The sequence below is a fragment of the Hypanus sabinus genome, chromosome 21, assembly GCF_030144855.1.
Source record: "Hypanus sabinus isolate sHypSab1 chromosome 21, sHypSab1.hap1, whole genome shotgun sequence".
Taxonomy (NCBI): Eukaryota; Metazoa; Chordata; class Chondrichthyes; order Myliobatiformes; family Dasyatidae; genus Hypanus; species Hypanus sabinus.
Window position 1 is genome coordinate 35633332 of NC_082726.1, and position 72089 is coordinate 35705420.

General features: G+C 42.9%; 1 protein-coding gene and 1 long non-coding RNA gene across 2 annotated transcripts; both read left to right on the top strand.

The window, feature by feature from the left end:
* Positions 1-5789: 5789 nt before the first annotated feature.
* On the top strand, positions 5790-26002 carry LOC132378940 (uncharacterized). The gene is made up of 3 exons (XR_009507241.1): positions 5790-10402; positions 10809-10977; positions 22202-26002. It is a non-coding gene; the product is annotated as an uncharacterized LOC132378940 (long non-coding RNA).
* Positions 26003-26616: 614 nt separating this feature from the next.
* sncga (synuclein, gamma a) lies at positions 26617-41793 on the top strand. The gene is made up of 5 exons (XM_059946310.1): positions 26617-26886; positions 31037-31078; positions 31169-31296; positions 39918-39995; positions 41329-41793. The coding sequence occupies exons 1-5, from the start codon at positions 26766-26768 to the stop codon at positions 41338-41340; spliced, it is 381 nt and encodes a 126-aa protein (XP_059802293.1). The 5' UTR covers positions 26617-26765; the 3' UTR covers positions 41341-41793.
* Positions 41794-72089: the final 30296 nt, after the last annotated feature.

Sequence of the window (72089 nt, forward strand, 5' to 3'; positions counted from 1 at the left end):
GCTGGACCAGTTGTGCACATGTGGGCTGGGAGTACTGGTAAGGCCAGTAGTACTGGGGTTTGGCTGGGTGACATGTAGCAGCACCTACTCTGTGTGACCCCCATGGTCTGTCTGATGGAAGTTGCTCCCTTCCCCTCTCTTTATTTGTCTGCACACTCACCCCAAGTGTCTCAATAGTACCTTGCTTATAATCTGCATTGGGTTCACTAAGATCTTGTCCCAGGTGTGCTGTGTTCTCTTCCCACTGAATTGTCATGTTCATCCTCCTGGCAATTTATTCCGGGTTGTCCCTCCTACCAGCATCATGTAAACTGAACATCAAATGATTGCTATCCCAATATGGACCTTGTAAGTGAACTTTCCAGTTGGCAAACTCCCTGACTACAGGTTAACTTCTTCAATACCTCTTATTGGATGACAGAGAAAATGACAACCTACCCGGCTGCAGGCTCAGTCTGTGATGAGCGGTTCATGACAATCGATTGGCAGCTTGGATGAATTATGATGATTGTTAATCGAGCATTTGGTTCCAACAGAGCTTGGATCTGCCAGTCATTGATTTTGGCCAGAGTTTGACGAGGACACACCCCACCCCCCCTTTGCAATCAGCCTCCTGACCAGTGAATTATTCAGGAGGTCTAATGGGAAGTGAGGTGCTTTTCTTTGCAGTTGTTGAAGTTGCTGCTATTACTATTTATACTTTATTGATTTCCAGGAAAATACAAACTTGGCTGCGGGACCGGTGACAGGAAATGGCTTGTGGTGAGGTACTGCAGTCAGGATTTGGAGACAGAGTACATGGGGGATGTGATTGCAGCCCTCCACTGGAGATGAATTTCACTGAAGATGACAAGAAGTTGTGTGGATGAGCCACCCTGTTACAGTCAGGGAAACAATTCCTCTGGTCTCTTGCTTAGTTAGGAGCATAATAGTAGAAACGGGAGTCAGCAGATCAGGTCCTCACCCACTGCTCCACCATTCAGATTCAGAATCAGAATCTGGTTTAACATCACTAACGTATATGGTGAAGTGTGTTGCTTTGCAGCAGCAGTACAATGCAATGCATTAAAAATGCGATAAATTACAACGAGAAAGGTGTATAAAAATTAAATTAAATAACTAGTGCAAAAAGAGAGCTAAAGTAGTGAGGGAGTGTTCACGGGTTGGTTCATTGTCTGTTCAGATATCCTGGTGGCAGAAGGGAAGAAGCTGTTCCTAAAATGTTGAGTGTGTGTTTTCAGGCTCCAATACCTCCTCACTGATGGTAATAGTAAGAAGGGAGCTCATTCTGGGTGATGGGGGTCCTTAATGATGGATGCTGTCTTTTTGAGGCATCAGCTTTTGAAAATGTCCTCAACGCTGGGGATGCTGGTGCCCACGATGGCACTGGTTGAGTTTGCAACTCTGCGGCTCTTTCTGATCCCATACAGTGGCCGTTCCATATCGGACGGTGATGCAGCCAGTTAGAATGCTCTCCCTGCTACATCTGTAAAAATTTGCTAGAGAATTATTTCTCCTCAATTAATCAATAAGGTGGTCATCGATTGTCTGTCTCAGCTCTATGGTCAGTCCAGTGTGGTGTACCCCCCCGGCAAAGGCTCCACCCACCATGCTGCTCAGACTGCTGTCCCGAGCCCCACATGCCAGCACTGAGCGGAGGAACCCCTAACCCTGGATGGTCAGCACCAGTCATTGTTAATGTGGGTAATGTACTTCGGAAGGAGGAACCAAAAGCTGGATTATTATCTAAATGGAATCCAATTGCAGATGAGTGAAGTTTCAGAGGGAATTCGAATTGGTTTATTATTGTCACATGTACTGAGATACAGTGAAAAGCTTTTGTCTGTGTGCCACCTAGACAGATCATTGTGTGCATAATTACACCATAAAGATTTAGGTGCTCTATTGCGAAATCACAAGGTTAGCTGTCAGATCCAGCAAGTGGTGAAGAAGATAGGTAGCTTGTTGGTCCTTAATGTGAATGGCTTTGCATTTAAGAAATAGCGAGGTTTGCTTGCAGTTGTACAGGGTGTTGGTGAGGTCCCGTCTGGAATACTGGCCATGATTTTGTTCCTCAGGACACAGTCATGTTGGAGGCAGTCTGAAGAAGATTCACCAGGTTAATTTCTGGGATGAGGGGGTTGTCCAATCAAGAGAAGCTGGTCAGCTTAAGACCATACTTCTTGAGGTTGAAGGAAAGAAGGGGTGGTGACCTTATGAACTGAATTGAATTGAATTGACTTTATTTCTTACATCTTTCACATACATGAGTAAAAATCTTTACGTTACATCTCCGTCTAAATGTGCAATGTACGATCATAGTAATTTATAATAAATAGAATAGTCATGTAACATAGAATACACTCAAATCAGTCTGATGGCCTGGTGGAAGAAGCTGTCCCATAGCCTGTTGGTCCTGGTTCTTGTGCTATGGGTACTGGTTCCCAGAAGGTAGCAGCTGGAATAGATTGTGGTTGGGATGACTTGGGTCCCCAATGATCCTATGGGCCCTTTTTACACACATGTCCTGAATCATGGGATTCATGGGAAGTTCACATCTACAGATGCAATGAGCTGTCCGTACCACTCTCTGCAAAGTCCTGCGATTAAGGGAGGTACAGTTCCCATACCAGGCAATGATGCAGTCAGTCAGGATGCTCTCAATTGTGCCCCTGTAGAAAGTTCTTAGGATTTAGGGGCCCATACCAAACTTCCTCAACTGTCTGAGGTGAAAGAGGTACTGCTGTCCCTCTTTCACCACACAGCTGGTGTGTACAGACCACGTGAGGTCCTCAGTGATGTGAATGTTGACACTGTGTCCACTTCACTGAATCCGTGGTAGCCATTCTCCCTACAAAACATTGTACAATGGAAACCTCTGAACCAAGGACAACATGAATCTGAAAACTCACAGTACCACCTGCACCTTGATAAAGAAAAAAAAATTGTGAATGGCGTTTCACTGTGAAGAAGATGTTGTATCTGTGTACATTCATTGGCACATTGATGAGCAAAACACAAATTGCTGCACTTGTACCTCACCTTGGCTGATACCACTCACTGGGTTTCTTGAAAGGAAAATCATTAAATAGTCAGAAAATACTCAGCCAGCACTTCCCACGTCTGACGAATCAATACTAAATAAATCATTTGATCACATTCTCAGCAACCTCAGCAGAGATTGTCCTCTTCAACAAATACTTTGCAATTCTTCAAACATGTCCTTCCTCGTCTCTGGGGAAAGGAGACAGGGAAAGGATCTCTTGGGCAAAAGCATTCTGCAGATGCTGGAAATCCAGAGCAACACATGCAAAATGCTGGAGGGTCTATGGAGGGGAATAAAACAATCACCATTTCGGGCTGAGACCAAGACTGGAAAGGAAGTGGGAAGAAGCCAGAATAAGATGAGGGGAAGGAAAAGAGTACAAGCTGGCATGTGAGGTTGTTGGGACCTGATGAGGTGGTGGGGGAGGAAGGAGGGAATGAAATAAGAAGCTGGGCAGAGATAGGTTAGAGTTAAAAGGCTGAAGGAGGAGTCTGATAAAAGAAGAACTTAGACAGGCACATGAACATGCCAGGAACAGTGGGATATGGATCATCACTAATTTTTATCGATTGACCATAGAAAGCATCCTATCCTAATGTATCATGGCTTGGCACAGCAACTGCTCTACTCATAGCCACAAGAAACTGCAGAGAGTTGTAAACAAGCTCTGTGCGTCACAGAAACCAGCCTCCCCTCTGTGGGCTCTCTTTACACTTCTCGCTGTCTCAGTAAGACAGACAGCATAATCAAAGAGCCCAACCACCCCAGACATTCCCTCTTTCCTCGCTCCCTTTAGGGAGAAGATACAAAATTCTGAAAGCACCTACAACCAGACTCAAGGACAGCTTTCATATGACTACTAAATAATTCCCGAGTACGATAAAATGGATTCTAGGCTTCACAATCTACCTAGTTATGATCTTGCACCCATGTCTAACTGCACTGCATTTTCCCTGTTCTGTAACACTCTGCAGTTATTGTTTTACTATGTGGTACCTTAATGAACTGTATAATGACTTGATCTGTACGAATACTATGCAAGGCTGGTTTTTCTCTGTACCTCAATACAAGTGACATTAATAAACCGATTTAACAACATGCAGGCAGACAAGAATAGTTCAATTTGGCCTCATGGTTTATTAGACTACTGTTCTACATTATGCATTGTTTGCATAGCTACTGGAGTTTGCTCTGCCCACAGGTTTTGCCTCTTTATGAGACGGAGGCTGTCTTTAAAGAGGACTGAGTAAATTTAACTAATGCATTTAGTCAATCACCAATTGATTCAGTTCGGTAACATAGAGGAGAACAAGGAGCAAGATCTTCATTGGCTGACCTTGACCACTCATCTCAAGTCATCGCACTTCTTGTAGCAGTGCATCCAAGTCCTCAGGACTTGGAGACCGGCCCTCTTGCTCCACTAAGGAGGCGTCTGGCAAACAGTGAGCCAATGATACATCATGCCTTTCCCATGTGTGCCTTTTTTCAACTGCAGGGGAGGTTTTTCTTAACAATGACCGGTAGGTGGTTGGAACACATTGCCGGGGAGTGGTGGAGGCAGAGGGAATAGTAACGTTTAAGCAGCACTTAAGACACATGAACAGGCAGGGAATGGAGGGATATGGATCATCACTAGAACATCAAAGCAGGAATGTAATGTTGACACTTCATAAAGCAGTGGTGAGGCCTTGCTTGGAGTATTGAGAACAGTTTTGGGCCACTTACCTTAGAAAGGACGTGCTGACACTGAAGAGGGTTCAAAGGAAGTTCACGGAAATGATTCCAGAATTGAATGGTTTGGTGTATGAAGAGTGTTTGAAGGCTCTGGACCTGTATTCATTAGAATTCTGAAGAATGAGGGATGACATCATTGAAACATCAAATAGTGAAAGGCCTTGATACAGTGGATGTGGAGAGGAGGTTCCCTGTGGTGGCAGAGTCTAAGAATAGAGGGGCATCCATTTAGAATGGAGATGAGGAGGAATTTCTTCAGCCAGAGAGTGGTGAATCTGTGGAATTCATTGCCACAGGCCAAATCTTTATGTATATTTAAGGCAGAGGTTGATAGATTCTTGATTGGTCAGGGCATAAAGAGGGGAAGGCAGGTGATTGGGGCTGAGAGGAAAAATGGATCAGCTGTACTGAAATGGCAGAATAGATTCGATAGGTCAAATGGCCTAACTCTGCTTCCATGCCTTGTGCTTCCAATTTTTTTCAATTCAAAATGGAATGCATCCTATCCCAACGTATCACGGTTTGGTATGACAACCGCTCTGCCCATGGCCACAAGAAACTGCAGAGAGTTGTAAGCACAGCTCATCACGTCATGGAAACTAGCCTTCCATCCATAGGCTGTCTATACTTCTTGCTGCCTCAGTAAAACAGCCAGCATATTCAAAGATTCAAAGTCCCTACCCAGCCAGATATTCTCACTCCCCTTCCTATTGAGTAAAAGATACAAAAGCCTGAACGCACATATCATCAAGCTCAAGGAGCTTTACCCTGCTATCTAGTAAAATAAAATTAATTCTTGACCTGTAAGTAGTATTTAGACCTACGTATGAACATGCAAGGAAGAGTGGGATATAGATTGTAACTAATGAACGTAGATTGTTAATTTAGTCATTCAGTTCTTTACTACCAAGGTTAATTCTTGAATATCCGTGGAAATATCAAACTAATGCATGCTTCCCTCATTTATTTCCTTCAAGATTGTCATGATGTTCATTAAGAATGAGGAAACTTGGGGTATGTGACTCCTGGTCCAGTTTTCAACAAAATTACTGCAAATAATAGAAAGGGAAGGAGAGTCAAAGACATGGAACAAAAGAGTTTAGTCTGTAGAAGGAAAAGGAATACAAGGATTTTTCTCAGTTTAGGAGCTGAAGAAAGTAGTTGATCACCAACCAAGATGGTGAAGTTGGTGAGCATGTTTTTACAAATATACTGTGGAGAGCATTCTAAATGGTTGCATCACCATCTGGTATGGAGGGGCCACAGAAAAAGTAAATCAAGAAAATATATATATTCATTTATTTCATCCATTTCTTCCCATGTATTTATTGATCATATCATATCTACAACTTGTCCCCACAGCAACTATGATCCCACATTAGTAATATTCCCTTTGCCCTGTCCACCCCTCCCCGGCTTCACAGCAATTTAAAACTAACTTGTTTTATGCTTTTTGAGCTCTAATGCTATGTCTTCACCCTTAAGTGTTAACTCTGTCTCTCCTTCCAGGGCAGTTGCCTGGTCTGCTGAGTGTTTCCATTATTTTGTGTCCTTGTGTGGAGTTTGTATGTTCTCCCTCTGACATTGTGGATTTTGCATAGGTACTCTAGTTTCCTCATACATTCTAAAGATGTCCCAGTGGATTAAGTGCTTGTTGCAAATTGCCTCCAGTGCAGGGGTTCCCATCCTGGGGTCCATGGACCCCTTGCTTAATGATATTGGTTCATGGCTTAAAAAAGGTTGGGGAAACCCTTCTCTAGTGGGTGGGATGAGAATGAGGAGGAGATGATAGGGAGGGTTACAGGACAGGTGACAGTGGGCTACTGGGAAATAAATGAAGGAATGTGCGTGTTGGGGATTCTCTGAAAACTGGCATAGACAGTCATAGAGAGACATGGCACAGAAACCGAGTTCATCCACCACACGTTTGGAACCAAACTGATCCCATTTTTTTAATTCTCTTATATTCCCATCAGTTCTCCCAGATTGCACCTCTCACCAACACCCTAGGGGTAATTACAGTGGTCAATTCACCTACTAACTTGCATTTCATTGGGAGGTGGAACGAAACCCAGAAGAAACCTGTATGGTCACAGAGAAGAAAGGGCAAACTCCACACGAATTGTGGGTCCCAGTCCAGCACAATGTCCTGAGGGAAGCCACGGAGGTTAACTATATGCTGGAGAACAGGTTCTGCCGTCTCAGCGGCTGACAGAACCTTGGGGAGGGCAATGAACTGGCTGTCTTGGAGAACTGGTCCACCACTGTCAGGATCACGATGGCCCCATCGGAAGGTCGCAAAACTGTAATGAAATCCACCTCTACCACAAAAAGTCTGAAGGGTTCCGATGGTGGAGAAAGGAAGTGGTAATGGAGTGTCTCTTGAGTTTCTCAAAAGCGTGGTTCTGCGGCATCAGGCCAGACCAGATCCGTGAAGTGGGTGACTGGGTCAGGGAGGTGAGAAGAGCAGCTGTAATTCCTAACGAAGTGTGGTAGAAGTTAGAGAAGCCCAAGAAGTTCTGTAGGTGTTTGAGGGAGTGAGGTCACGGCCATCCAGTGATGGCGCGCGCTTTCTGAGTCCATGGATATGCCTTGGGGTGAAGGAACTTAACCCAGGAAGGAAATGACTGGGAGGTTGAACTAACATTTCTCTAACTTGCAGTGCAGTTGGTTGTTGAGGAGACACTGAAGCACTGATCAGACGTGATACACGTGGTCTTGGGGGACCTTGGAGAAGATGAGAACTGTTTGAGGTAGATGTGTGTAGCATGTTTTAGAAGATATTATTAATGAAGGCTTTGAAAATGGCTGGACTGTTGTAAAGTTCACAAAGAATCACTAAGTATTCGCAGTAGCCTGTGGGTGTTATGAATCCCGTCTTCCACTCATCCCCCGGCAGATATGGATCAAGTTGTACACACTCCTTAGGTCCAGTGTGGTGAAGATCTGGGCCCTGCAGAGTGTCTCGAATGTGCTGTCAATCAAGGGGAGAGGGAAGCGGTTCTTAGTGGTGATTTTGTTGAGTCGACAGTCGCCAATGCAGGAAGTTAAACCCTCTCATTCATTTTGACAGAGCAGAATCCTGCACCGGCTAGGGACTGAGAAGGGATAATGAATCTATGCTGTAGCACTTCAGCGATACAGCCAGTCATCGTTTGGGTCTCAGGAGGGGAGCAGAAGAACAGATGGCTTTGGGGAAGGGTGGAAGGAATTGATTACTCAGTGGTGTGGTCTGTGAGGCAGCAGAGTGCTGACTTCCCTTTTAGTAAAGGTGCTGACTAAATTGTGGTACCCCTGTGGGACTTTGGTGAGGTCGAGGGTTTCCTCCATTTCCATGGATTTATGGGGTGAAGTCAGCTGAGGTTACAGACAGGTAGGTCCCCAACTCAGTGAACTGGATAACCAGGCAAAGTGGGGCCATAAATGGAGAGCCAAGGGTGACCCAAAATGAGAGGAGTGTTGAGTGAGTAATTGGATGGACTCACGATGACCTTCAAAGCTCACATGCACAGGTTGTGTGTGCGCTCTGACTGCCTCAGACCCCAGGAGATGTCAGTCGATGGCCAGGATGTTGAAGGGGTGAAAGATAGGCTTGGCAAGGAGTCCAAGCTGCACACACACAGAGTCCAGCCGGAATCCACCAGAGCCTCCTGTGCATGTAGAGCTGACAGAGTGTGGAGGAGGACAGAGACTGAGATGGAATGAGGGGCTGGGGACAGTTTTCCAGACTGGAAGGCCCACGAATCTACCTGGAGGTGCCATTTCCCAGATGCAGTGGACATTTGGCGCTTTGGTGGCAGCTGCTCTGCAGTAGCTGCACTCGCACCCTCAAGGGGAGAGCTCTCCCTAGCTGCATGGGTGCTGGAGACATTGGTGAGGAGAGTTCTGTAGCCTGAAATGGTTCTGGGAATGGAACCGGGGGAGGGGGGGTCTGACTATGATCTGGAGGGTTGTTTCTCAAGATGCTTGTTGATACAGAGGGCCAGGAGTAATGAGGCTTTCAAGGTTGGTGGGCATCTCCTGGGTGGACAACTCGTCTTTCAATGCTCTGAGAGTGTGGGCCAGCAGCACTCTGCACTGTGAGGGTCCTGATTTCGATGGTGTAATCCAGCACCAAGTGTGATCCTTGTTGCAAGCAAAGTATCAGATCCACTGCCCTCCTTCCACTTCCCGGGCAGTCGAAAATCCAGCACACCTCAGCAGCAAAATCCTCATATTCATTGCAAACAAGGGTTTTATTGTCCCCCTTACTGGTGAGGTGGTTCGAATCAGAGCTCCTGCAGTCAAGAGAGAGATGAGAAAGGTGATCTTGGCCTGGTCCGTGATCCTGGTCCTGGTTCTTGCTGAAGACGCACTGGGGTAAGAAGCTGTGGCATCAGGTTGGGAATCCATTGAAGCATTCGGGCACAGGAAACCGGGGCTCAGAGGGAGGAGGTTGACTGGCACAGACTTGCTGCACTGAGGCAGAAGAGAGTGGCACGCAGAAACAGTTTCCTGCTGTTTCTAGATGGTGTACTCGTGTCAGTGGGTGAGCATACGCCGCTGGGTCAATAGATGGTTCACCCGCCCTGTCAGGAAACGTAGAGGAGGCTTGGCCCAAAAGCAAAGAGTAGCAAAGATGAGTTAGCAGTAAATGATAGTTTACTAACGGACCACAAAATAAGAGAGAATGGAAACTATACACAACTGTCAAAAAGGTCTTTGCTCAAGGAGAATAAAGGCTGGGAGCAACTGGTTCAATGAGTGAAGAAGGCCGGGAACTGGGGTTAAATAGGCTGCAGGTGACGAGTCTGGAGTGAGCGGCAGGTGAACTGTGTTAGCTGTGGTAACTGAGAGGTGCCCACGGGAGGAGGTTTGATATGCAGACGCTGCCTGACCTGCTGAGCTCCTCCAGCATTTTAATGTGTTCCGAGGGATGGGTAATAAATGCTGGCCTGGCCCGGCCCATAACCACCAGACCCTGAAAATAAACAGAAATCAGTCACTGAGAGTGCACTATCCACCTCATCCTGGTACAGTAGTCAGTGTCCGTGAGGTCAGGCTGTGAGCACCTCTGCCTGGTGCAGAAGGGGAAGGGTTATCCCACAGCATGACCATAGCCTCGCCTACACTCCAGCTGTGAATCTCCCCTGGAGTAAGTGGGTAGGGAGAGAGGGACGGGATTGTTGGGAAACAGTGATTTCTCCAGATTAACACCAGATATTCTGTAACCCCAGGTATTCGTCCCTTTCACTTGGCAGAGGTGTCATTGATTTAATATCACGTATTCAGCTACTCACATGACTCTGAGGTCCCGTCCTGGGAGGGAGGATTTTCATTTATCCTGTGGCTGCTACGTGCTGGATCAATACACAACACAGAAATTAGAGCTGCTGCAGTGGTTTTAAAAGCTTGCATTTTTTTCCAGATAAATGGCATAAAATGACTTGTGACTTTCTTAAAAGCCTCAGCTGAGACGAAGGAAAAAACATCGTAAATCTAATGCACTGAGGTAGCAATCCCTCAGTACAGGCAACTTCCTGAACTCATTGGCAGCTTCGCACATAACATCGACAGAATTCATGGGATGACCACATACTCGGTACAGCAGTATGTGGTAACAGTGTGTCTCAGTGTTTTAAGGTATGTGTTGGCCTACTTCATTGAACCCCATCGCTACACACAGACTAACAGGAGCACACAAATAAGAGTTGTCCACTCAAACCCTTTAGCCCCTCTGCCCCTCACAGAGGAACTGCACTCCAACCTACACAACTTCACATCCCTCAGGAACCTTAGCAACTGATGATCAGATTTAAAACATGATTTGATTAGAACAAGAGCACTGAGGTTGGTCGGGGAGTTTTACATTACCTGCTCACCACAGCTCAGACTTAATCCAATGCATCAGACACACATCACCACTCCTTTCCAATAGCCCCCTCTGAACTAAATCTCCTCACAGAAAGAACAAGACCCAAACCCTTGGTTGACTGAAGACCTTTCTGACCTGTTCTTCTGTGTTCTCTTGTCTTGCTTTGATCTTAAGATTACACCTCCTTGTCTCCAGTTGGGAACCAGTAAGAAAAGCTTCTTTCTCTATATGATCGTAATCATCCCCGCAAATCTCTCTTCTCCAGTCTTCCATAGGAAAAAAGATACAAAAGCCTAAAGCACGTATCACCTGGCTCGAGGAAGGCTTCTATCCTACATAACAGGTAGGTCTATTTAATAAGACTATTAAATAGTTCCTTAGTATGATAAGATGGACTCTTGAACTCACAATCTACCTTGATAGGATCTTGGACCTTATATTTTAACTGCATTGTACTTTCTCTGTAGCTTTGTTCTGCATTGTTATTGTTTTACCTTGTTCTGCCTCACTGCATTGTGCAGTGTCTCAACAACAAGTAAGACAGGATTTTCACTGTATCTCAGTGCACGTGACAATAATAGGCCAATTCCAGTTCCAATAATGAAGTCCTAAACATGTGAAATATGGGAATATCATGATCTACGTGTGACCTCTCTTCATGGAGCTGGGAACACAGATTAGTTCACGAGGTCCTCTCTACAGCCAGAGTCTAGACAGTGCGGAGTCTAACCGACTCTGGAACCCAGGTATTTCCACAGAACGTTTGCTTTGACAGGCCAGAGAACAGGAGCCACAGACAAACACCACTCTAGTTGTATCGTCAGTGCTCTGGACAGAAAGACTCAAGACGACTGGGTGCTTGGGCCAGGACTTGCAGGTCTCCAGTCTCTAAACTGAGTCTCACTTCATCATTCACTATTTGGCCTAACCTGGAAGCTCCTTCTGCAATATTCATCTCAAACAGATTTTCCACTCAAGTATCGACAAGTAGAAAGTGGGAACAACACTACGTGAAGTGTCACTAGCACTGGCTAGGCAGTCAGTTACCTTGTTAGGCGCAACCCTTGGGAGGGTATTCAGATTGGTTTCATGGTGGCAGGGTCTGCCCTGCTGAGAGTGAGTGAGCTTTGATAACAGGGCACCTCCTTCAAACTCACTGACACAAGCAATTCTGCAGATGCTGCAATTCTTGAGCAATACACTCCAAGTGCTGGAGCAACTCAGCAGGTCAGGAAGCATCTATAGAGGGGAATAAAGAGTCAAGTTAAGACCCTTCATCCAATCTGAAAAGGAAGGGGGAAAACACCCAAATAAGAAGGTGGGGGGGAGAGGGAGGGGTACAAACTGTTGGCTGATAGGTTAAACCAGGTTAAGTGGAAGGTTGGTGAAGGGGATGAAATAAGAGGTTGGGAGGGGGTAGGTGGAAGAGAGAAGGACTGAAGAAGAAGACATTTAATGGGAGAGGACAACAGACTATAGGAGAAAGGGGTGGAGCAGGGAACCAGAGGGAGATGATGGGCAAGTAAGGAGAGGGTAACCAGAATGGGGAAATGAAAAACAGAGAAGAAAGGAGGGAGTGAAGAAGTTACGGGAAGTTACAAAAATTGATGTTTGTACTGTCAGGTTCACACTGAATGAAAATGGTCTTCCTCTTCTAGTTGAAACTGTGTCTCCCTCTGCCTCCTCATTTCTCATCACCTGGGAGGCCCCTGAAGCAAACACAGGCTCCCAGAGCAATCGCTGACAAGTGCCACTTTCATTCACATGTATGGAACACACTTACACCTTCACAAGGATACTACCGTCTCCCTGTCTAGCCTGAAGGTGTTCAGCACCATGCCTGGCTCCTTTCTGAGTAATTCTCTGTCATGGAGCGGGTTTCAGGGCAGGTAACCTCAACCTCGGCCTCTCTGCGGAGGCTAGGAAGGAGCAGCCTGTGAGGGGGGACTTGGACCCACCCAGGAGCCACAGGGAGCTGTCCAGCAGGAACACTACTTCACATTCCAGTCCTGATACAGGGAGGTGTCATAACTCCACAGTTAGCTTGTGCTTGTAGTGAAGCCAACTGGAATAAGGAGGCGAGGGAGAAGTCAGCTCAGTAAGTGTGTGTAAACAGGAGGAAAGGGCAATGGGTACAAGCTGTCTGCGCAGTGACTTCTCATACGAATTAGTGAGGCAACATCTCTTGGGCAGAGATATGATTATTTAACAATCTGTGGGCTTTTATTTTCTGAATCTGACACACCCTACTGCAGGTTACACACAGAAGTAAGCACTGGTTCCAAGGTCTGCACATAGACCATGATGAGTCAATGAAGATTTAAACAGATCACAGTGCGTTACACAGGGGATTAAACAGGCTACAGTGTATTACACTGAGGATTAAACAGGTCAGAGTGTGTTACATTCCAGAAAGTACACACGCTACCTTGAGATTCATTTTCTTGCAGGTATTTACAAGAAAACAAAAGAAATATAATAGGATTTACAAAAAAATCTATATGAAACAAGGACTGACAAATAACCAATGTGTAAAAGAAGACAAGTTATTCAAAAAAAAATTTTTTTTAACTGAGAGTCTGAGTTGTAACGGGTCCTTGATAGTGGGTCTGTAGTTTGTGGAATCAGCTCAGAGTTGTGGTAAGTGAGAGCATGATGATTTTAGGGTAATACTGTAACTGTTGCTGAACCTAAGGCTTCCGCACTTGCTGCCCAATGGAAGTAGAGAAGGGAGAGCAAGGCCAGGATGGTGGGGGTCCTTGAGGATGGATGCTCCATTCCTGTGGCTGCACTCCTTATAAATGTGCTCAGTAGTGGGAAGGACTTTGCCTGTGATGGACTGGGCTGTATCCACAAATTTCTGTTGACTTTTCTCTGTCTGGGCAATGCTGTTTCCGTACCAGACTGTGATGCATTCAGTTAGGATACTCTCCACTGCGCATCTATAGAAGTTTGTCCAAGCAACCACACACAAAATGCTAAAGGAACCCAGCAGGCCAGAAACATCAATGGGGAAAAAAGTACAGTCGATGTCTCGGCCGAAATGTTGACTGTATGTCTTTCCATTGATGCTGCCTGGCCTGCTGAGTTCCTCCAGCATTTTGTGTGTATTTCTTGGATTTCCAGCATCCGCAGACTTTCTCTTGTTTGTGTATAGAAGTTTGTCAAAGTTTTTGATGACATGTCAAATCTATACAAACTTCTAAGAAAGTAGAAGCACTGTTATACCTCCTTGGTAATGGCACTTACAGATGCACTTCCCATGACTGATCCACTAATATGATAGTTTCCAGGAAGTTAAAGTTACTGACCATCTCCACCTCCAATCTCTTAAAAAGAACTGTCTCATGGATCTCTGATTTCTTCCTCCTGTAGTCAATAATCAGTTCTTTGGTAGCACATTGGGCATTTTAATCTTTGTATTTCTAAGGGGATTAAACAGGCCCTGGTATGTTATATAGGGCATTAAACAGACTGTAGAGTGTTAACTAAAGAATTAAGCAGCTGCAGTGTGTTTCACATAGGGTTAAAGAGGCCATCGTGTGTTATACAGGACATCAAAGAGGCTGCAGTGTGTTATGTGAAGAATTAAACAGGCCGCAGTGGTTTTCACAGCCGATTAACACTGAGGATTAAAGATTCTGCAGTGAGTTAAATAAAGACGAAAAACGGCCACAGTGAGTTACACTGAGGACTAATCACGCCACAAAGGTTACACAGGTTAAACAAATCACAGTGTGTTGCACACAGCGTCATGTCAGTGCAACTACATACCAATTAAATAAAAGCATGCATGCGGGAGATGGCTTTAACTGGTGTATTCACATTGCAGCGAAAGAGAGAGAGAGCGCGCTAGAGCAAATCAATACGTATGTGTAAACAACAGATCAACGCGCATAGGTAAGTTATCAGTCCATGAGTAGTGCTAAGGAGAGTCATTGCTCTAAAAGAAATAGATCCATACATTGCATATACATAAAACTGTATATATACAAAACATTCAATTTCCCATTCACAAATCATATTCAAATAAACATGTTTTCACAATAACATTCCATAACTAACTTCATGATACTAAAGATTCAGTCTTTTGGGTGGCGCTCTCTTTCTTTCAGGTAGCGCCTCTGGACCTGTAGAGTGGCATCAGGTTTGGCGGGTGTCTTTTCAAACACAATGTTCTCGGTTGCTGGTGTCACGTTGCTGTCTGTGACATGATCATCACTGAGAGGTAAGTCCAGTGGCTGTACTGTGTCTATTTTGTTGGATGCAGTCGACTCAGGTGTGTTCTTCGCTTGAGCATCCAGTATCTGGTCCACATGTCTGATCTCCAACATCCACTGTGTACACTAGTGGTCCGGTTCTTGTAGCTATCCTACCAGGTGTTCACTTATTCTCAATGATATGCTAGGACTTGCTGTCCAATCTTGAAGCTCCTTGCTGATTCACTTAGCAAATGGCTGAACTGTTTATTCTGCACTTCCCTCCATTTATCAAGTTTCAGGTCTATGCAAGGTCTCAGATTTCTGCTCATGAACAGCATTGCAGGTGTTTGATTTGTCATTTCATGAACAGAGTTCCGATACACAATAAGAAAGTTGTCCATCTTATGCTGTAGAGGAACATCCTCCTTGTCCATCACTTTAATGGACTTCTTGAAGGTTTGGATAAACCTTGCAGCTAACCCATTCGTTGCTGGGTGGTGAGGAGCTGACTTGAAATACCTGATGCCATTTTTCTTCATGAACAATTGGAAATCTTCTGATGTGCGTTGTGGTCCATTGTCACTCACAATTTGTTTTGGTAAGCCATTTCTGGTGAAGACAGTCCTCAGAGCAGAAACAGTCTTTGCTGAGCTGATTGACTTCATTGGTCTGACCTCCAGCCACTTTGAATGAGCATCCACAGCAATCAGAAACACGGAGTCCATGAATGGCCCAGCAAAGTCAATATGTACTCTTTGTCATGGTGATGATGGCCACTACCACGAGTGTAACCGTGCCTGTGGAGGTGCATTTTGAACGTTTTGGCATCCCAAGCAGCTTTTGGTCAAGTCTTTAATCTGTTCCCGGCCTCCACACACAGCTCCGGGTGAGACTCTTCATCTTGACTGTACCCAAGTGTCCTTCATGCAGATTCCTTAACACTCTGGTGCGCAGTTTAGAGGGAACCATAGCACAAGATCCACACATCAGCATTCTTTGATAGCTGATCTCATCTCACTGAGAACTCTGGAAGCATAGGGTTACCATGACTTGGCTATCCTTGCATGGTGATGTCGTAGACTTTTGATAATGTCCAGTCATTCCTTGTTTCTCCCTGTACTTCAGAATTTGTTACGGGCAACTGGTCAACCAATCCTGTGTGGAGCACTTCTCCAGGGTCACACTTTTCTTCTTCAGTTGTCAATAGTGGAAGATGTGACAAGCTATCAGCATTGCTGTGGATTCCTTGAATTCATAAGAGTGGGCTCCTAGGAATAGTGCCCAATGTTGTAACTGGGTAGCAGTCATCACCTGAATTCCCTTCCTGGGATTGAAAATAAACACAAGGGGCTGGTATCCATAGTGTAAACTTTTATCCATAGAGGTAGTAGTGGAACTTCTTTATTCCCCGTTCTAGATAGAGGGCCTCTCGGTCAATCTGTGTGTAATTGTGTTCTGTGCTTGTCAGTAATCTTGAAGCAAACACAATCAGGTGTTCAGATTCACCTTTCATAGTGTGCAACAAAATGGCACCAATGCCATAAGGTGACACGTCGCATGCCAGTCTGATGGGCAGAGATGGGTTATAATGGGTGAGCAGTTCATTTGATGTTATTAGTCTCTTTGTTTCCTTGAATGTTCTTTCACATCTTTCTGACCATTCCCACTTTGCTCCGACTTGCAACTGTGCATTCAATGAGAGCAGCAATGTAGCGATGTTTGGGAGAAACCGGTGTTAGTAGTTTACAAGGCCCAAATATGATCTGAGTTGCGACACACTTTCTGGTTTGGATGCCTGTAGCACTGCTTCAATATTTTTTGTGACTTATGTAAGCCATGCTTGTCAATGACATGTCCATAATGTGAGATTTAATTCCTGAAAAACTCATATTTCTCTCTCTCTTTGCATGCAGACCACACTCACTCAGCTTGGTAAGCACTTTACCAAGGTTCTGAAGGAGCTCTTTATCATTCTTGCCAGTCGCAATGATGTCATCAAGGTAACATTGTGTTCCTGGGATATCTTGGAGCATTTGGTCCATTGCTCTTTGCCAAGTTGCTGGAGCTGATACGATGCCAAAGATGAGACAATTATACAGGAACAGTCTCTTGTGAGTGTTCATTGTGAGGAACCTCCTGCTTGACTCCTCAATCTCTATTTGCAGAAGGGCTTGTGACAAGTTGACCTTCGAAAACCTTTCCCTGCCTGCCAGAGGTGCAAAAATGTCTTCTATTTGTAGCAGGGGATACTGAACAGTTCACAGCACCAGGTTGATGATCACTTTGAAATCCCCATGTATTTGAATTGCTCCAGTCTTCCCTTTCTTGATCACCGGGACAATTGGTGTGGTCCAATCACTCCACTCAACCTTGGAGAGAATTCCAGATGCCTCCAAGCTCTGAAGTTCAGCCTCCACTTTAGCTCATAGTGTATAAGGAACTGGATGCGCTTTATGTAATCTTGATGTTGCTGCTTCATCCAGTTCAATTCTGGCCTTCATGTCTGTGTTTACCAACACCCTTTTCAAATACCTTCTCATTAGCATTAAGCAGCTGTGACAGTCTCTGGTTAGTGCTACCGTTTGGGCTGCAGTTGCCTGTCGATTACTCATTGAGAGCTTTGATTGTGTGCCAGTCTAGTTGTATTTCCTCAACCATTCACATCCAAAAAGTGTTTGTCCTCTACTTTTCAATACATAAATCTCTAACTGCTGTGTTTGGCCTCCGTATGTCACACTCATTTTTATTTTGCCTTTGGGAGACACTTTTGCACCTGTGTTGATCTTTAGCATCACTGAGGTCTTCCCTAATGGTAGCTTAAAAAACAGTCTGTTGTAGTCAGTCTCTGAAATTATAGACAAAGCTGACCCTGTGATCAGTTCCATTTTCAGTTTTATACTGGACACATATGTTATGATCCATATGATTTTTTGATCTACTTCTGTAATACTATGCGGTTCTAGGTATGATAACTCACCTTTGTCAGACTCCGTGTTGTCTGACTCAGTTTCACATTTGGTCACTTTATGCATTTGCTTAGTTTTGTGTTTGAAACTTTTCACTAAGTTGTGCTTTTTGTCTGCCTTGCACACTTCCTCTGTGACCTTGTCTGTGACACTTTCTGCAAAAAATTTCTTTAAACCAACAGTCATATGTATCAGGGAGGATTTATCAAATTGATAACATTTTTGGCTTTTTGCACCATTCAGGGACATTTCATGCATTTCACATTCTAACCTTTTCTGTAGTTCTGCTGCATGTATCTAACAGTATTGCAATGGTCAATACCCGTTCTAAGTTTAGGTCTCTTTCTGACAGTAGCCTCTTTTGAGTGCTTTGATTATGCATGCCACATACAAGCCTATCCCTTAACGCATCAGGAAGTCAATCTCTAAAGTCACAGTATTGGGAAAGTTTGTGCATTTCTACAATGTATACAGAAATGCTTTTATCCTTTGACTGGTTCCTTTTGTAAAATTTAAATCTCTCAGTTATTACCAGTGGTTTAGGGCTCAAATGATTTTGTAAAATTGTAACAATTTTGTCAAACATCTTGCTTGCTGGATTTTCAGGAATTACTAAATTGCACAGGAGACCCATTAAGCTAAAAAAATGTGCAAACTTTCTTTTCCTCATCCACTTTGTTTGCATTACGATACAGTTCAACCCTCTCAATATATGACTCCCAGCTTTAATTAGCACTATCAAATTCGTCAACTTTCCTTACTAAACCATTGCCATGTTATTTTCACTTTAACTTTGCTAGTTGTGCGTCTTTCACTGTACAATATGCAGTTACTTACATGTCCCTTTGTTAGTGTCCGTGTCAGCATTCTCTTTACCGTCTCTTTCCTCTTGCTGTCTTGTCCTATAATCATCCTGTAATGCACATAGGTAAGTTATCAGTCCATATGTAGTGCTACGGGGAACCGTTGCTCTAAAAGAAATAGATCCATACTTTACACACAGGATTAACCAAGCTACAGTGTGTAACACAGAGGATTAAACAGCCCATACTGCGTTAAGTAAAGAATTCAACAGACCATGGAGTCATAGTGTCATAGTGCACTACAGCATAGAAACAGGCCCTTTAGCCCATCTAGTCCTTGCTGAACTATTATTCTGCATAGTCCCATCAATTAGCACCAGGACCATAGTTTCCATATCTGTTCCATCTAAGTACTTATCCAAATTTCTCTTAAGTGCTGAAGTTGAATCCACTTCTAACATTTCTGCTAGCAGTTCACTCCATATTCTCACTACCCTTTGAGCGAAGAGGTTTCCCACATGTTCCCCTTAAATATTTTACCTTTCATCCTTAATCCATATGCCAGTAACTCTCTTTACAACCCTACCTACATTCGATGCAACTTCCAAGGAATTATTGATGATTTACACCGCTCACTGTGTAAATCCTATCCTGGTTTGTCCTCCCAAAGTGCGACATCTCACATTTGCTTGCATTAAATTCCATCTGCCATTTTTCCAGCTAGTCTAGATTCTGCTTTGATAGCTTTCCAGGCTGACTACTATGTACCCAATCTTGGTGTCATCTGCAAATTTACCACATTATCCAGTTTACTACATTATCATTCAGGTCATTGATATAGATGACAAACAACAGCGGACATAGCACTAATTCTTTTGTTCATCACAAGTCGTAGGCCTTCAGTCAGACAGGCAACGATCTACTACCATTCTCTGCTTCTCCCGTGAAGCCAATGTCAAATCCAATTTACTACCTCATCCTGAAAACTAAGCGACTGGACCTTTACCAGCATCCCATACAAGACCTTATCTCTTGTAAACCAAGATTCCCAAAACCTGTTATCCATTGTCTTTATTCTGACAAGAACATAAAACTCAATATTCTCAAAACTTCACTTTAGATGGCCCCCACTTACCAAGCATTCCTTTGTCAGAACAAAACCTGTCCCAATCCACACTTGTCACATCCTTTCTGATGCCATCAAAATAGGGCTTTCTCCAATTTAGAATCTCAACTTGAGGACCAAACCTAGCCTTCTCCATAATTATCTTGGAAACTAATGGAATTATGATCACTAGATCCAAAGACTTCTCGTACATGCACCTCTGTCACCTGCCATGTCTTGTTCCCTAATAGGAGATCCAGTATCGCACTCTCTCTAGTTGGGACCTCTTTCTATTGATAAAGGAAACTTTTCTGAACACATTTGACAAACTTGATTCTGTCCAGCCCTTTTATAGTGTGGAAGTTCCAGTCAATTTGTAGGAAGTTAAAATCACCTACTATCACAACCTTATGTTTCTTGCAACTGACTGCTATCTCCCTACCAATTTGCCCCTGTAAATTCCACTGACTACTTGGTGGTCTATAATGTAATCCCACTAACATGGTCATCCCTTTATTTTCCCTCAATTCCACCCATAAAGACTCAGTAGATGAGTCCTCCAACCAGTTCTGTCTGAGTACTGCTGCGATATTTTCCGATTAGTATGCCATCCCTCCCGCTCTGTCATGTCCAAAAGAATGCAACCCTGGAACATTGAGCTGCCATTACTGTTCCTCCTGCAACTAGGTCTTACTAATGGATACAATATCATAATTCCATGTGCTAAACCATACTCTAAACTCACCTTCCATACCTACTGTATTCCTTGCATTGAAATAGACAAAGTTCTAGCACATTATTCTCACCCTGCTCAGTCTTTCATCTTTGACAGTATGCATAACAGCACCTTTCTCCACAGCCATCCCCACTCTCTGCCCTAACACTTTGGTTCTCACCCTCCTGCAACTCTAGTTACACAGGGGATTAAACTGGTCAGGGTGTTATACTGAAAATTAAACACACTGCAGTGTGTTCATTGAAGGATTAAACAAGCCACAGGGTGTTACACAGGAAATTAAACAGGCTGTGGTATGCAGTACAGGGGATTAAACTGACCAAATGTGTTACACTGAAAATTAAACAAACCACAGTGTGATACAGAGGAGATTAATTATGCTGCAATGTGTTAAATAAGAATTAAACAGGCCACTGTGTGTGTTAGAAATGTTGACTGTTTATTCATTTCCAAAGATGCTGTCTGGCCTGCTGAGTTCCTCCAGTATTTTGGGTGTGTTGCTCTGGAATTCCACTATCTGCAGGATATCTTATCTTTATCCACAGGGTGTTACATGTGGTTTTAAACAGGCCACAGTGTGTTACATTGAAGATTAAAATACTCTCCATGTATTCAAATGGGATTACAGCCAGGCTGCAATATATAGGTTTTAAGACTGGTTTCCATGTGTCAATTGATACCTGCATTTGTTCTGTCTCTAGAGACCCTGCATTGATTTGAATTAGATCTGCAGCTGATTGGTCTAGCCAGGCGCCTGGGTTTGATTTTTCTCCTGTTAGGCTTTGGCAGATCCCTTGGTGTGTATCACCATCACTTCATGAGCAGTGTTACTAATAGGAATTTGTGTTATTATAACTGGAGGAATATGTGAATGAAAGGACATTTCTGATGATGCTTCTGTTGCCGAAGCCTGTTTATTGACCTCATCTTGGACAACATTCTGATAGTTTTAATTATCATCTTAACAGGTTGACTGGAAACACGCCCAGAAAAACAAAATGGTCTTGACTTCATGGTAATCCCTGCAGCAGCCAATGAAACCCTGAACCTGAATCCCTTGCTGCAATAGGCAGAGCCAGTTAGCAACACCAGACTCTGAATGTCATTGGCCACTGCCCAGGTGTGCACCAATGTTGGTTTTCAGCCTCCCTGTTTTTGTCAAAATTAAATCAAAACCAACATCAATATCATCAGCCTCTCGCATCTCTGCTGGGTGACTGCTTGCTTACTCTAAGTGCTGCAGGTACAGTGGATTAAACAGGCCTTTCATTTCAATTGGTCTCGATTCCTTTGAATGCTGCTGATCTTCTCATTCCTGTCACTTTGGACATGATGACCAGGCGGAAACCTCAGGTGACGCTCCAAGGCCTAAAAATGATCATCAAAACCATCCTGGGACTGCAACCGATACAAGACTAAAGTCAAATCTCACAGGTTTGATAAAAGATCAGAAAATGCTGAGAACACTTGGTAGACCAGGCAGCATCTGTGGAGTGAAACACAGAGTTAACATTTTAGGATGCAGACCCTTTGTCACCATTGGGAAAGACAGAAATCAGAATCGGGTTTAATATCACCGATGTATGTCGTGAAGTTGTTGTATTTGCGGCAGCAGTAAATGCAATACATAATAATAGAAAAATCATGAATTACAGTGAGTGTATATGCATATTAAATAGTTAAATTAAATAAGTAGTGCAAAATTAGAAATAAAAAAGTAATGAGGTTGTGTTCATTGATTCAATGTCCATTCAGGAATCGGATGGCAGAGGGAAAGAAGCAGTTCCTGAATCACTGAGTGCCTTCGGACTCCTGCACCTCCTCCCTGGTGATAGCAATGAGAACAAGGCATAACCTGGGTAATGGTGGTCCTTAATGATGAATGCCACCTTTTGGTTTCTTGAAGATGCCCTGGATACTACGGAGGCTAGTGCCCATGATGGAGCTGACTAAGATTACAACTCTCTGCAGTTTATTTCGATCCTGTGCAGTAGTTTCACCACCCACCCATCGAAACCAGACAGTAATAATGCAGCCGGTTAGAATGATCTCCTTGGTTCATCTGTAGAAATTTTCAAGTGTCTTCTCAAACTCCTAATGAAATATTGCTGCTGTCGTGCCTTCTTTGTAGCTGCATCAAGATGTTGGGCCCAGGATAGACCCTCAGAGATACGGACAACCAGGAACTTGGAATTGCTTACACTTTCCACTTCTGTTCCCTCTAAGGACTGGAGTGCGTTCCCTCATCTTGCCCTTTCTCAAATCTGCAATCAGTTTTTTGGTTTCACTGACGTTGAGTGCAAGGCTGTTGCTGTGATACCACTCAACTAGCTGAAATATCTTGCTTGTCACCATCTGAAATTCTGCCAACATTTGTATCATCAACAAACTCATAGATGGCAATTGAGCTGTGCCTAGCTACACAGTAATAGATGTAGTGAAAGTAGTGCAGTGGGCTTGGCACACATCCCTGAGGAGCACCAGTGTGATTGTCAGCGAGGTGGAGATGCTATTTCCGATCCACACAGATTGTCATCTTCCAGTTAGGAAGTCGAGAATCTAGTTGCAGAATAAGGTACAGAGGCCCAGGTTCTGGAGCTTTTCAATCAGAACTGTAGGAATGAATGTGTTAAATGTTGAGCTGTAGTCAATAAACAACATTAAGTTAGTTTTACACGTAAAGAAGTGGAGGAAGGATGGATAGAACAAAGGTATATCTCTCAAAGAGTATCTCTCAAGCTGCTCTGGGGATAATTTATTTATGAGGCTAAGGAAAGAAATAGAAACCAGTGCAGGAGCAGAAGGCTGAAGAGAGAATCCCACAGAGGAAAATTTCTTCAAGCCAGGCATTCCTATGGAGAAGAGGAAGTGAATTCAGCTCCAGGAAAATCAAAACAACTGCAGATCCTGAAAATCTGCTGAAGCCCTTGTCTCACCCTCTGAGAAAGATTCCTCTTGTCCTCTCCATCCCTATGACCACCCTCCATGCAAATTAAAACTAACACATTTCTCTCAATCCCAGTCATCAACCTGAAATGTTAACTCTTTTCCTCAAAACTGCTGAGTGTTTCCCACACTTTCTGATTATTTTTGTTTCAGGTTTTTGACATCTGTGGTTTTTGTTTTAATTTTCATCATGTGCTCTATGTGTCTGAGTACTCAGGGGTCCTAGAGTCATCAAGCCGTACAGCACAGGAACAGGCTCTCCATGCTGACCCCTGCTCCAATCTGCATTCATCCCATTTGCCCACTTTATGATTAGTTCCTTCTAAACATGGAGGCTACCTCAGTAAACATATTTAAGACAAGGTTGGATATATTTTTGCATAGTAGGGGAATTAAGGATTATGGGGAAAAGACAGGTAGGTGGAGATGAGTCCTTGGTCAGATCAGCCATGATCTTATTGAATGGCACAGCAGACTTGACGAGCCAGATGGCCTACTCCTGCTCCTATTTCTTAAGCTCTTATGTTCCTACACCTTACCTATTCTCTTAAATGCAGTGATTGTATATGTCTCCACCAACTCCTCTGGCAGCAGAGTCCAGATATTAAACACTCGACTCTGTGTGCAAAAAATTACCTCTCAATTTCCTTTAAAATTCCAATCTCTGAGAGTGTAATATACGCAAAAACCTCAAGAAAACAACTTGAGTTAATGTTTAATTCACCAAATCAAGCAAGTATTTGGTTTACTCACTAAATACTGACCTTGACAGCAATGTCCCTTCCTGCAGTTCATCTTACACAATTGAAAATCACTTCAATCTCTATGTGCTTTGGCAAGAAATGGTTCAGTGAATGTCAATTTGATTTGCATTACTATAAATAAAATTATTATTGACATGCTATTGATGTAAAAATTATTTTAAAAGAGTTTATATAATCGTACACACAAATGCTGTTTAAAAATAAATTTGATCATCCTTTGAGATTGTTTGTAGTTTTATTTTTAGTTGTGGAAAATCCAGCCTGTTATCATGACGGCTGTGGGTTGCTTCTCTGCTGCCCAGTTTCCAAGAGGATCAGAGCATCATGTGTGACTGCAGCCATGGCTGCCCAGCTTGGACGTTTATCCAGCAATGTGTTGGAGACTGATTGGATGAGAAAATTGGTGAACATCCACGTGATGTTGAGAGATGGTTTACAGCTCTAGTTCCTCATTAATGGGACAATAGGTGGAGGAAATACAGAGGTGATACAGCACAAAAACAGCCTCTTCAATCCATGCTAGACTTTATGCCCATCCAAACTCTTGGATTGTGGTGTAGAGTTGTTATTTTTCATGTAGTTTGACTGTTTTGTGGTTATTTGTCATTTATATAATCGCCTATATATGCATATAATTGTTCAATGAATTTTCTTGCCGCTGTATTTTTTGGAAACTTCTTGGTTTTAGATGTCACATTACTTGAATCTGGATACCACCATAAGATATAGGAGCAGAATTAGGCCACTTGGCTGTCGAGTCTGCTCCACCATTTCATCATGGCAGATCCATTTTCCCTCTCTGCCCCAATCTCCTGCCTTCTCCCCGTATCCCTTCACCTCCAGACTAATCAAAAATCTATCAACCTCTGCCTTAAATACACCCAATAACTTGGCCTCCACCACCTGTGGCAATGAATTCCACAGATTCACCACTCTCTGACTAAAGAAGTTCATCTTCATCTCCATTCTAAATGGATGCCCCTCTATTCTGAGGCTGTGCCCTCTGGGTCTTAGATGATCTTGACAGGAATCCGCTTGGCATCGAGTATCCTTCAACCTAGTGAACCTACCTGATGGAATTTCTGTTATCAGTGCTGTGCTATGAAAAGACCACATGAATTTTCATCTTCCTTTCATTTGATTCTCATCCTGCTTTTTTCTTCTCTCTTCTTTGCTCTTGTAACATTTAATAATATAATTGTAAGCATGAAGTTTTATACCTCATTCTTGATTTCCAAAGAATCCTTGGATCACGAAAACATCAGAATCCAACAACACTAACCCTATTTGTCCACATTATGTCTGTATCCTTATATGCCTTGTTTATTCATGTGCCGGTCAAATTGCCTCTTAAATGCAGTGACTGTATCTGACTCCAACACTTCCTCTGTCAGGATGTTCTAGCTATCAACTAATACATCTTAACAATCTTCCTCTCAAATCACTTTTAAAACTCTTCGTCTCTACTTCGTTACCCTCTCCATTGGAAATCATCACAACAATCTGTCCTATCTCATCGTCATCATTATGTGCTGTGTCATATGAGGTGGGCGATCACGGAGACCTGACTATGATTGTTCTTGGCAATTTTATCTTCAGAAGTGGTTTGCCACTGCCTTCTCCTGGGCCATGTCTTTACAAGACAGGTGACCCCAATCATTATGAGTACTCTTGAGAAACTGTCTGCCTGGTGTTAGTGGGTGTATAACCAGGTGCTGTGACATGCACCAATAACTCATATGACCATCTACCACCTGCTCCCATGGCTTCATGTGACCCTGATGGGTGGTGGGTGGGGCTAAGCAGGTGATACATCTTGCCCAAGGGTGACCTGCAGGCTAGCAGAGGGAAGGAGCACCTTACACCTCCTGGAGGCCTAACTCCACCCAGCCACCTGTCTAAACCATCTATGTTTCTCATAATTTCATATATCTCCTCAAACACCCCCCCCCACTCCAAGAAAAACCAGCCTAGCCTATCCAATGCCTCCTCATAACTAAAGTCCTCCAACCCAAGTAACACAGGTCCCCAGGAGATTGCAATGAGGCAATCCCTTTTTCAGAGGCAGCTATCACATTGTGTTGGGATTCCTACATTAACAATATTCTTAAGCGTCCATTCTCTCTGTCCAGCTGAGTCACCCTTCCAATATAGTTTTAGCATAGAATGCAGTCCGTTGCATCTGATGGGCCAGTTCCATTCCAGCTGGATCGGGATATTTTACATCTTAAACCGATGGCCACACGCGGGAATTTGTGTCTGGAGGGCTGGACAGGGGTATATCGGAGGCTTCTGTTCCTGCGGTATGCCTACAGACCTTTGCTGCGTTGGGTTGCAGAGATTCTTAGCTCTTGTCTTCCTGGAACCCGTCCAGGCAAGATGTTCAGTCCACCGTTCTCCCTCCCAGATCAATGTCATTAATTTTGCAGCAGCGAGTATTCATAGGAGCTGCGCGCAGCAGCCACAAGTCACATCATAAATAGGGCTGCAGGGCAGCGAGAGTCAGCATTCAGTTGCAGAGACCGGTATCGGAGCTGGTGCCAACGAGCAGTGGCAAGGAATTCTCCTCAGAAGAGCGCTCGCAGCTCCCGCTTACTCCTTTACACGCTATGGATGTTCTGAAAAAGGGTTTTTCCTTCGCCAAAGAGGGAGTGGTGGCCGCGGCGGAGAAAACCAAGCAAGGCGTGCAAGATGCAGCGGAGAGGACGAAAGAAGGGGTTATGTATGTAGGTAAGGGTGCCGTAGCCGGATCCCCGAAACTGGGCACATCTCATTCTGGCGGGGTCTGCGGTGAGCGGGGGGATATCTTGAGGACCACAGCAAGGTGAGGTGGGGCAAAGCCCCTCGCTTTCCCCGCTGCAGTAGCCGTGACCTTGACCTGTGGAGGTTTCACTAGGTTGAAGATTACTTAATGCCATTTGGATTCCCCTCAAGGTGCCATTACACTAGAGGCACTGATCTGTTCCCCTTTTGCGCCCCAGTTTGTTCTCCACTAGCTTCACTTTCTCCCCAACTCCCAGATTCCCCCGAGCCCACCGCCCCACCCTCCTCCCCTCCCCGAATCCATCTGCACCCAGAACATCCCCCCATACCGGGTTATCTCTCTGGGGGAGCCTGGGAATCGAGCTTGAACCCCCAATAAAACGGCGCAGAACCTCACTCCCCGTCCCATCCATGGTCCAGCCAGAAATGGTGCAGTGGGCGGTGCCCGGCAAAGGAGGGGCCGCTCTGCAGAAGTGACCTCTGAGGCATCATAGAGCCGGTGGGGTGGGGACTTCAGTTCCCGGGGGTCGTCCGGCGCACTCTGCGGGTGGGGAAGTTGTGGGTTGACCCCCCGCCGCTGCACTTTTGAACGCTTGTGAAATTGGGTTAAGCTGGTGGGAGGGTGAGGGCTAACGGAGACTGGGTGGCGCTTCCGGTGCGGAAGGTGACCGATCTCACAGGGTCAGATGCCCAGCATAGTGGGTAGAAAAGCTGCATGGATTCTCTTTGCAAGTTAACACAAAACTGAGCTCATCCACGGGACGTCTGGTATCCTGGATCAACTTAGTATTGGGAAGAGCAAAGCATTACCTTTGGTCTTTCTATTCCCAGCCGCCCACCATCCTTTGCCCGCTCACTGTCCGGGCTCAACACGCCGGTTGGTAACCTTCAGCCCGCATCTGACGAGCTGATCGTTCGTCTCCTACCTGCGTCATCACTCGGACAGAGATCCTCTTGCTTCCTGTGTATCTGCTTTAGCGCCCATCCTGACATTAACCCCTGAGACCTACAACGGACCCCGGAGCCCCGGTATCTGGAGAGTCTGATGCTCAAGTCCCAACTCGCAGGTGGTGGTACAGACTCCGGACCTGTCGCTCCTCTCTCCCAGCACACCCTCCCTATCTCTCCCCATCCCGACACTTCAGCCTCCTGCAACTCAGTTCTACCGATCCCGAATATAATTACTCCATTCGAGGGTTTTTTGTTGTTGTTCAGGTGCCGGAATTAACACCCTGCCTGTATCCCTGGCCGCCTGATGGCAGCCACCCCAAACCGGCTCACGCCCACCCACCACTGGACCCGGCTCGTTGCCCCACCACCCCGCACCGCGTTACATCCACCCCGTGGCTGAGAAGCTGCTGTTATCCGGTCACCTGGCGAACACAACACTGAGCCATCGAAACCGAAATGTTCTCAGAGACTGGAAGGGCGGTGGTGGGGTGGGATACAGGCAGTCCTCCCGCTGGAAGAGACCGGTACCGAGGGGCGTGCGGCGCGGGCTGGATGTCCCAACCGAGCCGGGAGAAGTCGATGAAGCGAGGGAGGCGGGAAGGGTAGGATCACATTATGTGGGGAGCGGGGAATGAGTTGCTGTTAGCAGCAGGGCTGACGGGTGGGGCGTGATTGACAGACGCAGTCTGATTGATGGGGTGATTGACGGGTAAGTTGTGATTGACAGTTGGGACATGATTGATGAGGTATAATGCGATTGACAGGTAGGGTTGATTGACAGGTCAGTGTGATGTTGGGGTGGGTGGGGGTGTGATTCGTTGAAAGGTGGGTGGCCTTTCAATGAATTGGCTTCCACTATCAAGATGTCCGGACCGGAAGTTGTAAACGGGAGAAATATCCCTAGATGATTGATGCCTGGAGCATCAGCTCATGGAAGCACCGGCACCAAAGCAACAGCCCCATCAGGAGCGCTGGTTAGGGATGTGTGCCACTGTGACAGGGAGGGCTGGCCCATAAGGGGTTAAATTTCAAAGTGAAGGCATTAGGGGCCAAGACCTGATACAGGTCAATGGACACAAAACAGCTGCAATTAAATGCCCAACAGACCACAATTAAGAAAAGATTTCCAGGATCTGCGGTTTAAAAATTTCCCGTTGCAGTTAATTGCAGCGGATATTACAATAGCCAGATGTTTAGTTGAGGAAACATTTGCTTCAGCTTGTGCCTAAGCAAGGATCCAGTAATCCAGTGTTCCTGCTGCAAATGGAGGTGTTGATTTACTGGTTTAATGTTCTGGGTGAGGGGCACAGAGGGCCTTGCAATGACTGGGATGAGGTTAATGGAATTGGAGCCAATTAATAATTTCACTAGGCATCAGCAGGACAGCAGCTCACATGGTTACGGGCAGAGTGCAGAGGAATCCACTTAGAGAACTGCCTTGGACTCAGGGGACTTAGGATCTCCTTCTGTGCTATTAAGATATTTCTAACAAGAGACCCCAAGGTTAAGGATGAGGAAACAACCAGTCATGAATCCTGTCTCAGGATACAGTCCAGTGCCGGACTGCAGATAGGAGATGATGGCAACAGTCAGATACTCCTCCAGAGTGGGATCACCCGAATGCTGAGGCCATGATGATGGGTTGGTCCTGGTCTGAGCCCCGTTATTCTCACCACAGTTGGAAGTTTTACTCCTCTCTGACCAGTCTTTGAATGTTATCGACTGAATCTATACCTCTAATCAACCCGTCCCTTAACCCTTGGATTCCCTGGTTGTGCCGCTGGCCAATAGTTATTGCAAGTATAGAAATCATACAGTGTGATCTCATACATTTTTTGTAATGAAATGACAGAAAAAGCAACAATTTTACATCTGAGCAGAGTTCATGGCAAAAAAAATGCTTACATTTTTCAAATCCTGTAAATCTGTAGCAATTCCTGGGCCACAGTTTCACTTTTGTATCCTTTTACCAAAAACACGTTTTACTTAAATTCTCACCCCCTTTTCTTCATTCCAACATCCAATTCAAAGAGTTAGGGATAATTAACAAGTGATCTTTGATTGGTTACAACTGGCTCCCAATGCCAGAGGAAAAAAGGATTTATGTCACAGTGAAGCTTTACTGGTAAAGTAGGAATGTGTCAGGATTGCTGTGGTATACCTCAGAGGAATCTGGAGTTTACCACAACTAGGGGCTAAGAGGGTAGCTCTGTGCCAGGCAGGTTAATGGACGACTGAGAAAAGCAACTGGATGTTACTGCTCCAGTGTGTGACGTATCATCCCATTCAACAATATGAGGGAGGACTGAGATGTGAACATTGGGTGCTCTGTAAAACTGTTCAAAGACTCACCCTTTTGATAGAGTTTTTCTGGTTCATTGCATTTCCAGTATTGCATAGCATCAATGTATTTCTTGATTGGATTTGGTGAGAGTGCAGCTACATGCTATCAAGGGATGGAACAGTAGCCCCTTGTCCAGAATGTTCCAATACGACAGGTGCAGAGAAATACAGGCCAACATGATGTAAACATGTTACTGGAAACACTCAGCATGTCATGCAGCATTTGTAGAGGTAGAAACAGAGTCAATATTTCAAGTAGATGATCTTTTGTCGTAAAGAATTGATGAGGAAGTAAAAAAGCATGTTTGAAGCATTAGATCTGGAGGACTCCCAGAAAGGTAATTGGGATGTCACCGTCCTGCAGAGTAATTCCAGCATTTTTGGTTTTGATTTCTGACTTTTTTGCAGTTTTTATTACTTTTCAATTTCATGCCAGTGACATTGCAAGTTTGCTCCCGGTTCTCCATAATTAGCTGGGGAACAGCTTGGCTGCTTGAAGCAGAAGGAAGTAAAAGAGGCCGTTGTGCCTTGTGATTATGAACTTATGGATGAGAGAGAGCCAAGGGATTGAGATAATTTGTTATCATTACTGAACACTGGCTGGGTTTCTGATATCTCATCCACGTGCCCACTGTTGACCGAATGTGACAGTGATTGGGACAACTAGTAACTCCTCATTGAAAGACAGCAGATCATGGTGAGTAGATTAGAATAATATCAGAGTATTTCAGGATGTGTGGTGACTTCCTATTTTGTCTCCCTCCAAAGTTGCTGACTTGCACCAGTTTAAATTTGATTTCTATTTGTTTTTCTTCCAAAACAGGCACCAAAACAAAGGAAGGTGTTGTACAAAGTGTGAACACAGGTAACTGATAACACCCGAACAAGTGGAAGCAGATACCCTCAGTTCACCTGGGACCTGTGTTTTGAGACATGTTTCTTATTTGGTTGGCAGTGGCTGAGAAAACCAAGGAGCAAGCCAACATGGTTGGAGGTGCAGTGGTAGCTGGAGTCAACACAGTGGCCAACAAGACGGTGGAAGGAGTGGAGAATGTGGCAGCAGCCTCTGGGGTGGTGAAATTGGTGAGACTGAGAGTCCTGTATTTAGGACAAAAGCCCTATGCTTTGAATCCTGGGCATGGTTCTCTACTGCCTTCTTCCTCCATAATAATTCTTTAATTAAATAGTAATAACTGTAAGGATTTTTAAGGAAGTTCTTGTAATAGAGGCCTCACTAACTTGTCTGGGATGTAATACTCATGGCTGGTCAACCTGTGACATTGATAGTTGAGCCTTCTGAAATTGTATTGCAGTGAGTTTGGTTACATTGTAGCTTATTCAGAGGCAATTACTGTATATATAAACCGGGGTCTCATGGACTTCAGGCCAAGTTAGAGCAAGCACTCCACTCCATTAAGGACATTAGTGAATTAACTTGATCTTTATGGAAAATCTTACTATTTCTGGATAATTCACAAATTCACACATTCTCATAGCACAAAAGTGAAATTTTAACTCCACTTTCTGCTGTCTGATAAACACCAACTTCAACTGTTGCCAATAGACTCATAGACACTGGTACAATCATTCCCAAATAAGCAGCAAGGGCATTGTACTCTGAAATAACTGTGTGTTGTCCTATAGAGTTAAGATTTTCTTTGCAAAATAACAAGGTTTTATCAATAGAATCTATCCAGTGGCTCTGAAAGGCAAGTAGAACATTATTGTGACTGGGTTGATATTTGTAACTTGCAATGGGTTGAGGAGAACATTGGAGGAAGGGTATTCAGTCTCACTGAAACAGAGAGAAAAAAAACAATCAATTACTATCACTTTGCTTTGCACAGCCTTGTCAAACAATGCTCCACCTCTTCGCAGACCCAGCTCCCCTTAAACCTAATCCAATGAGTAGCATAAGTCTGTTTGCTATTGCTCTTGGTGAACTATTTCAGTATAGTTTCTGCAATTGTCAAAGCCTACAGTGCAAAACAGTGTGTAAGTGAATGTGGGTGAGAAGTGAGCAGATCAATGCAGAGAAAGGAGGAGAAGGTGCTTCAGAAAGCTGCACAAGAGCTCCGATAATATCACAGAACAATGTAGGAAGGATGCTGACCAAGATAAATATGATTAGGAAGAATCCTTGGAAATCATATTGTTCTAGGGTATCAGAGAAGTTGTGTATCTTACATTCCATCCTACTGATTTTTATGAATCAGGGTATTGGGTATGGTAGAAAACAGGATACCAATGGGATACTAATGTGTATTTCTCTTCTGTTCAATAGCTCAACCAGTCTAACCTATAAGAGAAACCAGAAAAATATAATTATGAGTTGAGTCTTCAGGGTTTGATGAGAAGACAAAAGAGAATCATAAAACATTAGAGGCTGGAGGCTAGGGATTCATTCCTCTTGACCTGAGATGGTTAAGTAGACAAATGAGAATGGCATTTCAGCCAAAGTTAAGTAGGTCAGCATGAAAGGAAGAAATGTAGCCAATTTTGTGCACAGAGAGTTGCTAGGCTTTGGAATCCCAAACAACAATCTGGGAGGCAACAGAAACCAATAAAACTTCTATTTTTAAAAGTCAATGGTCAAAAATCAGGAAAGTGTGGGGAAGAGGCAGAGATAGCAAATGATTAACACTGGGCCATAAAACTTAGTCAAGTGCCAATTATTATCTTCAGTTGATCTAGTTAATCTGAATCAGGTCACTTACATATGTTGTGAAATTTGTTGTTTTTGTCAGCAATACAAAAACAAAAATTACTATTAAGTCTCAAAAATAAATAAATAAACAAGCACATAAATAGCGCAAAGGAGGAACAGCGAAGTTGTATTTGTGGGTTCATGAACTATTCTGAAATCTGATGGCTGAGGGGAAGTAGCTGTTTCTAAAATATTGAGTGTGGATCTTTGGGCTCCTGTACCTCTGCCCTGATGGTCATAAAAAGAAGGAGGAATGTCCCAGGTGACCCCAATGATGGATTCCACCATGCTGAGGCACCACCGTTTGAAGATGTCCGTAATGGTGCGAGGCTTGTACTCCTGTTGGAACTGGCTGAGCCTAAAGCCCTATGCAGCCTCTTTCAATCCTGTACATTGAAGCCTCCATACTAGGCAGTGATGCAACCAGTCAGAATGTTCTCCGTGGTATATCTGTCCAAATTTGCTAGAGCCTTTGGTGACATACCAAGTCTCCTCAGACTCCTAATGAAATATAGCCACTGGCATGCCTTCTTCGTGATCACATCAATGCCTCCACCTTTGGCTCATACAAAGAAAGCTTTATGTAAGGGACATTCACCTGTCAGCAATACCACAGCTGGTGAGATGTCCCATTCTCCACTACCATTACCATTATCAGTGAATTAACCCAATCCTCAACCCTCTACTAGAGATGACACCAGTTTGGAGACAGTCCTAGTGTGAAATAACAATTCATGGAGGAAAACAAATATCAAAATCTGTTTTATACAGCGCAGCAGTTAACTTACTTAATACATTGTGATTTGTCTTAATTAAAAAGTGGGTGAATTTTAATTAGAAGCACAAAAGATTCTGCAGATGCAAAGTAACACACACAGAGTGCTGGAGGAATTCCGCAGTTCAGACAGCATCTGTGGAGAGGAATAAACAGTCGGAAGTCTCAAGCAGGCACCCTTCATCAGAACAGGAATGAAGAAGGGGGAAGAAGGTGGTGGGAGGGGAGGGGTATAAGTGGACAGGTGCTAAGTAGAATGGGGAATGGAAGAGGAGAGAAGGAGGGGGCACAAATTATCAGTTTGAGAAATTGATGTTCATACAGTCAGGTTGAAGGCTACCCAAATGGAATATGAGGTGTTGCTTCTCCAACCTGAGAGTGACCTCATTGTGGCAGTAAAGGGGGCATGGTCCAACGTGCGTGTACTCTGAATTTTAACGTGTTTGACGGACACATTTCCATCAGTCTGTGTGGCCTAGTTTATCGATCCTACAGCATACTCTAGAACAGTGAAGGTTTGCCGTAGGCAGGTTTCCGGGATGGCAGCTGGAATTCTTCCTCTAGTCTCACTGCCTCTGCTTGTTCCTGTCGAGGAACAGCACGATATATAGAGCTACAAGAGGGCAGTTTGTCAGGCACAGTGAGCAGTTCCCAAATTTGGCTCGAGCTGAAAGTAGGTGGAAGGTATGAGAATCAGGAAAGTTGATGGACATCTGTGAGAGGATAGGTTGCTTGGAATTGGTGAGGGCTAGCATAGACTTGAGGGGCTGAATGGATTCCTTCAATGTCATAGGAAAATACCTCTAAGATCCACAGTTTAATACATGGGCCATAAAGCAAATAACATGATCATAAACATTCTGTCTCCTATTCTCACTGAAAAGGAGAAAAGTGACGGTTACATCCACAAAGCGTCCCACCAAAACCAGCACCTTCTCCATGGACCACTCTGTTCAACAAGACCCTGGCTTGCAAGCAATCTCCTCACAACCTTGAATTGGGTTCTACATTGGTTCCAGAGCCTCTGTCATCACTCATCAGTGAACGACCGGCAAAATAAGACCCTTTAGAGTTGGATTACAGATAATGCTTCATGATGGTGCATTGTATTGGCCAGGAGGAGATAGAGCTCAATTGCTGTTTCATTCAGCTATGCTTTAATGCTGTTGTAAGGCCAATCTCCTTACCTTATCCCAGGAAGGAGATGTAGCTTCTCCTCTTGCATGCTCTGCATTATTTAGCACATCTCCTTTCTACAGTACAATGCCGGTGGAAGTTTACTGCAATGCAGATGTGAGAGTGTTGTAGCTGCCCCACCCCTGCATGCACATCCTGTTAACCACTGCCGTGTTGATGCTGAAGAGAAGGTGTCAGGTTTGCAGGTTTTCAGAGAACTGATTGTGCACGACAGTTGAGTGAGAAGTACTGCGTGACATCAGCAGCTGGAGCAGGTTGGTCTGAGCAAGAACTGACGTATTCACTTCTTAAAATAGCTGAGAATAGCAAGCTGAAGTGCAGCGTGAAAGCTGGCACTCTGAGCTGGATTTTGAATTCATTTTAGTTCCAAAGCATCAAGCCATTTTGCTCCCTCGGTGACGTGTAGAGGATCTGCTGATGTTTGGCTGAGGAAGTGAAGAGAATTTTCCCTCCGGACACCTCTCTTATTCAGCTGAGAAATAACTTTGTGAATTGCTCTTGCAGTTACCTTTTAACAGCAATTAATTAATATTTATTTTAACCCAGAAACTTTGAGCTGGGTGTGAAATTTACCTGACCGAGGCACATGCCTAGTGAGCAGGGTACCCCCCTTAACCACAGCACCAACACATCTTTTGAGCACTGTAAAAAGCCCCACAGGAGCTCAGCTGAACTGGGCACATTGATTGTATGGATGCATTCTTGGATAGGAAAGGCATAACCTAATGCTTACAATGGGATCATTGTAGACAGGCATTACAGCATGGATGCAGTGGGCCAAAACCCCTATTTCGGTATTGCATGCTTCTACAAATATCTCAGCGAGAAAAGAGCGAGAGGCTGTGAATGAATTTTCCCCATTGCCCTCTGAACTGATTGCAACAATTGCTCAGAACTCAACAGAGTAAATCTTATCCCAGGAAGAGCAGAGGCAATGGGATCTTTTCTTCCATTCATTATTGGGATCTTGGCATCGCTGGGAGGTCCAGCATTTGTTGCCCAGCCCTAAATGCCCTTGAGCACGTAGTAGTGACCGAGATGGTGTCATTTCTTAACAAACACCCTCCAAAAATGTTGATTTTTGTGCAGGAAGTGTAGACCAAAAATGACATTTCAGAAAATGTGCATGGAAATGACAGTCAGGAATTAGGGAAGAATCATTGTCAAATTATGTTCTGAAAGAGATATAGAGAAAGAATGAGAGTGAGATAAAAAAGAAAGGAATATCTAAAAAAGCATTAAAAAGCTCAAGAGAGTTTACTGACTGCAGAAATGAAACATCAGTTATTGCCTTTCAAATCCTCTGAGTCACTGTAAGAATGCAAATCTTATAATTAAATTTCTACTTGTGGCCATTCAAGTCCATTGCTAACATTGTCCAATGAATACAAATCTCATTTGTGGTGCAAATTGTCATCTACTTCTGAAGAGTTAATGTCAAGTGGCTTGTGGTGATTTATAATGCATTAAGTATCTGATCCTTAACACAAATTGCAAACTGTAGAATAAAATGTTATAGTTACAGAGAAAGTGCAATGCCAGTAAGCAATATGATGCAAGGTCATACTGTGGAAGACTATCAAGAATCCATCATACTGTACTGGGGACTGGATTCAATAATGGAATTTGAAGCTGGTCCTTGAGCCTGGTCATACATCAAGATTTTTTGATCTTCTACCTGGTAGAAGGGGAGAGAAAGAAGAATGTCAGGGGTGGGTGGGATGTTTGATTATGTCAGCTATTTTACCAAAACAGTGAGAAGTGTAGACAAAGCCCATGGAGAGGAGACTGGTTATAGAACACAGAACATAGAAATTTACAGCACAACACAGGCCCTTCGGCCCACAATGTTGTGCCAATATGTAACCTACTCTAGAGACTGCCTAGAATTTCCCTAGTGCATAGCCCTCTATTTTTCTAAACTCCATGTACCTATCTAAGAGGCTCTTAAAAGACCCTATTGTATCTGTTTCCATTACCACCACCAGCAGTGCATTCCACGCACCCACCACTCTCTGTGTGAAGAACTTACCCTTGACGTCCCCTTAGTACCTATTTCCAGGCACCCTAAAACTATGCCCCCTCATGTTAGCCATTTCAGCCCTGGGAAAAAGCCTCTGGTTATCCACATGATCAATGTCCCTCATCATCTTATACACCTCTGTCAGGTCATCTCTCATCCTCCATCACTCCAAGAAGAAAAGGCCAAGTATTCTCAACCTATTCTCATAAGGTACATGCTCTGATCCAGGCAACCTTCCTTGTAAATCTCCTTTGCACATCCTTCCTGTTGTGAGATGACCACAACTGAACACAGTACACCAAGTGGGGTTTGACCAAGGTCTTATATAGCTGTAACATTACCTCATGGCTCTTGAACTCAACCCCACAGTCGATGAAGACCAACACACCATATGCCTTCTTAACAACACCATTAAGTTGCGCAGCAGCTTTGAGTGTCCTGTCAGCACGGACCCCAAGATCTCTTAGATCCTCCACTCTACCAAGAGTCTTTTTATATTTATATTGTATTATGTCTTTAAATTGGACCTACCAAAATGAACCACTTCACACTAATCTGGTTTGAAGTCCATCTGCCTCTTCTCAGCCCAGTTCTGCATCCTATCAATGTCCCTCTGTAACCTCTGACAACCCTCCAGACTATCCACAACACCGCCAACTTTTGTGTCATCTGCAAACATACTAACCTACTCTTCTACTTCAGCCAGGTCATTTATAAAGATCACAAAGAGGAGGGGTCCCAGAGCAGATCCCTGTGGAACACCACTGGTCACCGACCTCCATGCAGAATATGAACCATCTACAACCACCATTTGCCTTCTGTGGGCAAGCCAATTCTAGATCCACAGAGCAAGGTCTCCTTGGATCCCATGCCTCATTACTTTCTGAAGGAGCTGGGCATGGGGAACCTAAATGCCTTTCTGATTTCTGTGATATACTGACCAACGTCCACAACCATCTGCAGTTTCTTGCTGTCACAGACAGAGCATTTGTCATATCAAGCTGTGATGCATCCAAATAGGATGCTTTCAGTGTTGCATCTATAAAAATTGGTGAGGGTCAAGGGGGACATGTGAAATTTCTTTAGTCTCCTGAGGTAGAAAAAGGACTAGTGACATTTCTTGATCATGGCATCTACATGGTTCAACTAGCACAGGGTATTAGTGATGTCCACTCCTAGGAACTTGAAGTTCTCAACCCTCTCAACTTCTAATGTTCTTGTGTTTGGACCATTTCAAGGAAGAGAAGATGAAGAGAGAATCAAACAGCTGTATTTTCTATTAATTACGAAGGATTTCTTTCACAGTGAATGTGGGGAAAATTTGTACACCATTTGGGACTCAATGATAAGGGATTGATGCTTTTATTTGGTAAGTAGCAGTGAGCAGGAAGTCTGGAAGTATGGACAACGCAGCAGCACAGCTGATAAAGCCACTGCCTCAAGGCTCCAGAGGTCCAAGTTTCATCCTGGCCTCCAGTTGCTGTCTATGTGGAGTTTGCAGATTCTCTCTGGGACCGTGTGTGCCAGTTTCTTCCTCCATCCCAAAGATGGGTCGGCTGGAGGTGAATTGTTTGCTGTAAGTTGCTGTGATGTGAAGATGAGTGGTAGATTTCAAGCGGAGGGGTTGGGAACGTGGGGAGAATAGGTTACAGGGAAAATTAGTGGAGGGATGGAACTGCTTTGAGAGATAGATTTTCTTTTCTTTTTCAATCTCTTTATTAAGTTTCATATATATATAAGAAAAAACATAACATAATAGAGAGATAGATTTGATGGGCTAAATTGCCCCTTTTAACTTTGTAAGAAAACTTGCACAAAGTTTTGTTGAAATTTTGATCCTTTTGCCGGGGTGAATGGTTGAGGCAGAAAATATAGCACTTACATTTTTATAAAAATGGATTAATATTTGAAAAGGTTGGAAGAAAAGAAGAACAAAGATTGAGGTTTGAAAGTTGTAGCAAAGAGTTGACACAATCACAATTGTGTTATATGTAACTCTGGATCATTGACTGGAAGTTCATCATTGTTTCACAGTGCCTGCTCATTTATTTAGCAAGTCGGGCTCAGAGATAGAAATGCAGAAGTTTTCTATTCTCAGATGAGTTCACTATGGATTGATTGGGTCACAAGGCAATGCATCCATTGGTTTGTTAACAACATGATTGATCACCCTTAAGAGGAGATTAATCCCCATCAGTATTGTTGGGCACATCTCACCTTGGTCTCTCTTAATTGTGGGTTTGTGTCCTATTGAAAATGAATTATGAATTTGCATATCATTTCTGTACAAAGCAGAAGGAAACACTAGAATTGATTTAAAGATATACATTGGGGAAGGTAAAAAGGCTTATGTTGAGCATATTGTTTTGAAGTGCAATTTGCTTTGTAACAAATATGAGATTCATTTTTCATGTGACAAAGTCCTATGATAGCTCAGTGACTAGTTACCTGTTTCTGATGGTGTGGTTGAATGAAGAATTCATTCCTAATGTCCGTCAAAGAGAAAATACTTCAAAGCCTCCTAGTTTGCCAACACCAACACAAAGAGCATTGTAAACTGTAGTTATGAGGAGAGATTTGAGAGGGAAGTTTGCATGGCTGAAGAAGCATTCAGAGAATATCGATAATCTTTCCCTCATTCACCTTGACAAAATACCACATAATTAATTTTAAAATTGCCTGACCTTTCGCAGCCTTTTGGAAATGGTATAACTTATGAATCACCTGTACCACCCAGTCCCTCTCTAGATATTCTCTTCCTCATTCATTCTGTTCTCCTGAACTTGTGTCTGGTCTAAAACCAACAGGATGGCTATTGCCTATTATGATATTAAAAGTTAGTCATCTGCTACTGCTGCATGGATTCTTATAAAATCATGGTTTAGCATTGTGAAGATTTTTAATGAGCCTCATCATCTTGGGAAGACCCCAGGTGAGACCAGCTGAGTTATTTTCTTCCTCTGCAAAAATGGCTGATGGTACATATCTGACTATTTTACTAGGATGAACATGGTAGAGAAATCCCTGCAGAACAGACCTCCACGGAGCCCCTGGTGGAAGCTACAGAGGCAACTGAAGAGGTACTGTTTTGTACATGAAAAAGACCTTGCTTCACCCTCCTTCCCCAGCCCTTCCTCAATCCTGAAACATTCCCTTTCCTCTCAGTTCTTACTGAGAAACACAATCCTTTAAAACACAATCCTTTTGCTCTGACCTTAACCATTTTGTTTACTCGGCTAATTGTGAGATGACACAGTATAATGCAGAGAAGGGCTCGATGTTACATTTTAAAGCCTGATAACATTACAAATTTTAGGTGTTTTAGACAATAGTGTAATCCATATCACCGAACCTGAGTCAACCACTCAACACTGGCCAAACTCTATAAGGTACTACTTGTTTCAAATTAGTTCCATCAGTGTATTGTTCTCTGCAATAAAGTTAGCGTACCGAAGAAACATACCCTAATTGAAAATTAACTTATCATGGGAATGCTGTAGGTAGAAAATTGATAACTAGTCATGATTTTCTGAATTTTGAATCGGTCTTTGTGCAGCAGTGATGAAGTCTACCTTGGCTGTGCAAATGCCAGTCTAGTCGTGCTGCCTGATTACAGCCAGGGAGCTGGAGCTCAGGGATTGCCCCAAGTCCCTTGATGAGCAGGCCAGTCTTTACTGCAATTTTGAAACTTTTTTATTTGACAGAAGCAGATGAACAGAACTGGATTTCCTTGAGGTTGACCTTCCACCGAGTCTCTTGATTAACTACTTAAATATTGCCACATTCCCTACATTGCTGCTGATGGGAGGTGTAGCATGTGGGATTATCAATTTACCCTGCGGAGCTTGCACCTCTCATTTGGTAGTTGAATATCACCACTGGGTGTTGGTTTCCACTCCATTGATAGAAATATGGATGACATCTTCTTCCATATGAAATAAATTTAAAGTAGAATGGAAGGAAGGTTAGAGTTTCTAAACTATGAGTGTAATCCAGATTCAACAGCCTCCTTTCAAACTTCTTCATTCACATTTGGAGATACATTGATATCAAGCTGGAAAAAAACATTTACTGCTCCATTATTGCTCTGTTGTAATGCTTTCAACCTACTCTTTCCATCTTTTCATCATCTTTGCCTTTCAAATTTCAGTGGAAAATTTTGTTGTGGGAGTACTTTCCATCGTATGACTTCAATCCAGCCATTTTCTCCACGCTCACCCCTCCCTCCCACCCATTGTAAAAGTTTATTTTACAATTATGGTTGTCTTCCAGTTTTTATTTTTCTCTGTGCATGTATCAATACAATTAACAGATGCTAAACAAAACCTGATCTTGCTGACTGTTACAGCATGACCCAGTTGTGACTCAGGCTGGTCGATACTAATAACTTCCTTCTTTTCCCATTCCCTGCAGACCGGAAAGTGAGAAGCTACTGATCTGTCAGAAGATCCTGGGTGCACTCGCCCTCTTCCTCGAACTGTCACACCAGTGTTGCCACAAAGAATCAAGGACCAGAGGGTCACCACTGTTGTAGCTGTTGATATAGTAGCAAAGCTGCTCTAAGTCCTTGCATTTACAGTCACGCCATCGCTCTCGTTCTGTATGTCTCCCTCAGTGGCCAGTGTAACAGAGTCCCATAAGTAAGGGATTGCTGATTGTTGCATACATTCTCCTTGTAGTCATCTGTCACTCATTGCTCAGCTTCATGGACACACTCCCAAGCCTGCTTCTATTCTCCTAATTACACCAACTTTGCAACTTGTGGTAGTGTAATGCATGTTCTTCACTGGCTTGTGTGTGGCATTTAACTGTTACAAACACTTGCTGATTTTATAATAAATATCAAAAGTAAAATAAACTTTAATAGAGTAAGGATCATTACTTTGTAATTATTGATCTTTTTTATACAAATATCAATCCTATAAGATCACAACTATTTGAGGTTATGAATTTGTTAGTTGTTCATATTTGCAAAATTCATTTTGATTTCATTAACAACTCAGTGGAAGATAGTACCCTTTCTTCAAGGCGCTAAGCAATCTCTGAAAGAGAACAGCAGCATTAAGCTAATAGGTCCATGAGGGTCTGATCAACTGGATGTGGAGTGGCACTTTCCACATGTGGGTTAGACCAGAGCCAAGGACGTAACCAGGGGATCTTTATCAATAAACCCAATAGAAATTCAGAAAACGTCACTTATCAAGATTGGTTGGAAAACAAAGATTGGTTGAGAACACATCTGTGATGAACATGAGTGAGGATGGAGGATAGAGGGGGTGGGTGACAGGAGGCTTGCAGGAGACTGGTGTGGATTTCTGCTGCACAGGTCATGTGATTCCACGTGCATCCACTGCACAGCTCCCCTCTTCTCCACAGAAATCTTGGGGTTTAGCTTTATACATCCAACTCTTCTCATCCTTCCCTTGGTGTAAAGTGTCACAATATTAAATTTATGCAGCCAGTCCCAAGATTAGTGACACATTGTTTGCTGAGAAGAGCTGGGAGGTTCACTGATTCATTGCTGAGAGCAATGCTGCACCTTTGCTCATCAGATGGTATAATGCTGTTACCTTGCAGATCCAGTGACTGGGGTTCAGTCGGATGTTGTTTGTGTGCAGTTTGAATGTTCTCCCTGTGTGGGTTTCCACAGGATGCTTCAGCTTCCCCCAGGCCCCAAAGACATGTGGCTAGTAAACTGGTCGTTGCTCCTGGTGCGGATGAAAATCAGGGAACAGGAGAAGGGCATGTGTGAAGCACTAGATTACAAGAAAATTAGTAGGGAGCAGGATAACGAGATTGCTCCAAAGGCTTACAAAATAACATTGCTGTTGTGTGAATCCCTACAGTATCTGACAACCCTGTGATCACTGTCTGGGAGGATGATGTCAGAACATCTTTCAACAGGGAGAACCTTCGCAAGTCATCAGGCCCCTACAGTGTAACCTGGCAGGATACTGAAAATCTTTGCTGACCAAGTGGCTGAATGTTCAAGAACATCTTCAATATCTCACTGCTGCATTCAGAAGTTCCCACGTTCTTCAGACAGGCATCAATCACCCCAGTGCCCAAGCAGAGCAGGGTGACTATCTCCCAGCAGCACTGTGTGAAGTGCTTAACAGATTGGTCATGGTTAGAGTTAACTCCTGCCTCAGCAAGGATCTGAACCCATTGCAATGTCCTTACTGCCACAACATGTCTAAAGTAGACACAATCGCACTGGCTCTCCACATGGCTGTTTATTGATTACAGTCCAACACCATCATCCCCCAGTCCTAATCTATGACCTTCAAAACCTGGACCTCTGTACTTCCCTCTGCAACTGCATGCTTGACTCCCTCATTGGGAGGCCACAGACAGAGGGGATCATAGTAACATCTCCAGCTCACTATCATTCAACTCAACTGCACCTCGAGGATGCGTGCTTAGCCCACTGGCCTACTCTGTCTGTACTCATGACTGTCTGGCAAGTCACAGCTCAGCTGCTGTCTAAAAATTCACCAATGACACCACTGTTGTCGGCAGAATTTCAGATGGTGATGAGGAGGCGTACAGGAGTGAGATGGATCAGCTGCTTGAGTGGTGTAGCAACAACAACCTCACATTCATCATCAATAAGACCAAAGAAATGATTGTGGGCTTCAGGAAGGAGAGGTCAGGAGAACAAACACCAGTCCTCCTTGAGGATCAGCAGTGGGAAAGGTGAGCAGCTCCATGCTCCTGGGCATCAACATCTTGGAGAATCTATCTGGGCCCAACACATTGATATAATTACAAAGAAGACACACCAGAGGCTCTACTTCATTAGGAGTCTGAGGACATTCGGGTTGTTGACAGAGACACAAAAGTATGGTGGAGAGCATTCTGAATGGTTGCATCACTGTCCGAAATGGAGGCTCCAACGTCCAGATAGCGAGAGGTGCAGACTCAGCTAGCTTCATCACAGGCAGACCCTCCCTGCCACCAAGACGTCTTCCAAAGGCGGTCCCTCAAGAAGGCAGCATCCATCATTAAGAACCCTCATCATCCATGACATGCCCTCTTGTCATTATTACCACCGGGAAGGAGGTACGAGAGCCTGATGATCCACACTCAGTGATATAGGAACAGCTTCTTCCCCTCCACCATCAGATTTCCAGACTCTCCATGAACCTCTGAACACTACCTCATTAGTCTTCTTTAGCACTATTTACTTATTTTTGCAACTTGTGGAAATTTTGATGCCTTCCACTGAGCCGCTGCTGCAAAATAACAATTCTTGTGACATGTGTCAGTGATAGTAAACCTGATTCTGATTGATGGGCTGAATGGTCTCCTATGCCATTAGGACATATAAAATTCTGATTCATTTCAGGATTTTATATTTCCTTATGGTATAGAGGGAGATCATTCAGCCCATCAAAGGGGCATGACCATTCTTTTGTACTTAGTTGTACCTCCCCCTGTTACTATCTGCACCCATTCAGGTGTGTACAGATGGGTTCCAACCACTGAGGTATTAGATGCTGTATATAGGGAATGTGTCTACAGTCATTCTGAGTTCAAATGCTAATATGTTGTGGCAGTTCCTGCTCATCCCCTACCACAAAGCTGTGAATGCATGGAATTCCTGATCATTGTCATCAGCGAGTTCGATGTTCAAGGCCTGGAGTTTGGTCCCTCATCCTGGGACTTAATTGCTCATCATCTGTGAGTCCTGGATTGATGCTGAAGATCAAAAGCTAGTCAATGCGAGGTCAGGATCGAAGCCTGAAGGTCGATCAGAAGTCCAGATTGAAGCCTAAAAGTTGATTGGAGGTCCAAGTCGAAGCCCAAATGTCAAACAGAAGCTAATGACTAGAACCCCAAGTCTACGAATCTTTGCAAGTCTGCTGGAGGATGGAGGCCAAATGTGGCCTTATCTGGGGTTAGGAGTTTGTGTATGTGCATGTGTGGGTGGGCAGGTAGAAGAGAGGAAGAAACGGGGCTTGTTTCGCTGTTGTTGTTTAGTTGCTTGATATTTTGCTTTGTGTTCTGTGTTGTTTTGCCAAGCATTATGGACATGCTGTGTCAGCACTGGAATGTGCAGAGAGATGTGTGAGCCGTCCCCAGCACATCCTTAACACAAATGGCACATTTCACTGTATGTTTCAATGTAATAAATCTGAATCTGGTTACCGATGACAGAAGCTTCATCTATCAAAGGCATTGTGTTGCAGTGGTGCAACCTCTTGTAGCTGCATTACCCCCAACCCATTTGTTTGTCTTTTCACTCTAGCCTGCTACAGTCATTCAGAAAAGTGTGAGTATGGGACATTCGTCCAGGTGATCCAACATTCCTGTATTTGTTTGGAGATCACTCATATAATCTGAACATAACTGGGTCATCAATGAGAGTTTCTGTCCAATACAAAGCCCCCTCAGCTTGTCTGGGTTAGCAAAGAGCAGGAACCATTCCTACAGGTCTGCACCCACCTGGAATAATGCTCTGTATATACATTGGATTGCATTTATCCCTGCATCTACAGTTACCTGTACATGTGTATCTGAAACTACCTGGTTCAGGAACATGTATTACCCTACAACATTCAGGCTCCTGAACCGGTGTGGATAACCTCACTCGCCACAACTCTGAACTGATTCTATGACCTACAGACTCACTTTCAAGGACTCTCTACAATTCATGTTACAACTCAGTATTATTTTTATTTGTCTTCTTTTGCCTGTCTTTGTCTATTTATGTATAGGTTTTCATAAAAGGTTCAGAGGTTTATTTATTATTATAGTACACAATTCTGAAATTCTTCTTCTCCAGATAGCCACAAAACCAAGAACAGTAGCACAATTATCAACCCCCAAATCCCACCTCCCCTCACAAAAAAAGAACAAAAAATATGGAACAGGCACATCGACCCTCCCAAATCCTCCTCCCCCCACACAAAAACAAAGAATGATCGGGCCTAAAATACAAAAACAAATAACTATAAAACTGAGAAAGCTCTATTGCATTTCTTTTTTTTCTGTAAATGTCTCAAGAAAATGAATCTCAAGGTTGTATGTGGTGATAAGTATGTACTTTAACTTTCAACTTTGATAATTATGTGCACAGTGAATATTGGTATTAGATTATTGGTGTCACATGTACAGTAGAATGTTTGTCTTGCATGCAGTTCATATGGGCCATGTCACTGCACAGTGCATTGATGTAGAAGCAATTACAGCACAGAATAAAGTTTAAAAGCCACAAAGAAAGTGCAGTGAAGAGTGCAAGACCACAACGAGGTAGACTGTGAGATCAAGAGTCCAATTTATCAAGTGCACATACATGTGTTTATGTGACAATGTAACCTGTGTAGACTGGGCATTTATATCTGGATCTCCCTACAGCTGTGTGTGTCTGTGTTCAGTAATATGTCAATTCAAATGGGTTTATATATGTACATGAGCATATACGTGTGTGAAACTTTTTTTCAGTGCATCCATCCTTGTGTATTCATGTACTGTTTGGGATTATTCTGGAGTTATTAATTTATGGATAACAGTTATTAATTAAATGAGGACAGGAAAGACTGCAGGACCAGTCTTCAGGAAGTAAAACCTGTTCACAATTTCACTTTAACCGTTGGGTGTGGGACATTTTGTTGTGCACCATTGAAACTATACAGGGGAAGACAATAGATGGATATTCAAGTTACTTGGTGCTCATTGGAAAGTTCAGGGTAAGATCTGGAAAGGCTTTAAGAAGACACCTTTAGTAATACAGGGGATGTATCTCTGCCAGTGAATGCACAGTTCAGGGCAAGTCATCTTAGCTCCTCAATACTCTTAACTAGTTGTATATACAGGGAGCCTTCCCTCAACTGTGACTAAGGAAGTGTGTTTTGGATGGCTGGACTTTGTGCTCAGAAGCTTATGGACCATTCGTTGGTATTTGAATATTCAAAACTGAGATATTTGTAAATATGTACAGTAATTTTGCAAAGCTACCTGTCTACACTCAAGTTCAAAGCAAAGTTCAAATTTATTATCCAAGTACATAGAACATAGAATAGTACAGCACATTACAGGCCCTTCAGCCCACAATGTTGCGTCAACCCTCAAACCCTGCCTCCCATGTAACCCCCAACTTAAATTCCTCCATATACCTGTCTAGTAGTCTCTTAAATTTCACTAGTGTATCTGCCTCCACCATTGACTCAGGCAGTGCATTCCACGCACCAACCACTCTCTGAGTGAAAAACCTTCCTCTAATATCCCCCTTGAACTTCCCTCCCCTTACCTTAAAGCCATGTCCTCTTGTACTGAGCAGTGGTGCCCTGGGGAAGAGGCACTGGCTGTCCACTCTGTCTATTCCTCTTAATATCTTGCACACCTCTATCATGTCTCCTCTCATCCTCCTTCTCTCCAAGGAGAAAAGCCCTAGCTCCCTTAATCTCTGATCATAATCCATACTCTCTAAACCAGGCAGCATCCTGGTAAATCTCCTCTGTACCCTTTCCAATGCTTCCACATCCTTCCTATACTGAGGCGATCAGAACTGGACACAGTACTCCAAGTGTGCCCTAACTAGAGTTTTATAGAGCTGCATCATTACATCGCGTCTCTTAAACTCTACCCCTCGACTTATGAAAGCTAACATCCCATAAGCTTTCTTAACTACCCTATCTACTTGTGAAGCAACTTTCAGGAATCTGTGGACATGTACCCCCAGATCCCTCTGCTCCTCCACACTACCAAGTATCCTGCCATTTACTTTGTACTCTGTCTTGGAGTTTGTCCTTCCAAAGTGTACCACCTCACACCTCTTCGGGTTGAACTCCATCTGCCACTTCTCAGCCCACTTCTGCATCTTATCAATGTCTCTCTGCAATCTTTGACAATCCTCTACACTATCTACAACACCACCAACCTTTGTGTCTGCAAACTTGCCAACCCATCCTTTTACCCCCACATCCATGTCGTTAATAAAAATCACAAAAAGTAGAGATCCCAGAACAGATCCTTGTGGGACACCACTAGTCACAACCCTCCAATCTAAATATACTCCCTCCACCACGACCCTCTTCCTTCTGCAGGCAAGCCAATTCTGAATCCACCTGGCCAAACTTCCCTGGATCCCATACCTTCTGACTTTCTGAATAAGCCTACCATGTGGAACCTTGTCAAATGCCTTACTAAAATCCATGTAGATCACATCCACTGCACTACCCTCATCTATATGCCTGGTCACCTCCTCAAAGAACTCTATCAGGCTTGTTAGGCATGATCTGCCCTTCACAAAGCCATGCTGACTGTCCCTGATCAGACCATGATTCTCTAAATGCCCATAGATCCTATCTCTAAGAAACTTTTCCAACAGCTTTCCCACCACAGACATAAGGCTCACTGGTCTATAATTACCTGGACTATCCCTACTACCTTTTTTGAACAAGGGGACAACATTTGCCTCCCTCCAATCCTCCGGTACCATTCCCGTGGACATTGAGGACATACAGCTCCTAGCCAGAGGCTCAGCAATCTCTTCCCTTGCCTCGTGGAGCAGCCTGGGGAATATTCATTCAGGCCCCGGGGACTTATCTGTCCTAATGTATTTTAACAACTCCAACACCTCCTCTCCCTTAATATTAACATGCTCCAGAACATCAACCTCACTCATATTGTCCTCACCGTCATCAAGTTCCCTCTCAGTGGTGAATAGCGAAGAGAAGTATTCATTGAGGACCTTGCTCACTTCCACAGCCCCCAGGCACATCTTCCCACTTTTATCTCTAATCAGTCCTACCTTCACTCCTGTCATCCTTTTGTTCTTCACATAATTGAAGAATGCCTTGGAGTTTTCCTTTACCCTACTCGCCAAGGCCTTCTCATGCCCCCTTCTTGCTCTTCTCAGCCCCTTCTTAAGCTCCTTTCTTGCTACCCTATATTCCTCAATAGACCCATCTGATCCTTGCTTCCTAAACCTCATGCTGTCTTCTTCTACCTGACTAGATTTTCCACCTCACTTGTCACCCACGGTTCCTTCACCCTACCATTCTTTATCTTCCTCACCGGGACAAATTTATCCCTAACATCCTGCAAGAGATCCTTAAACATCAACCACATGTCCATAGTACATTTCCCAGCAAAATCATCATCCCAATTCACACCCGCAAGTTCTAGCCTTTTAGCCTCATAATTTGCCCTTCCCCAATTAAAAATTTTCCTGTCCTCTCTGATTCTATCCTTTTCCATGATAATGCTAAAGGTCAGGGAGCAGTGATCACTGTCCCCCAGATGCTCACCCACTGACAGATCTGTGACCTGACCCAGTTCGTTACCTAATACTAGATCTAGTATGGCATTCCCCCTAGTCGGCCTGTCAACATACTGTGACAGGAATCCATCCTGGACACACGTAACAAACTTTGCCCCGTCTAAACCCTTGGAACTAATCAAGTGCCAATCAATATTAGGGAAGTTAAAGTCACCCATGATAACAACCCTGTCATTTTTGCACCTTTCCAAATTCTGCCTCCCAATCTGCTCCTCGGTATCTCTGCTGCTACCAGGGGGCCTACAGAATACCCCCAGTAGGGTAAATGCTCCCTTCCTTTTCCTGACTCCCACCCATACTGACTCAAAAGAGGATCCTGCTACATTACCCACCCTTTCTGCAGCTGTAATAGTATCCCTGACCAGTAATGCCACCCTTCCTCCCACTTTTCCCCTCTCTATCCCTTTTAAAGCACTGAAATCCAGGAATATTGAGAATCCATTCCTGTCCTGGTGCCAGCCAAGTCTCCGTAAATGGCCACTACATCATAATTCCATGTATGTATCCAAGCTCTCAGTTCATCACCTTATTTCACTATATACTACTCTGAGATTCATTTTCTTGTGGGCATTCACAACAGAACAAAGAAATACAACAGAATCAATGAAAAACTACACACAAACAAAAACTGAGCTACAACCAATGTGCAAAAGAAGACAATCTGTGTGAATACAATAATAACTAAATAATACTGAGTACAAATAATTAATAGTCAAGTGATTATGACCGTTGACACTGTATTTAATTGTTTATTATGTATGTGTCCATATATACAAAATATTGTGTGAAGAGAGCTACATTCCCTCCGGTAGATCTGTTTGAATAAAGACTTCTATATTTCCCAGCTGAAGCTGCTGTATGGCTCAGTTTAATCAAGTCACAACATGGACATTAATATACGTCAATTGTGTTCACTTCTATATTTAAATACGCATCACCGTGTATGTTTATGTATTCATAGCGTGATGTGTGTTTGTGTACACATCTGCATCCCAACCCAGCAAGTTCCATTGTGTCATGCTAAGTGCTACATAATGTAGAATCACTGACAACACAATCTATCACATTATCTCTAGTAATGGATAAAGGAGTACTGTTTTTCCCATCATCACTTCCCATTGTATCCATGCCAAACAATCCAGGATACCTTCAGTAACACTGAGGTAGTTAAACAAATAGTAGGTCAACACTTGCACCATGTGCTACATTAATACCTAAATCCTGAAAACCTTTGCTAATATGTTCACAGTATTTAATTAAATGGACTCGACTCCCACACAATTAAGTTAGGTTATTTGCCATTCAAACTAGCAAAAAATAATTAAGTACTGCCTCAGGCTAATTTAAATAAATTGGCCAATGAAGCTAAGTCTCCTTGGTCCATCAACGTAAATTCATCTCTACTCCCAGCTCAGAATCAGAATCAGGTTTATTATCACCGGCATGTGATGTGAAATTTGTTCACTTAGCAGCAGCAGTTCAATGCAATACATAATATAGAAGACAAAAAATAAATAAATACAATTTTAAAAATTATAAGTAAATCAATTACAGTATACATGTATTGAATAGATCAAAAATGTGCAAAATAGAGAAATACTGTATATTAAAAAAAAGAGGTAGTGTCCAAGTACGGCCAAATAAAACCATATACTAATGAGGAATCAACAACAAGTTAGTCTGCTCCAACCAAACACAGTCACAGTCACAGTCTCTCTCTCTCTCACACACACACACACTTTATATTGAAGTCCTATTGTCTAAAGAAAGAGGAAGTTGGGAGACTAGGTACCAGTTTTCATTGGTGGGCTGAAGGTGGAGAAAGTTAGAACCTTCAAATTTATTGGTTTTAATGTCTTAGGTGATCATTCCCGGGCCCAGCACACAGATGCAAACACAAAGAAAGCATACAAGCACCTCTACTTTTTTAGAAGCAGAAGCAGATTTGGCATGGCACCAAATGCTCTAACAAACTTCTACAGGAGCAGTATTGAGAGTATCCTGATTGGTTGCATCATGGTCTGGTACAGCAATTGCAACACAGAATTCAAAGTTTAAAGTTCAAAGTAAAGTTTATCAGAGTACATACATGTTACCACGTACAAACCTGAGATTCTTTTTCTGCGGGCATACTTAGCAAATCTATCGAACAGTACCTGTAAACTGTGAACATCAGGAACAGTTAACTGTAAACAAACTGTGCAAATGCAGATATAAATATACAGCAATAAATAACGAGCATGAAATAATAATATAACAGAGTCCTTAAATGAGTGTAGTTATCCCCTTTTGTTCAAGATCCTGATGGCTGAGAGGTAGTAACTGGTGGTGAGAGTCCTAGAGCACTAGCACCCTCTACCTGGTGGCAGCAGTGAGAGAAGAGCATGGATGGCCTGGGTGGCGAGGATCTTTGATGATGGATGCTGCTTTTCTACGGCAACATTTCATGTAGATGTGCTCAGTGGTTGGGAGAGTTTTACCTGTGATGTACTGGACCAAATCCATTACCTTTTGTGGGATTTTCCGCACAAAGACATTGATATTCCCATCCCAGGCTGAAATGCAGTCAGTCAGCACACTTTCCATCACACATCTATAGAAGTTTCCCAAAGTTTTTCAATGACATGCCGAACCCTCCGAGGACTCCTGGGGAAGTAGTTGTGCTTTCTTCAATATAACATTTATATGATGAGTCCAGGACAGTTTCTCTCAGATAGTTACACCCAGGAGTTTAAAGTTACTGACCCTCTCCACCTCTGATCCTCCGATGATTACTGGCTGGTAGACCTCTGGTTTCCCTCTCCTGAATTCTACAATCACTTCCTTCATCTGAATGCAAGCAGCTTCAGAGAATTGTGGACATAATCCAGTCCATCACAAGCACAGCTCTTCCAGTCATTGACGGCATCACCTCTACTGTCAGGCAGGAGGTACAGAAGCCTGAAGTCCCACACCACCAGGTTCAGCAAAAGTTACTATCCTCCAGTCATCAAGTTCCTGAACTGACCAGTACAACCCTCAGCCTACCTCAGCAACAGAACACTATCGACCACCTCTTACACATTCCTTTTGCATTAATGTCTTGTTATGCAAAGTCTTCCCCATGATTGTTTCATCTCGTTTATGTATAATTTATGCTTTGTGTGTTGTCTGAGTCTCATTGCCTCTGATGCTACTGCAAACAGATATTAATTTTACCTCCCTGCGCTTGTGCACACGACAAGAAACTCAGCTGGACCGCACTTGTTCACACTTCTTCTTAAGCAGTCCCTGTGGATCGGAGTTGACTTCCTTCCTCTTGTGAGATCTTAGGTGACCAATGAGGCCAATGTGGGAACTGTGGACTCCTCAGGAGGTGCCTGTTGTAGAGAGCAGCTGGTGCAGTGCTGCACTCCTTCCATTGCTTACGTACGACTTCTGCATGTTCATGATGCATGGACGTGAGATCCTCGGCCATCCCAAGTTCTCCTTCTCTAGTCTGGGTGGTTGTGGCCCTGAAGTTCCCAGGGGTCAGCAGGGATGTTGAATGTTCCCAAATAGTCTTTGAACACATCCTGGTATCCCTTCCTCTCTCTGCCTGGTAACCTCTTGCATGAAGAAACTCACCACAGAGCAGCAGTTTCATGTTGGGCCGGCAAACAAACATAAGAAAATGGGAGTAGCAGTAGACCACCCTGCCTCTCAAGCCACCCCACCAGTCAACATGATCATGGCTAATCTGGCCTGGGTCTCACCTCCTCTTCTGTGTCAGTTCCCCATATCCTCAATTCCTCTACTCTCTCTTTGCCTCTCCCTGTGATCCAGCCTCCACAACCCTCCCAGTTAAGAATTCCAGAGATTCAACACCCTCTGCAAGAAGTTCCTACGCACCTCATTTTTCAATGACTACCCCTTATTCTAGTAACTCTGCCCACCCCCCCATTTCATTTTTTTTACTAGTAGAAATACCTCTTCATCTACTTCCACCTGCCCTCATGGGATGCTTCAAAAGGACCATCCTTCATTCTTCGAAAGTCAAAGAATAATCTGTACATTGATTTAGTTTCTATATTAGCCAGTCAAGATGGGACACACTCATGAATTTCTTTTAAGCAACATACCGTTTATCATAGCTCAGGGGTCACCAACCTTTTTTGCACCACAGACCGGTTTAACATTGACAACATTCTTGCAGACTGACCAGTGGCGGTGGGGTTGTTAATCACGACTGGAATATGGGTGATAAGTCACTTATAAGTCAATTTCATTTCTAAAAGGGTTTATCTAACAAATTTAATATTAAACACACAGCGCATATTTTCCTCGCATGAATATAGTGATAAGTCAATTATAACTCACTTATAAGTCAATAGCATTATAACATTTTAAGTAACATTTGGATATTAAACACACACCACATATTTTCCCCGTATGAACGTATAAAATCATTACAACACACCAATATCGCTGAATCAGTGGGAGCCCTGGCCTTGTTTCCCTGTAACAAGTCAGTCCCGTCGAGGGGTAATGAGAGATAGCGATACTCAAAAGGGGTTCCTTACGTCCAGTCTATTCCGCAATTTAGTTTTTGTGGCTCTCAGCACTTATTTCTGTCCCTCTTGCTCGCATTTTTTCGTTCAAAAAACTCAATGGGCTTGTCTCTAAGTGCAGGGTGCTTAGACTCAAGGTGCTGAAGCAGTTTTGAGGGCTTCATTGCCTCATTAGACAGCCTCCAGGCCCGAACTCCAGCCTCCTGTCCACCCACCGCCAGAAGCCTTGGCCAGGTGCGGCTGGTTGTGGGTGGAGTGAGAGGACAGTTAAGGGCCGGAGGTCCCTGTGCCGGGGCCATGCTGGTCACAGTCCGGAGAGAGCGACCGAGCGTGTGAGCGAGGAGTGCGACAGGGCGTGCGCCTGTCCCCTTTGTAGGATCTATCGGCTGACAAAAGTTTGGCTGGAGGGATGACTCTCAGTGGATCACAGCAAGGCAGCTGTTCTGCTACTGAGCCCGAATTAGGTTGTCTGTGAATATTTTAGCACCGGGTTCCCCACGAATGTTCGGTGAGCTAAACAGGTTTAGAGGCGGCGCCCATCTGTCTGCGCTCTAGACCAATAGCATCGGCACTTCCCGCTGGCCGCGCGAGGCCAACCAGTGATCCCTGGCACGAGGGCATCACTGCATTTAGGCAACTGATGACCTTGTGTGCATTCAAGTTCAACAGTGGGCGTGACAGGGAAAGAGGAAAGGTGTAGCTGACTCATATCGCTTCATATCGCCCAGTCATATCATTTCCTCACGGCCCGGTTGGTGACCACTGTCATAGCTGATGGTAACTCGGGTCTCAGTGTTGGGGATGTTGGCCTGGGTGAGGATAGAATCATAAAGTCATAGAGTACTACAACATTGAAATAGGTCCTTCCACCCATCTAGTCCATTATTCTGCCTACGCCAATCGAGATGACTTGAATCATAGCCCTCTATACTTCTCCCATCCATTTATTTATCCAAGCTACTCTTACATTTTGAAATTGAACCCACTTCCATTGGCAGCTCATTACACACTCTCACCTCCCTCATTTCCCCTTATTTTCCCCTTAATCATTTCATCTTTCACCCTTAATCCATGACCACTACTTCTAATCTCATCCAAACAGTGGAAAAAGCCTGCTTGCATTACCCTATCTATCTACCTCTATCAAATCTTCCCTCATTTTCCTACGCTCTAGGGAATTAAGTCCTAACCTATTCAGCCTTTCCCTATAACTCAGATCCTCAAGTCCTGGAGACATCTTTGTAAGTTTTCTCTCTATCAATTCTATTTATGTCTTTCCTGTAGGTAGCTGACCAGAACTGCAGACAGTACTCCAAATTAGGCTTCACCAATGTCTTATACAACGTTAATATAATATCACAACTCAATACTTTGATTTAACTTCATGTTCAAGTTTATTGACATCTTACTGTACATATACACAATCAAATGAAACAATGTTTCTCCTGACCAAGGTGCACCCACAATACGTATATCACGCATAGCACATCAAACAAAATAATACCACAACTAAGTTAATGAAACGTAATTCAAAATGCATGTGAAGTGTGCAGCGCAGGTAAACTCCAAATAGTACAGTAAACAGCTATCAGCTCACTGTCCAAGTGACAAGACCTCAGTGGTGGCAGGGTATTCATTTGTCACACAGCCTGAGGGAAGAAGCCGCTGCTCCATCTGGTAGTCCTAGTGCTGATGCTCCTGTACCTACTTCCTGATGGTAATGTGTCAAAGAGATTGTGGGATGGATGGTAGGGATCCCCAACAATGATTTGAGCCTTTCTAAACAACTCTCCTGGTGCATGTAACAAATAGGCAGGAGGGAGAACCCAGTGATCCTCTCAACTATTTTACTATCCCCTTTACGGTCTTGCGGTCCGTTGCCTTGCAGCTTCCCTACCACACAACGATGCAGCCAGACAGGACACTCTTGATGGTGCTCCTGTACGAAGTTGTTAGAATGGAGGAGGGCCAGGGATCCTTGCATGCCTTAAACTCCTCAGAAACTGTAAACCCTGCTGTGCTTTCTTGACTGATGAGGTGTTGTTGTGAGTACAGGTTATGAAAGCCAATGTGTCAAAGCCGTTTTTATGACTCTATCGAACTATGACATCAGTTTTGAGGAATTATGGATCTGTATTCCCAGATCCCTCTCTTCTACCCCACTCCTTATTGCCCTATTGTTCACTGTGTAAGTGCTACCCTGGATTGACCTCCAAAAATGTAACACCTCATACCTGTCTGCATTAAATTCCATCAGCCATTTTTCAGTCCATTTTTTTCAACTGGTCCAAATCCTATTGCAAACTTTCCTTGTTGTGCACTGAGCATCCAATCTTCATGTCATTCATAAATTTGTTGATCCAACTTACCACATCATCATCTAGATTGTTGGTATAGAATATAAAAGCAATAGACCCAGCATGATACCTGTGGCACACAAAACTCCAGTCAGACAGACATCCATCTACTACCATGCTCTGGCTTCTTGCATGAAGACTAAGTCAAGTCCAATTTTCTACCTCACCCTGAATGCCAAAAACTGAACCTTCTTGACCAACCTCACATGTAGGACCTTGTCAAAGGCCTTGTTGAAGTCCATGTAGGGAACATCCATTGCCTTTCCTTCATCAACTTCCCCAGTAACTTCTGCAGAATACTCTATAAGATTGGTTAGACATGACTTAGCATGCACAAAGCTATGCTGACTATCCCTAATTGGTCACTTTTTATCCAAATACTTCTCTATCCGGTCCCTTAGAATACCTTTCAATAACTTACCCACTGATGACCTAATAAAGAGGCTACCGAGTATATGTTCATGGTCCTCTATTGCTGTAGCCCATCCACTTCATGTTTAGCAGGTTGTGAATTCAGAGATGCTTTTCTGCACACCACTGTTGTAGCATGTGGTTAGTTGAGTCACTATCACCTTCCTGTCAGCTTGAACCAGTCTGGCCATTCTCCTCTGTCCACTCTTGTTAACAAGCTGTTTTTGCTGCTCATTGGTTGTTTTTTGTTTTTTTCACACCTTTCACCATTTAATATAAACTCTAGAGACATAGTGCATGAAAATCCCAGGACATCAGTAGTTTCTGAGATACTCAAACCACCCCGTCTGACACCAACCATCATTCTACAGCCAAAGTCATATTTCTTCCTTTTTCTGATGTTTGGTCTGAACAACAACTGAACCTCTTGACCATTCTGCATTGAGTTGCTGCCACATGATTGGCTGATTAGATATTTGCATTAATAAACAGGTGTACAAGCATACCTAATAAAGTGGCCGCTGAGAGGAATTTTCCTGCTTATACTTGGGGTCTTTCTTAATCAATGAAAGAACATTAGCTACCCTCTAATCTTCTGGCATCTCACCCATAACTAAGGATTTTTTGGGGCCCCTGCAATTTCTGCATTAACTAACCACAAGTTTCAAGGTGAACAACTTGTCACACCCTGAGGATTTATCCATCCTAAAGAGAGCAAGCACCTCCTCCTCTGTAATTCATATACGGTCCATGTGCTCACTGCCATTTTACCTCAGTACTATAGACTCTGTATCTGCCTCCCAAATAAATACAGATGCAAGAAAAACATTTAAGATCATCCCCATCACTTTCAACTCCATACATAGATTTCCCTGATCTTCAAGGAACCAATTTTGTCCATTGCTATTCCTTTTCTCTTATTATATCTGAAGAAACCTTTGTGTTTCTTCTTGTCTTCTAGAGCAACTTCATGATTTCTTTTAGTCCTCATGATATCCTTCTTAAGTGTTCTCTTGCAATTTTTATACTCACAACGTACCTCATTCCTGTCTAAACCTGATACCTACCTCCTTCTTCTTCTTAACCAGGGCCTCGATATCTCTTGAAGATCAAGGATCCCTAAACCTGTTAGCCTTGCCTTTTAATTTGACAGGAACATACAAACTCTGTATTCTCAAAATCGCACTTTTGAAGACGTCCTACTTACCAAGCAAGTCTTTGCCAGAAAACAATCTTCCCCAATCCTTTCTGATATCATCAAAATTAGTCTTTTCTCCAAATTAGAATTTCAACCCGGGCAGGCTTTCGGTGATGTCATCATCGAGAATGGCAGCTTAAGTCACTAGCTCCTCCGGAAAAACGTATATTAAGCCCCGTTAACCCATCAAATATAATATTTTTCAAAAAATATTTGAACTGAACAGAGAGGCAAGAATGGGGGAAAAGAATGGAAATAAAAAAGCGACACTGCGGAGCCTGCGGCCAAGAGGAGTGCAGCGAGCGGCTCTCCAACCCGACCGCATGCTAGCAAGGCGACCGCTGGGCCTCATTCAGGCGAAGCGGCGAATATCTTCGAAATCCTGAAAGAAATAATGGAGATCCAGAAAGATATAAAGCAGCAGCTTCGTGATATTAAGGCAGAGCTCACCAGTGTCAATCAAAAAATAGCGGTGGCAGAGACTCGAATTGAGAAGGTGGAAGATAGCGTTCAAAACATGGAATGGATACTGAGTAAGACAGTAAAAATATTAAATCACCAAAAAGGTAAACTGTTTGACCTGGAGGGAAGATCACAGCGGAAAAATATCAGAATCTACAACGTTCCTGAAGGAGCGGAGGGCTCGTCTATGACGGAGTTTGTTGGAAAATTACTGCGCTGAATCTTCCCCTGGCTATGAAGCATGAAGTTGAAAGAGCCCACCATGCGTTAGCCCCAAAACCTACCCAGGATAGAAAGCCACGCTCAATAATAATCAAATTCCTTCGGTACAGCATCAAGGCGGAGATTCTACGAAGGGCCTGGGGTAAGAAGAGAGTGTTTTTAGAGGATAAATTAATATATTTCGACCAAGATTAACCCCCTCCCGCAGTCCTCCAGAAACGCAAAGAATACTCCAAAGTAAAGTGAGTACTAATGCAAAATAAGATTAGATTTCAAACTCCATACCCTGCTAAACTTCGTGTTTTATGACAACCGGACATGGTTGTGCCAGACAGTGGAAGAGGCGACTACAGACATGAAGGCCTGTCAGCATGACCAAAACGAGGGAAAGCCTGACTGAGGAACTATCCCGTTCTGTTTGGGAAATAGTGCGAGAATCAAGAAGGCAGGAGACTGGAGGGGGCCGAGAGAAATATATCAGGAAGAAACCAGGAGTTTCCCAAAGACAGTCTTCACCCCCTTCAGAAGAGCCATAAGGATTGACTAACTTTAAAAATGTTGAGAAGCTAAACGGAAGCAAAAGTACATGGTGATATACCTATCTCGAGAAATACTTATTATAATGTGGATTTTATATTATTTAGTTGTTATTCTTTATTTGCTCACTTACTCCTTTTTCCCCACCAAAATGAGAAAACATATATGTGTATGCATGTAATGTGTGTGTGTATGTGTGAATATATATATGTGTGTGTGTGTGTGTGTGTGTGTGTGTGTGTGTGTGTGTGTGTGTGTGTGTGTGTGTGTGTGCGCGCGCGCATGTATGTGTGTGTGTATATATATATATAGGAGTACACAGGGAAATCTTTTCTGCTGTGTAATGGATTAGTTCATTGACTTTTATGAATACTGCAATGGGGGCCCTCAACTCACAAATAGGAGGGGTTATCCCCCACAGCTAGACATTTCCTTTAGCTCAACACAGGGTCATCTACTAGAGACCTCAGCCTTGGAATCACACGTTCGTTGCCATTTTTGTTATTATTTGTGTTTCTTGGTTCTTATTTGTTCAGGGAGTAGATCGATTAAGTTTTATTCTAATTTCAATGATACATTGACAGATAAATACAGATGGCTAAAGACAAGGTAAAATTCTTTTCTTTTAATGTCAATGGGCTATTAAATCCAATCAAACATAAGAGAATTTTATCCAAAATGAAAAAAGAACAAGCCCATGTAGTATATTTACAGGAAACTCATTTAAGTAATAATGAGCATAGAAAACTAAAGAGAATGGGCTTCCATAATTTGTTTTTCTCCTCATATAAATCAGGACATAGGAGAGGAGTTGCTATTCTTATCTCAAGTAAGCTAAATTTTGAAAAAGTATTCAAAATGGGAGATAAAGAGGGCAGATATATTCTGGTAAAGGGGAATATAGATGGCAATTTAGTTACTCTATTGAATATATATGCACCCCCGGGAAGTGATATTGGTTTCTTTCAGAAAATTACTGATATTATGGTAATGGAAACAGAAGGTCTCCTGATATGTGGGGGAGACTTAATTTACAATTACAACCAAACTTACTCTTCTAATAGAAAAACCTGTGAAACAAAATCTTTACATTAGTAAGTTAATACACTTTTTGAGCACGTTGGTTTAATTGATATATGGAGGGACCTTTTCCTTGACAGAGAATGCTCCCCATTCTGTATATACAAGAATAGACTATTTCATAAAATTTGGAAAAGACAAAGACAAAATAAACACCTGTGGAATTGGGACAATAGATGTAAGTGACCATGCACCTATATATTTATCTGTTGATTTTGACCTACAACCAAAGAATACTATTTGGAAACTAAATTCGTCTACTCAATGGTCTGTACTTTAAGGAACAAATTAAAATAGAAATTGGTCTCTACTTAGAATTTAATGATAATGGAGAAGTTTCACCTCCCATTTTATGGGATACTCTGAAGGCGGTCTTAAGAGGGAAAATTATAGCGATATCTTCATATAAGAAAAAAGTAAGGAATAAAACATTAGAGGAACTACAAAATGGCTGAAGGAACCAGAGAAAAAACACAAATTGAATTTGGCACAGGATACGTTAGGGGAAATTAAAAAAATTAGGAATGAAATAAATAATTTGGCTACGCAAGAAACCAGGAAAAACTTAATGTTTCTGAAACAGAGACATTATGAAAGTGGATCAAAATCTATGAAAATACTGGCATGGAAACTGAAAAAAAAGATAGCAGAAAATACAATTCATAGAATTAGGGACCCAAGAATGAAAATGATAAAAAATAAGCTAAGTGAAATTCAAGAAGCTTTTGAAGTGTTCTACAAAACTCTATATTCCAAAGTTCCAGGGGAAAGCATAACCCAAATTGACACCTTCTTGAATTCTCTAGAGTTACCCACTTTAAGCAAAGAGCAAAATAGAACGATGACTGCTGACATAACTGAAGTTGAATTAAAAGCTGCAATCATTAGGCTTAAATTAAGCAAGTCACCAGGATCAGATGGATATACGGCAGAGTGGTACAAAGAATTTAAAAATGAGTTAATTCCTGTTTTACTCCCCACACTGAACTGGGCTCTAAAAAAGGCACAAATGCCACCCAGTTGGAAGGAAGCGGTAATCTCAGCTATACCAAAAGAAGGCAAGGATAAAATGGAATGCGGGTCATTTGGACCAATATCCATTCTTAATGTAGATTATAGGTTATTTACCTCCATCGTGGTCAAACGATTAGAGGAGTTTCTACCCATACTGATATGTAACGATCAGACAGGTTTTATACGACAACGCCAGACACAAGACAATATACGAAGGACACTTCGCATTATGGAACATATACAAAAAAATAAAATCGAAGCAATAGTGATAAACGTGGACACTGAAAAAGCATTTGATTCAGTTAATTGGAATTTTCTTTACAGAGTTTTACATAGATTTGGTTTCCAAGACACAATTATTAAAACTATACAGACACTATATGACAATCCTACTGCTAGGATCAAAATCAATGGATATTTATCAAATAGCCTTACTCTAGAAAGGGGCACAAGACAGGGTTGCATTATATCTGGAACCATTAGCTCAATACATCAGACAATTGAAGATATCAGGGGAATTACTATTAAAGGGACAGAGCATAAATCGGCTTGTATGTGGATGACATTTTGATCTATCTAGGGCAACCAACATACTCTTTACCTAAATTGATGCAATCCTTTGAACAATATGGTCAATTATCAGGAAACAAGATCAACATAGATAAAACCCAATTACTTTCATATTACATAGCCCACCAAAAGAAATTGAAAGTAGATATCCCTGGGCATGGCACACAGAGTCTTTCAAATATTTGGGCATCATTATGCCAATAGATTTGGCAAAATTATCAGAATGTAATTATCAGCCTTTATATAAAAAATTAAGGAAGATGTGGCAAGATGGAACCTGATTCCTTTTTTCAGTCTCTGTTCAAGGACTGAGTCTATTAAAATGAATATACTGCCCAGACTGTTATATCTCTTTCAGACCCTAACAATAGAGATTAATCAAAATCAATTCAATGAATGGAACAAGATACTATCAAGGTATATTTGGCAGGGTAAGAGGCCTAGAGTTTGTCTCAAAACTTTGCAATTAGCAAAGGAAAAGGGGGGATGGGGCTTGCCTTCTCTTAGAGATTATTATTTTGCAGCACAGTTGAGAGTTGTGATATGTTGGTGCAACCCATCATATGATGCTCAATGGAAAAACATTGAGGAGCGGGTACTTCCCATCCCCATACAAGCAATTTTTGGCTGATAACAACCTGCAAAGGTACATAAATACTACTGACAACCCATGAGTGAAATTGACTCTTAAAATTTGGAAAACTACTATAAAAGAATATAATCTAGAGGGAAATATTGCAATTCTTAAATGGTGTGCATATGACTCGGATTTTACACCAAATAAATTGGATGCTAGATTTAAGGACTGGACAGCTAAAGGAATAACAGTTCTTTGCAACATAATGAAAGAAGGAACACTGTTCAGTTTCAAAATGCTTAAAGAGAAACACTTTTTAGAAAAACAAGATTTTTATCGGTATTTACAGATGTGAAAATATGTTAATAAGACACTTAAAAATGTAACTAAGGCAAATACATGCTTGATAGAGCTCTTTACAAAAGCATGTAATTCAGATAATGGTAGTATAATCATTTCAAGCACGTATAAGGGGTTGTCAAATCTTAAAACACATTCGACTTCATACATTAAAACAAAATGGGAGAAGGAAGGAGGGATAATTATATCTGAGGAAGAATGGACAACAATATGGAGAGATCATTGGAAGCGTACCAGTTCACAGAAATGGAGGGAGTTTGGATGGAAAAACTTGATAAGATATTTTATTACACCCTCTCAGAAATCCCATTATTATAGTAACCTCCCTGTTTGCTGGAGAAATTGTGGAAATCAGAATGCAAATCATTATATTTTTTGGGACTGCCCTGTCATCAAAAATTATTGGAGGGGGATACACAATGCCCTACAGGACATTTTTAAATGTGAAATACCCTTGGAGAGTAAGACAATATATTTTGGATATATACTTCAAGAATGGTTGAAAAGAGATAAATATTTAATGAATATACTGTTGGTGGCCGGTAAAAAGACTCTTACTAGGAAATGGTTATCACAGGAGAGCCCAACTTTAAATACATGGATGGAAATTACAATGGACATTTACAAAATGGAGGAGATAACAGCATCTGTTAATCATAAACTGGAACAATTTGATTCATACTGGGAAAAATGGTTTAACTACATAATGCCTCAGAGACCTGATTTTATTCTCACAAATCAATGAATCTGTTGTAAATAAAAAAGATCACTCCCTACTTGTACATAGTTCTTTCCTTTTGCTTGTTTTTACTTTCCACTCTTTTCTATAAATGTATACCTCAGATAAATACTTTGTGGAGATTTGTGATATATATGACTATATGATATATATGTACAATGTCTGAAATACAACTTATGGAAGTGTTTGATGAACTTCAAAATAAAAAATAAATTACAAAAAAAAAGGATTTCAACCCAGGGACCAGACCTATCCTCTTCCATAATTGCCTTGAAACTAGTGAAATTATAATCACTAAATTCTAAGTGTTTCCATGCACACATTCCTGTCATCTGCCCTGTCTTGTTCCTTAATAAGAGATTCAGTATCACACACTCTCTAGTTGGGATCATTATATATTGACGAAGGAAACTTTCCTGAACACATTTAACAAACTCTTATGTCTAAAGTTTAAAATCATTTACTATGACAACCTTATGGTTTCTTGCAACCACCTGCTATCTCTCTACAAATTTGCTCTTCTACTTCTTGCTATGGTGGTATATTATATAATCTCATTAATATGGTCATCCCTTTCTTATTCTCATTTCCACCCATATAGCCTCAGTAGATGAGCTTTACAGTCTGTCCTACCTTTCCCCTTCAATCCCTCCCACTCTATCTTGTCTAGAACAATGGAACCATAGAACATTGAGCTCACTAATTGCTACAATATCATAAATCCACATGCTTATCCATGCTCTAGGCTCATTGGCCTTTCCTTCAATACTCTGTGTTGAAATACCTGCAACTCAGAATATTATTCCCACCCATTGATTCCAGTCTTTTTATGTCTACTCCAGTATCTGCCCTGGAAATCTGGTTCCCATTCCCCTTGAATTCTAGTTTAAATCCCTGGGAAAGCTTCCCACAAGAATATTTGCCATCTCCATTTCAGGTGCAAAACATTCTGTCAGTATAGGTCCTACCTCTCCTGGAAGAGAGCACAGTGATCCAGAAATCTGAAGCCCCCCCTTCTTAACCATGCGAATTACCTTCCCACTCCTAGCCTCACTAGCACATGGCATGGGTAGCAATCCTGACATCAGAACCCTGGAGGTCACATCCCGTAACTTAGTGCCCAACTCCCTGAACTCACTTTGCAAGACTCATTACTCTTCCTATATATATATATATATATATATCATTGATACCAATGTGGACCATGACCTCTGGTTGCTCATCCTATCACTTAAGAATGCTATGGAGTCCATCTGAGATGTCCCTGACCCTGGCACCTGGGAGGCAACATACCATCTGGGAATCTCGTTCTCATCCACAGTACCTCCAACCAGGAGGTTCCCCTAACAAATGAATCCCCTATCACTACAGCTCACCTCTTTTCCCACCTTCCCTTCTGAGCCATAGAGCTCAGTGCCAGAGATCTGACCACTGTGGCTTTCCTCTGCTAGGTCATTGCCCATCTCCCAACAGTACTATATTAGCTATTGAGGGGAACTGCCACAGTGTACCCTGCGCTGGCAGCCTATCCTCTTTCCCTCACCATCCTGCACCTTAGGAGTAACTATTCCCCACCCCACCCCCGTATTTCCAGCCGATCAACCCCTCAGCCTCCTGAATGACCCAGAGTTCATGCAGCTCCAGTTCCAGTTACCTAATATGGTCTGTAAGAAAATGCAGCTGGATGCACTTCTTGCAGGTGTAGCTATAGTCTTCAGGGACACTTGCGGTTTCCTTGCCTTACTACATCCCACAAGAGGAACATACCACTATCCTGCCTGGCGTTCCCACTAGTCTAACTGTACAGTAAGAAAAAAAAGAAAGTTACCTGAAAATTAACTGACAGCCTTTGTCTATCGTCACCCAATCCTCTTTGTGCCAAACACTCCATTCTAACACTGCCCACTCCAGCAATGGCTGCTCCACTTAAAGCTAAGTTATTTTTATTGGCCTTTGCCAAGTCCCTAATTACCCAATAATCTCTGGTTCTCGGAATGTCCTGACTGGCTCTGCACACTTGTTCAAATCTCGGTCCCTTAACACAGAATACAACAGCTCTTCGTGTTCTAATGCTCCTTCTCTTACCGTCCAATGAAATTGAAGGACGAGACTTTTTACACAGAGAGTGTATGGTGACTGTCAGGGGTGGTTGTAGAAGCAGGTATGTTAGTGATGTTCCAGAGACTTTTAGAATAGGTGGGTCATCAAGGCATATAGTTCATGTGCAGATAGAAAGAATTAGTTTAATTTGGCTTCATAGTCAGTACAGCTGTAGTGGGCTGAAGGCCCTTCATATGTGCCACATTGTTCTATGTTCATGGTGCCAATGCCAGTGTTATCTTTCCTGTGACTTGAGGTACCTACCGTAGGTGCTGCAGGTCTCAGCAGCACTTTGGAGAGAAGGAATAATTGCAGCCCAGTAGACCACGAGTTTTGTGCTGGGACAGGATTTCAAATACCCTTTTCCTCAGTTGACCAAAGGCAATGGGCTGGTGCTTTGGTGAATTCCACCATTGATGTCTGCCTTCACAGAGATAGCTTCTGAGTTGTGGGAATGATCTGTGAACCTTTTTTGTCAGAGGGCAGTGCAGTGTAGGTTGGTAGAAACCTTTATCTAGTTTAATTTGAATGCAAAGACACACATAAACTATATAGGAACTCATGCTCACACTCATTGATATCTATACACACATGATCTCACATATATTCTTCAATGAAACATATATTGACTAGCAAATATAGTATATAACAGTCTCACTCTCTCTCTCACACACACAAACATAAATCATGTGAAGACAGCATAATTGCAATAGGCTTTACAAAAATACGAAGAAATTAGCTAGCAGAATTAGAATAAGTGACTATGCAATCAATGTCTGCTTTTTTTTAAAAAAAAAGCTGAACAGCGAGTTAGTTTATAGAGACATTTAGTCAGTTAAAAAGGACCAATTTCTTCCCAAACATGAGTCTTGCAGAAAAACCGTAATGAGGAATGCTGCTTGAAGTTGGAGATGACTGATTACTTTCCGATACCTGGAATACTGCCGCTCATGTTGCTAACCGCATTGACCCCTGATTTTTTCAAAGCTTCGGCACCCTTATCAACAGCTGAAAGGACAAGTTTACATAATTAATCCAATGCACTTTTTTATTACCCAGTTTCGTCACTATCACATTTCACAGGGAATCTCAGCTCATTAACATTATACTGCTCCAGTTTAAGCTGCCCTTTCAACAGCTGTTGCACATCAGGGGAATCCAAATTCTGAATATTTATGCCCAAGGCCCCCCAGACTGTTATGGAGTCTCTGGAAATTTATAAGAAACCAGGAAGAGCTCGCAGCTCACAGGAAAGTGGGCAAATGCTGGGATGGTGGTGTCCACTGCCTCTCATTGCGGATCCTACATTATTTGGAAATGTCCCCAGTGCTGTGCTTTGTAAACACTGCAGTGAAACCTTCTTTGCAATAGGCAGCTAATAATTCTCTGAATTTGCCTGAATCATTAAATTGAGGCTGTTAATGTCACAGTGGGAGCCTTTGGTCAGAAGATCTCAGGGTCTGCTGAATACAAATATTCCTAAGTATGAATCATCTTTAACCAATATAAATGAGTTATGAGCGTCAGTGAAATAGGTAGTGTTTGCAATTCATATTTGAAGTTTATTGACCAGGGATCACTTGGACGTGTGGTATGCCCAGGTACAGTTTGCACAATGACAGGTTGCCTGCCTCAACTACAATAGGATCTGGGTGGGGCAGAACAACAGGGGTGGATGAGGAACACTCTTCGTGAGTGCTCGGGGCTGCAAGAAGTAACACTGCTTCCCCTTGGAGGGAACAATTTGGGAACATTAAGAAGGAAGATAAACTGAATTGACTTTCATAAGTAGTATAAGCTTTAATATTTCAGGACAATTACTATTTAAAATGGAAATGTAAAAGACAATATGCAGAGTAGGAAGGGCAGCTGCTGATGGTCCATTATTCCACCTGATGCTGAAGGAGAAACATAATCTGATTTTTGTCCATGAACCTGACTGACATATGTTAAGGAGGCCCTGCTCCAAAATTCACATTGTAAGGGAGGAAATACTAGAAGCAAGTCCTGACTGGGAAATCATGGCTGATCTTTCCTGAGCTGGCATGGAGCCAGATCACTGCTGGTCTTTGATACAAGAGGTGCCTAAAGTGAGAGAACAGTGAGTGTTGGAGGGGGCTGAAACAGGAAAACAGGTTCACAAAAACATGACATGCGAAGGGAGGAGAGGAGTGCCTGTACCTTGCTCGATGACTTGCTGCACACAGCTGCCGCCCTGCTTCGCTGTTTCTGTGGCTTCCTTCCCTGGAGGGAGAAATTGACACACTCAGTAATTTACAGCCGCTGCTGAACAGCCTGCATACTAATCATCCACATCATAACCCTTCTCTCTAACCACACCCTTCTCTCTATCCCTCTGCAACCACACCAATCACTCGAATGCATGCCAGTAGATTCCACATCCTTCACAGTGACATTTGAATAGATGACACCCTCCTCTCTAACACCATCCAATATACCCCATACTATTCTAACATACTCCGAAAAATCCCACACCCTCTCCTCTAATACACTCCAATACACCACAATCTCCCCTCTAATACCATCTGACATATCCCACACTCTCCCCTCTACACACACTGATATACCTCACATTCTCCCCACGAACATCCTCCAATCAATTCCATGTCCTCTCCTTTTACACTTCAATATACTTCACACCTTCCCCTCTAAAGCAATACAACAAATGCCATATCTTTATCTCTGATGCTCAGATATACACCTTGCTCCTGAAACTAATATACTTACAGCATGTACATCAAAGGCTCTTACACTAATACTCTGAAAGAGGCCATCACCACTGACTCTTCGTCTAATTTACGCACTGTACATTCCAACTCAAGAACACTATTAAAGAAACACCTATAATGCAGGTCAGACCCCGTGATGTTACAGATTTTCATCCAGTTCCATCCCTTTGGCATAACACACCCTTTGCCATAATTCCCCCTGCCATCTTTATCTCTAATAAATTAGCCTGCCACAATCCACCGTAACCCACCTTGGTACATTAATCTATTTTGCCTCTCTCAAGACGGAAATGATTTTCCACTCCTATCAGGGAAACATGGTAACCTTCTTCATTTGCAATATAGAAGTCTGCTACAGACAACTCATGGTAAAATGTTAAGCTAAAAGGATCTGAATGATTAATTATGTTTTACAAATAACAGGGGAAGTGTCGATTTAGTAATTCCAAGTTTGAGTTATTGGAAATTGTAGCTTACAAAATTCAAAAGCTATAACTAATATCTTCAGATTATACTGTTCTTTGTATCGTTTATATATTTGACAATATAAGAACATAAGAAAACAGAAGCAACAATAGGTGACTTGGCTCCTCAAGCCTGCTTCACTGTTCAAAATTATCACGGCCCTATGTACCCTTCTGTATCAGTTCTCCACAGCCCAACATCTATCTACCTCTTTAAATATCTCCACTGAGCCACCTGACTGCCTGCTGGGATAGAGGCTTCCAGAGGTATACCAACCAGTACCAGAAATTATTTCGACACAACTCAATTTTATATGACTGCCACCAATCTTCTAAATTGTATCCCCTTGTTCGAGGCTCTCCTTCTACTGAAAATATATTGTCACCTGCCCTGTCAATATCCCTCAGGACTTTACACGTTTCAGTAAGATTATCCCTCATTTTTCTAAACTCCAAAAAATATAGAGCTAATTTCTTTAGCCACTCCTGATAAGAGAACCCTCTCATCCCAGGAATTTGGCTAATGAATCTCTTTTAGACTGCCTCCATTGCCGGTATATCTTTTTCTCAAATGCAAGGAGCAAAACTGCACACGCAACCCCAGGTGCAGCCTTGCCAGTAGCCTATACAATTATAACAATACCCTAGTATTTCTAAATTCAAACCCTCTTACAATAAAGGCGAATATGCCATTTGTCTTTGTAAGCACTCACTGCACCTGCTCTCTAACCTCGTAATTCACGCACAAGAACGTAGATCAGTCTGACTTTACTCATTTGCAATCTTTCTCCATTTAATGGTCTGTCATTAGACTCCTGTCACCGAAGTGCACCACTTCATACTTCCCCACATTATTCCCCAGTGTATATTTCCCAAGTTCTTGCCTATCCCTACAACCCAATGATACCCTGTTGCAGAGCCAAACATCCACATTGCAAAATACCCTTCCATCTATTTACGTTCTCCATACAGTAATGCATTGGTAAATTTACATTTTAGCTCCTTGCTCAACAGACAATAAAATCATTTGCAATAACCCCGACCAGAATACAGCATATTTTTAGCATTATTTAGTAGGTATGTAGAAATTAGTAAAATCTCAATGTCAGATTATAATAAAAATATACACAAAGTTAAATTAAAAATAATGCAATAATCAGTAAGCTATTATTTTTTCTGTATTAATATGTTATAAGGAATCTTCACTAAAGATCAAAACATGGGATTTTTCAGGTGTACAAATTCAAAGATGACACAGGACAGGTAAACATTAACTTCAGTACAGATTAATTACCTTTCTTGCCCACTTCCTTTCCTGTGTTGGGACACAAACTGACCGCCAAGCTGATCCATCTCTTTAACCTGAAATCGAGTTGGTGAAACTAAATGGTAACAATGGTTACAGTCACGGAGCAAACAGATTTAGCCATGCTGGGATTGTGTTTTGGACTTTAAAGGAGCTGACAAGCTCCACCCAGGATTTCTGTGTTGTATGGGGTTTCTTGTTGATTGGGTGCAAAATACTGGTAGCAGGAATTGGTTGCATGGAGGGAGGAGGAGCCAGACATAGTGACACTACCTTACAAATTGTTCCCTCAGGATATCGAGTGGCAAAGCAAAGGATGCAAATTGAAGCTTGTTCAGGTGCATAATAGAAAAGAGGGAAATCGGGTGAGGAAATGCGAGCATTTAATTATAGAAATATAGAAAACCTACAGCACAATACAGGCCCTTTGGCCTGCAAAATTGTGCCAAACATGTCCTTCCCTTACAAATTACTAGGCTTATCTATAGCCCTCTATTTTTCTAAGCTCCATGTACCTATCCAAAAGTATCTCAAAGGACCCTATTGTATCCAGCTCCACCACCACTGCAGGCAGCCCATTCCACACACTCACCACTCTCTGAGTAAAAAACTTATCCACTCCCCAGCACCTTAAACCTGTGTCCTTTTGTGGCAACCGTTTCAGCCCTGGGAAAAAGCCTCTGACTATCCACATGATCAATTCCTCTCATCATCTTATACACCTCTATCAGGTCACCTCTCCTCCTCCGTCACTCCCAAGAGAAAAGGCTGAGTTCACTCAACCTATTCTCATAAGGCATGCTCCCCAATCCAGGCAACATCCTTGTAAATCTCCACTGCGCCCTTTAATTAATTAATTATTTTATTTTAATCTGCACTTTTTAATTATCTTTAAAAAGGCTGCATTGAAGTCTCACCTCTAGAACTGCAGCAATTTTATCTATTTGATAGACAGTTCCAGGGTCCTGTCAACAATGATCAAAGAAGGAATGATGTCATCCATCTGAGTCAATAGAGAACGGGACCCTGCTGGAAATTCGGACAAGGTAAGCCCAGGAGTCTGCTGAGTGATAGAGATCAGAGTTACTGCTGTGGAGGCCTTGAACATAGATCATACAATTTATCCATGAACCAGATAAATTGCAACACGATGCGCTGGTGACAGAGACAATTAATATATGGGTGGTGTTGGGATCTAGTTAAGTGATTGCTTCTCCTCGATGCTGTTGAGCTTCCGGTTGTTATTGAGAGAGTCATGCTTCCTGAAGATACCAGGTCAAATCTGATCTCCTGTTCAAGACCCTCTTCACTACCCTTATCTGCTTCTCCTAGTAGGATCTGATTATGATAGTTGCAAATTAAAGCACCTTGGGTGAACTAATAACGCTAGAACAGACAGGGAGTCTTGAGGAGAAGACCTTGAGGACAAGTACAAGTAAAACAACACACACAAAATGCTGGTGGAATGCAGCAGGCCAGGCAGCATATAGGAAAAAGCACTGTTGACGTTTCAAGCTGAGACCCTTTATCAGGACTAACTGAAGGGAAAGATAGTAAGAGATTTGAAAGTAGGAGCGGGAGAGGGAAATGCGAAATGATAGAAGACTGGAGAGGGTGGGATGAAGCTAAGAGCTGGAAAGGTGATTGGCAAAAGTGATACAGAGCTGGAGAAGGGAAAGGATCATGGGACGGGAGGCCTCAGGAGAAAGAAAGGGGGAGGGGAGCACCAGAGGGAGATGGAGAACAGGCAGAGTGATGGGCAGAGAGAGAGAAAAAAAAGGAGGGGAAAAAAAAACTAAATATCTCAGGGATGGGGTAAGAAGGGGAGGAGGGGCATTAACGGAAGTTAGAGAAGTCAATGTTCATGCCATCAGGTTGGAGGCTACTCAGCCAGTATATAAGGTGTTGTTCCTCCAACCTGAGTGTGGCTTCATCTTGACAGTAGAGGAGGCCATGGATAGACATATCAGAATGGGAATGGGACGTGGAATTAAAATGTGTGGCCACAGGGAGATCCTGCTTTTTCTGGAGGACAGAGCGTAGGTGTTCAGCGAAACGGTCTCCCAGTCTGCGTCGGGTCTCACCAATATATAAAAGGCCACACCGGGAGCACCGGATGCAGTATACCACACCAGCCAAGTCACGGGTGAAGTATCGCCTCACCTGGAAGGACTGTCTGTTGGTTGATGTTGGTGAGGGAGGAAGTGTA

What these genes read in the sequence shown, in the direction of transcription:
- sncga (XM_059946310.1), top strand. Translation starts at nt 26,766, where the DNA reads ATGGATGTTCTGAAAAAGGGTTTTTCCTTCGCCAAAGAGGGAGTGGTG. An exon ending in AGAAGGGGTTATGTATGTAG is followed by an intron (nt 26,887 to 31,036) that starts GTAAGGGTGCCG and finishes CTTCCAAAACAG; the next exon opens with GCACCAAAACAAAGGAAGGT. An exon ending in CCTCTGGGGTGGTGAAATTG is followed by an intron (nt 31,297 to 39,917) that starts GTGAGACTGAGA and finishes CTATTTTACTAG; the next exon opens with GATGAACATGGTAGAGAAAT.